Raw genomic sequence first — 70,136 nt, forward strand, 5'->3', positions numbered from 1 at the left:
TCACACAACCAGCCCTTGGTCATTTTACAGAGAACCTATCCAGAGTCTAACACAGCCCTGGTAAGGCCCTGATGGCGGAGCAGTAGACCTCAGGGACGCCACGGTGCCCCGCCCCCAGCCCAGCGAGGTCGCCTGGAAGGCCTGGAAGGTTCTGGCTGATTCCAGGCAGGGCTCTCAGGCTTAGCCTCAGCCTCAGGTTCCTGTTACCATGGAGACTGCAGCTGGAGCGGGGGAGGGGCAGGAGGCCGGGGGAGGGGCAGGGAGGGGACATGTCCAGCTCTGGAGGCAGAGCTCGGAATCGGGGACCCGGGGAGCACTCGGGGGTGACCTCAGGACAGTGTGAGATAAGAGCCACCACCGGCAGCCCGGGCGGACTCCATGAAGACGCAGTCCAGTCGGCGAACTGGTCAATCCCGGCTCGCGGGTCCTTATTCCTGCCCCAGGGGCCCTTCCCAGGTGTCAGACAGGGACCCTCGGTAGGACTCAATGGCCACGCTCCCGCTAAAGCCAACCGGGAAGGCCAGGGTGGCCCTCCGACGGCCCAGCAACGGGGCTACCCCGCACCCTTGCTGCTCCATCGCGCTGCACCCTTCTTGCACTGGGCCCTCGGGGAGGGAAAAGGCTCTTCCTGGGCCCCGGGTGCAGGCCGCCCCCGCCAGGCTAGGAAGGGTCTGCCCCAAACACCACAGAGCGATTCCAGGGCCGCACTCGTCCGGAAAGGCCTCGGCGCCGCCCAGCAGCCGCGCGCCCCACCGCGCGGCCTGGCCGCCACGTGCTCCGGGCCCGGCGCAGGCGCAGACGGGCTCCGACCCCGTGCGCAGGCGCGTGCTGCGGGCGCCACCCGGAAGGCCTGGGGTTCCCGGTCAGACCACGGTGGACCCCGAGCGTCGGTGGCCGAGGCTGCGGTCCGCGGGGCGGCCTGGGCTGGCCGAGGCCCGGCGTGAGCCCAGGGCGCGGGCTGGAGGGAGGGCCCGGCGAGGGCGGTGCTTGAGTCCTCGAGGGCCGCGGGCTGCCCAGAGCCGGAGTGGGCCGCGCCCGGCCGCCCACGCGCCCCCCAGCCCTCCGCCGGCGCGGCCCTGAGTCTCGGCGGATCCGCCCGTTCGGACGTTTCCTGAAAGCTGAGTCTTAACTCCGAGCTTCCCTTCCAGGCCGGCCGCCCTCAGCACGTGGCTAAGGGGCGTCCTGGGGCGGTGCAGGGCCCTGGGGAAGGCTGTGGACTGCTTGGACACCAGGTGTGCCGCGTCCCCACCCTGGAGCTGGCCGTGGTGCCAGTTGGTTTTCTCCGGATCGAGTTGGTTTAATCAGTTTTCAGATTTATTAGGGGAGTCTGTTGGGATACTGAGTTGGGTGAGTGCCAGGCCGGGCTGTGGAGCCTCTCCTTTGCTAGCTGTGTGGCTTTGCACAGGCGCTCGGCCTCTCTGGTGCTCCTTGTGCGTGCGAGGAGCTCCTGCTTCTGTGTTAAATGAGTTGCTGCCTGGAAAGTGTTATGAGGAGGGTCTGATGCTAGTCCAGCTCAGAATGAGGGTTGTCCGACCCTCTAGGTTATTATTTGGGGAGAAGGGTTAAAATAGATGAGAGGGAGTCCAGCCCACTGGGCTGCAGCATTATAATTTGTGAGAAGCCCGTTTTTATGATCCAGATCAATTTGTGGTACATAATTATTTTGCTCAGTGGGATATGGTGGAAAATACATATTCCCCACCAAGATTATTTTGATAGTTTTGGTACTTTTTTCAAGAAATTATGCATTTCCTTAATATTTGCGGATTTATTAGAATTACACGATGTGGTGTTAAGAATGTAGTCTCTGGAAGCAGAAACTAGGCTAGACTCTTGCAGACTGTAGGTCTTTGGGCAGTTTGCTTAATGTCCTGCGGTCCCAGCTTCACAGCAGAGTTGGGTCATAGTGGCACCCTACCTTCCCGGTTGTCTGGAGGCTTAGCTGGAAATCCGTTCCTCAGCACAGCACCTGGCAGCACAGGGAAGGCTCGGAACTGTCAGCTGTTGTGGTCTCCATTGTGCAGAGCTCTTTCCAATTAAAACAGCTCCAGGACTGTAAACCTCTGTGAACCAGTTAATTAAGACGAACTGGGAAGCCCTCCACTGTTTTCTAGGCCTTGGCATACTTGATGGAACAGAGAAAGTGTTTGTTCCTTGAAGGTTGGAAGGAAGTTTCCACTCCTTCCGTCGTCACTCTTAAAGCCAGACTTTTTCTTCCCTTTGGAGGTACTTTTGCACACATGGAGGTTAGAGCAGGGATTTCTGGCCTGAGGGAGATGGGTTGTCTGTGGAAACCACTCCTGCAGCCCCGGTGGTAGGAAAGCCATTAAGAGGTCCACCAGCGAGGGTGGCTGTGTCCAGCAGAGCTTTATGAACACTGGATTTTGAATTTGATTTTCTTATGTCATGAGATTAAAATCTTTCGCCAACCTTTTGATCATTCTTTATTCAATCATCTTGTGTGTGGACTGTGTAGAAATGGACCGTGGGCTGGATGTGGCCTGCAAGCCAAGGTTTGCTGACCTCTACTGTAAACCTCATAGACATGGTGACTAGTGTTGCAATCTGGAATCAGAGACATTTTACATCTTGGTTTTGATAAATGTTAATGAGGTGTATTTGGGCAAGTTCCACGTCACTCTGGGCCCCGTGGTCTTTATCTTGTGAACACAAGGTCAGTGTCTACCTCCTTGGTTGTTAGGTTGAGAACCTGCATGTGGGGGCTTGCCAGTGCCAGGAGACCAGAGAACCAGGTCTCAGCTGTGCCACATTCTTCTCTGAGAGACAGTTTCTTGAGCAGATGCTGGAGGTTGGAGCTGGATGATTGGGTTCTAATGCCAACACTTATTTAAGCCATGTGACTGTACCAATCACCCAGCCTCCTTGTGCCTCTCCTCATCTGTAAAATGGGAATTATTAATGGTACCTACCTGAATCATGAAGGTTTACTAAGCCAACACAAAGTGCTTAGAAGCATTCCTGACACATACAAGTTCTCAATAAATTAATAAATTAATAGCTGATATATCAAAATAAGTTATATTTGGGGTTGAAAACAGTGCTGTGTTGTTAAAATGTCTTTTCCTGAATTGTAGAGTTTGTTCCTTGCACATGTGGAGGAAGCTGTGCATGAATGGCAAGGACTCAGAGCTCATTTTGAGCACTCCCTTGACATCTGCCAGGTTCTTATCATCTGCCTTCCTATCAAGAGTGATCCATTTCATCATGGCTTTCCAGTTTAATAGCCTAGGATTGTACTTGGTAGTAGTGAAGAGCTCAGGCATCTGACAGACTGAACTTGGTCCCTGGACCTGCCCCTGCCTAGCTTGTAACCTGGGCAGAGGCCAGCCTCTGGAGGCTCACCCTCTTCTATAAAACCTGGGTAGCGATAGCATCTGCCTCGGACCATGGTGATGGCCAAACATGGCTCACGGGGAGCGCCTGGAGCCAGACCTTGCACATTGTAAAAGTTTAATAAGCGATAGCTATTATTTTATTACCCTCCAGGGCACTCTCTAAGTAAGTAGGAGATGTTCGGGACTGTAGACCGTCTGCCACCTCTGCACACAGTATCTCCCTCTTACTGTAAGTTTGAGTGCGTTACAGTATGAGAATCATTTGTTCTTAGGAGGCTGCCCTCTTGAACCTGTTAGTCATTTGTTTTATTTTCTAAAAAAAAAAGGGAAAAAAAGTGGTGTATGGGGATATTCCTGAAGATTGTCAGTGTATTTGCATGGGGCTGTGCTGGGCATTAGTCAACAGTGTAGACAGACCCAGATTTGGATCATCTCTCTGCTGACTGATCATGAGCATGAGAATGCAGTGTCCTTGCCGAGCTAGAGACTTCTCATCTCTAAAGCAAGTGTAGCAGTTCCAGTTTCATTGCAGTTAGGTGAGTGTGTGTGTGTGTGTGTGTGTGTGTGTATTTATATATTATTTTTAAATATTTTCCTAGTTGTGCTTGGACCCTTATTTTATTTATTTGTGGTACAGAGAATTGAACCCAGTGCCTCACACATGCCAGGCAAGTACACTACCGCTGAGCCCCAGCCCTAATATGTATTTTAATAGCAGGGCTCTCAAGGTGAAATTCCTGGGCCTCATGACCCCCATGGGGTGTGCAGGTCAGCAGCACAGTGTGTTCCAGCTGCACCGCTGTCACTACTTAGCAAGATGCGCTCTCACCTGCTCCTCGCTGACCCCAGGCAGCCCAGTGTCTGCTTCCTACCTGTAGCATGCACTTGTTCTGGATGGTTCATGTGAACGGAACGGCATTGTGTGGGGGCTTTTATGGCTGGTTTTTCACTTAGTGCGGCATTTTCCAAGTTCATCCATGCTGTAGCATGTATCAAGACTTAATCATTCTGTCAGATGACATTCTGGTGAGTGAATGTACCATACGTCACTTATCCATTCATCGGCTGATGGCCATTGGGTCTCTCCTATTTTTTGGCTATGACAAAAAATGCCACTGGGAATAGTGATGCAAGATTTTATGTAGTGGGTTCTCATTTCATCTAGGAGTGCACTGCTGGGTCATATGCTAGCACTGTTTTCAACCCTTTGCAGACCTGCAAGACCATTTTCCAAGTGGCACCCAGAACTTTTTAAAGCTCTTACCCAGAGTGCCCCATCCAAGGAACCTGTTCTTGTCGTGTATTACTGTTGTAGGAAATATGTTCTTGAAGGCCATTCTTCTAATTTAGTTCAAGCCTTCCATCTTGCAATGTACAGAACAGTTTGTGTGAACTAAGAATAATTTGTTCCTTGGGCATCTGAAGGATCCTTTGGATCAAAATGGGATTTCAAGTAATTTCTGCTTCCCTGGGAAACAATGCATTTCTTTAAGGTTTTCTAGTTTGTTAGCACAGCATTGTCTAATCCTAGTGGCTGGAAGCCTGCCCTGGAATTACTTACTAGGTACGCCACCTTGAGCTTTGGTTCCCTTATGTTTCCATAGAAGCCACAGGACACCTCTTTCCAAGGGTACTCTGAGGTGCAAGTGCATGCAGTGCTTGGTATGGTATCAAGCATCCAAGAGGTGCTCAAAAAAGTGTTAGGTTTTAGCTCATGGATTCTGTAGAGTGCTAGGTTACTGAAATATACAGGATGGTTTTAACACATATTCTTTGTAAGAAAACATTTCCAATCTTTTTTTCCCCTGGTAATTTTTTTCCTTGAAAATGCTCCTTTTCATTAAAGTTTTCATAGTAGTCTAAAATCAAATTGAATATTAACATATCTGCTTTAATCCTCAATAGGTCATATATTTATACAATTCAAAACTCAAAAAAGAGAAGGGCATGTAAGGAAAATTTCCTTCCTACTTCCTGGCTCCCAGCCACCTGTTCATCTCCATGTGGACAACCAGTGACTCTACCTTTGTGAATATTTTTCCAAAGTTACTTTATGCATATAGAAGCAAATTTGTGTGTGTGTATACATATATATTCTTTTATTTAATACATAAAGTTTGCTGCTGAAAATCATAGTTTTTCATCTAACAGTGTATCTTGGAGATGATTCCCTAAGAGTTTTGCATTGTTATGGTTGTATAACTTTATCTGATGTGTAGGGGCTATAATTTATTCAACGAATCCTGTCAGTGAATATTTGGTCGTCATTAGGACTTCTTAAGCCTTTGTGTCTTCATCTGTTTTTCTGCCTCAGAGTCATCTCCTGCTCTGGTCTCCGGTTGTCTTTCTCTTGGTCCTTAGGTTCATCCGGGGGGCAGCCGGACGGAAATGCACTTTCTCTTCTGGCCTGAGAATCTGCATGTGGAACCAGAGTCCCCTCCATGTTCTAGTGTGTTCTGAGGCACTGCCTTTTTCAGGGGACTGTGTGAGACCTCGTGCTGGTCTCCTGGTGGTGTGCTAGAAGGGGTGATTGCTGGGGCTCTGCAGGGCCAGAAGGGCCGACTTCGCTCCCTCCTCGTGCCGTTGTCTCGGGCTCTCCTTTGTTTTAGCTAACAGGTCTCCTGGCCCCTTTGTGTCCTAGGACCCTCGTGCGCAGGAGACCTGGGTGTCTTTGCTCTCCACCTGGCCTGCCTGTCGGGCTTTCTGATCTGGCTTACAGCACAGTATGTCCTTCATTGTGTTGACTGCTGGTGACTCCTTGCTGCATGTGTGGTGGTCTGACGGTTTGGCTTCACTAAAGGACTATGAACTCCAGTGGAGGCTGACACCCTTGCCATCTCCTTTATCACTGTGTCCCTATCATGTGCATATAATTGACAATACCTGTTTATTAAAGGCTGAATAAGTGAACATCTACCCTTGTGCCAGCTCCGGATTAGAACTTTCTGGCTAGTAAATTAACTTGGGAAACAGGGGATGAATAACCCAGCATTTTCTAAATAAGCAAAGTACTTTAGTTAGCATGTTATAACTTGACTTCTAAATGTTTTAGCTTCTTATAAGGAAAAGTTCCCATTGCCCTCTCAGGTGGAGGACGTGCGAGCTGAGCTGTAGGGAGGCGAGCCTTCTTTGCAGGGCACAGGCACTCTCGTGGTTCTGAAACCTAACACTGTACCAGATTGACATGTTTTCCCTTCATAACATCCGCTGTGTGACAGGGTAGTCATTTGTCTGTCTTCAATCTTGTATGTGATCAGTTGCCATCAGGAACTGTTCTCTTCAAATTTGTATTTGTATTTAGGATCATCTTTTGTGAAAGACTTGGTTGTCTTTATGTGAATTTTATGTTTTGTATTGTCCTAAAACTCCTGGAGAGGGACAAAAGAGTAAGTTTTCCTTTAAGGAAAATTGGTGAAATTTGTGTTACTAAGGAAGCTACATGCAAATTTTATATGGATATATCTATTAATCCAGCACTGAATGCATACACAGGAGTCCTAAATGCTGGAAGGAGTAGCTTTTTTATTTTGTAAATTAGTGTTTGTTGCCTCTTCAGGCAACCAGCTATGTGCAGAGGATTTCCAGAGCTCTAGCCAGCTGAACGTCTCCATTTAGTATAAGCATCTCAAATGTGACCTAGAGCTGTCTGTCGATGGTGTGCTCTTTCCCTGCCCTGTGTCTCACGTGCTCACTGACCGCTCTTGATACCTTTTCTCTGCCACGAATACAGAGACCATCAGTGAGGTCTGTCTGTTCTTCTCCAGAGTTTGTCCTGTGTTTTCACCCCTCCCCCACACCAGTGCTCCCAGGCTGGTCCAGAGCCCCACCAGCCTATGCTGGGCAGCTGCTTCCTGGCTCATCTGTCTCTGCACCTGGCTTGTTGTCACCAGGCCCCGGCTCTCTGCAGAGCAGCTGAATTGCCTTGGGTGGACGTGTCAGACTGAGTACAGCGTCTCACATGGCTCCTCCTCGTCGTTTGGCATTATCTCTTTCATGTTTTCTGTTTCTCTTTAGTTTCCTCTGCACTAGGGATTGGTTCCTCAGCAGCTGCTCTTGCAGGCTTGTGAAGCTCATCTTATGCTCCCCGCTACCCTCGCCATTCTGGTGTCTCTTCTGCCTTTTCCTTATAGTCTGCACATCGCTGTGTTGTCTGTCTGGAGTGCTCTCTTTGCTCTTCCCAGGGCTGGCATCTCTCAAAATTCCACCTTAGCTTCTCTTCCTCAGAGAGGCTTTCCTTGATTACTGTACAAATACTCCTTCTCATTTCGGCACTCTGGGTTTTTCTTTAAAGCTTTGTTTTATTTGTTAACTTACTGCTGAATGTCTTTCCCCTGCTAGACTGAAATTGTGAAGACACAGGTATTAAGTGAATGAATTAGGGCAGGAACCACTTTAGTTTCATTTGAGACAAGTTAATAACATAGCCTACTGTATAGCCTCATGTAGCAGGCACCCAAATGTATGTTGAGGGACTGGCCAAATAAGCATTTAATGAAAGTTTTCTATGTGTCAAGCTTTGTGCTCAGCTTTGAGGTCATATAGTGAAGAAGAGACTTCCATCCATACTGTGCAAATAGTTTGGTCTGTTAGAGATTTTTTGTAGATCAGTGGTTCTCAAACTTTTTGGTCTCAAGACCTATTACATTCTTGGAAATGATTGAGGACCCCAGAGAACTTTTGTTTATGTGGCTTATACCTTTTCCCAATCTAGCAACATGTAGTATGATATTCTTTCAATTCTGGGCAGTAAACCTTAGGTCCCAGTCAGCCATAAGGGCAAACAACTGATATTTAACAGTTTATATAGTCCTAATGCATTTGGAATAGTACCATAGAACAAATGGACCAAACACACATAGCTAGAACAATCCATAGTAGCAGAAGACACATTCTTCTTAGGGACACATGGAACATTCCCCAGCATAGATCATATGATAGGCCTCGGTAGAAATCGTAACCAATCTAAGAGGACTGAAGTCACATCATGTGTTTGTTCTGACCACAGTAGGATGAAACTAGGAATCAATAAAAGAGGACAATTAAAAAATTCACAAATATGTTGAAATCAGATAACATACTCATGAATAACCAACCAATCCAAGAAAAACTAAAAGGGAAATATAAAAAAGTGCCATGAGACAGGCCTGGGATGTAGCTCAGTGGTCCAGTGCTTGCCTGGCATCCGCAAGGCTCCGGATTCCCTCCTCAGTATCCTCCCCACACAAACAAATCTTAAGACAAATTAAAATGGAAAACAGTTCTAAGAGGGAAATTTATAGTGATAAATGCCTACATTATGGAAAAAATGCCTTAAATAGCCTGATTGTACACCTCAGGAAACTAGAAAAAGATGAGCAAACCAAACCCAAGTCATAGGAAGGAAGGAAGGAAATAATAAAGAGAAGAAATAAATGAAATAGAGACTATAAAAACAATAGAAAGGAACAGTAGAAACTAAAAGTTTGCTTTTAAAACACAAAATCAACAAACCTTTAGATAGACTATAGAGAACACTCAATCAGAAGTGAAAGGTGAGATACCACAGAAATACAAAGGCTTGTGAGAGGTGACTGTGAACAGAAAATATAGATGAATTCCTGGGAACATGCAGCCTACCAAGCCTACCCCTGGAGAAATGGGAAATCTAACTAGGTCAGTAATACATAAGGAGACCAGATATTCCGTTAAAACCCTCGCAACAGATAAAAGCTGGGGACCTGATGGCTTCACTGATTAATTCTACCAAATATTTAAGGAAGAATTAATGCCAACCTATCTCAGACTTTAAAAAAACATGAAGAGGTGGGAATGTTTTTAGATGTATTTTATAAGACCAGTGTTATGCTGACACCAAAGCCAAACTACAAGAAAACAAGAGGTAAGTACACCTGACAGATGCAGAGGTCCTCAACACGATAGCAGAACACCAGATTTAGCAACATCGTGTTCAAGAGGGATTGGTCACTGGGATGCAAGGATGGCTTGATGTGCACAAATCAATAAATCTGATATGCTGCATTGACAGAATGAAGGATGGAGATCACCTCATCTTAATGAATGGAGACAGGCATTTGACAAAATTCAACATCTTGTCATGATAAAAACTCAACAGATAAGGCATAGAAGGAACACACCTGGACATAGTAAAGGCTACATAGGACAAGCCTACAGCTACTGTAACACTCAGAGGTAGAAAACAGAAAGCTCTTCCTGTAAGATGAAAAATAAGGCAAGGAAGCCCACCCACCATTGGTTGGGCAGCACTGGAACTCTCAGCCAAGCCACTCGGCAAGGGGAGAAGTGGATGGCCTGCTTGCATGACGAGGTCCTTCTACAGAAAACCTAAAGACACCATTAGAAAACTGCTGGGGGGCTGGGGGGTGTGCTCAGGGGTAGAGCACTTGCCCAACATGTATGAGGCACTGGGTTTGATCCTTGGTGCCACATAAAAATGAATAAATAAAATGAAGATATAAAAAAGTGTTGTATCTGTTTTTTTTTTTTTTAAAAGAAATGTTGGAACTAATAAACTAACTCAGCGAAGTTGCAGATTACAAAATCAATATACAAAACCCAGTAGTGTTTCTATACGTACCAATGAATTATCTGAAAAAGAAACCCAGGAAACAAGCCCATTTACAATACACCTTAAGAAAATATCTAGGAGTGAATTTAACAAAGGATGTGAAAGATATGCATCCTGAAAACTATAAAACATCAATGAAAGGAATTGAAAAATAAACAAATAAAGAAAAATGTATTTTGTTCATTATTGGAAAATTTAATACTGTTTAAATGTCTATGTTGCATAAAATGATTTACAGATCCAATGCAATCCCTCTTGAAGTCTCAGTGATCTGTTTTTATAGAAGTCACATGTAAAAAAATGAATTCAAAATGGATAAAAGACTTATGACCTGAAACTATGAAATTACTGGAAGAAACCACGAAGAAAGAACTTCTTGAGATTGGTCTGGGCGATAATTTTTTGATACGACCTGTTCCCAAAATAGATAAATGTGATTTCAGTAAACTAAAAATATTATGCAAAATGGAGGAAACAAAACAGTGAAGAAACTGAGGTGGGAGGGAATATTTCCAGACTATACCTTTGACAAGGAGTCAGTATCCAAGATAACATCAGGAAGCAAGCGCCGTAGCAAGAAATCCACCCAGTTTTAAAATGGCAAAGGATCTGAACAGACATTTCTCAAATGACTTAAAATTACCAGTAAATATATCAGAAGATGTTCAGCGTCAATAATTATCAGGGAAATGCAGACTACAACTGTAATGAACTATCACCTCATACCTCTTAGAATGGCTGTTACCAAAAAAAAACCAAAAAGATGGCAAGTATGGGTGAAAGGGACCTGTGCACACCCATGGGAGTGTCCGCAACACCATTGTGGAAAACTGCGTGGGATGCACATGCCAGAATGCCACATGTGCACCAATATAATCCCTGCTTCTCAATTTTACCTTAATAAAGGAAAAGTTAACTCACAATTTTAAATATATTTACTAAGTTAAAATAGTAGTTGTAAATTTATTACAAGTTAAGCAGAAATTTTAAGTGAAAAATGACCGTTCAAAACAAAAGATTACTGAGAAGAATAGCATTGTTTTGCGTCTTTACAAATCTCTTCAGCATGTGACTTAATGTAAAACAGCTGTATTCTCATCTACTTCAGCATTTAATCTGTCATGATATCACAGGTCACACAGCTTTGAGAAAACTGTTCCTACACTTGGAGAAGTGAGAACTGCTGTAGACCTTTTAGAAAATAATACTTTCATTGATGTGGTGCTGGGAGTTGGTGAGTTCACACTCCCACTAACCTCTTAATATAAACCTGCAATGATATGGATATTTAAGACATCTGTGGATCAAAAATTGAAGAGGAAAATGCAAGGAATGTGGAGTTGAAGACATACAACTGGAATTTCTGATCTTGAAATGCACAGAGGCAGTAAGAATCTGACTGCTGTGGGAGATGAGGTCTAGAAGCACCTCATTCATACTGCAGTCTCAGGCTCACTGGGTCTAACAGGGACTCAGGCCATACTCGCCCGAGGTGAAAGGGGAGATTACTAACCTGAGTGGCCTCAGGGCCATGCCGGAGGACCCAACCTAAGGCCTAATCTCTTCAGTGGCTAGTACGCATTCATCACGTGTCACAGGGCCTTTAGCTGACAATATAAGACTTGTCTCTGGACTACATTTCTTGCAGTGAGGTGGAGATAATTAAAAGTGGCTAGATGCAGAGGGAAGAAGAGTGCGGGGGGAGGGAGAAACCCCTTAGGAAAACTTAGAAGCTACTTGCACAGCACTGTTTTAAACTTAGGAAAAGTTTTATTAAACATGACAACAAAATCAGCAATTTGGATATGAAGTTACTCCTCACAAAATATGATTCAAAGTTTTATTGTGACTTTTAAGATTTGAGAATAATATCTATAAAATGCTCATCCATTTAGAAAGTTGTTTTTTTAGAAAGCACCACTTAGAAACCTTAGAACTGAAAAAGTATAGCCATTGTAATTACAACTTTGGAAAACTATATCAGATGCAGTTAATAAAAGAAATTATTTAGAAAACAGGAAAGTATGAAAAACAGAAAGAAATCAAGAAAAATCGAGGATGGGATTAAGGACTATGATACTCTAATAGGTTGTGAGGAATGGAAGCAGAATAGCAGAAAAGGTATTTTTAAAGACATACTGGCCAAGACTTTTCCACAATAGGACTTTCTCCATTGGCCACAGAAGTCCCAAGCAGCAAGAACAGGCATGCCTAACCTCTGTCCACAGAGCCACCGAGGGAAACCTGGTGGTGGTAGGAAGTACCATGACCCTGACAGCAGGCCTCATCAGCAACTCTGGACGACAATGGACTACCATCTTCAGAATAAATAAGGATTATCCCTGAATTCCATTCCTGGGTCAACTCTTGTTCAAAATGTCTTACCAAGGCATCTTAATACAAGCAGACCCCTTTTCACCCTCACTGAAAGCCTTAAGAGTGTACTGCAATGAGGAGAGAGAAATGAACCTGGAAGAAAGAAGTGAGATTTAAGAAACAAGAATGAACAAAACAAATTCTCAAAGTATCAGTAAATATAATTAGTTGATTATATAAATGAACCTTTTGTCTTTAAGAGGTGCAACTAAAATTCTAGACATGATTAAGGAAGGTGGGAATGAGAGATTGAATTCATTTCTAAGGTGTGCCAGTATCTTTGCTTCAGTAATTCATTCTCCATTTTAAAAGATGCTTGTGTGTTAAATTAAGAATTTAAAGATAGGCAATTGAAATATGACCTAGAGCCTGCAAAAGAGCAGAAGGCCGATATGGGGGAGAACTTGACCCACACAGTAGTGAGTGGGAAAAGAGAGGAGGAGGAGGAATGGTAAAGAAATGCATAACTAATTCAAATGTAGACAGATCAGTTCCCTAATGGCATGTAACAGAGGGAATCTGGATCTGTGTGCACCTAAAAGCATGGCTCTGAAATATGTAAAGCAAAAACTAACAGAATTACAGGGAACAATGAATAAAGCCACGGGCAATACTAGACATTTTATATTAACTACTTAGAATGGATAAATAAAGCAGACAAAAATTAGAATACTGAAAATATAAATAACAAGCTAGATCCTCTGAACATAAATGTAAATCAGTTCCTAACAAAGAATAACTCATATTTTAACACATTGAACAATTAAAATTAATCATATCCTAAGATATAGGATGCTTTAACAATGTTATTTAACTATATGTAATTAATATAGAAATCTATATTCAAAGGATAGTTTTTAAATGATTTCTGAAGTCCTAAAAAATTTATTGATGAATCTTTATTTTATTCATTTATTTATAGGTGGTGTCAAAAATCAAACTCAGTGCCTCACACATACTAGGCAAGCACTCTACCGCTGAGCCCCAGTCCCAGCCCCCTAAACAAATTTCTTAATGTCACTAATGGAGAGAAGGTACACGACTGAACCACAATGAAATATGTGGAATTTTTCTCCAAGTGGCACCTGGAAGAATATGTACAGCCTTAAATGCATGTGTTAAAAATTAAGAAAGGGGCTGGGGATGTGGCTCAAGAGGTAGCGCGCTCGCCTGGCATACGAGCGGCCCGGGTTCAATCCTCAGCACCACATACCAACAAAGATGTTGTGTCCACCAATAACTAATAAATAAATAAATATTAAAAAAAAATTAAGAAAGAAGAAGTAAATGTGCAATTCAGGAAACTAGGAAAAGAAGCCTAAGTAAGTATGAAGGAAATAAATGGAAAATAAAAAAGAATATGGCCATCAAAATGAGAAGTCACTTTAAAGGGACAAGATTGTCAAATCTTTAGCAAAACTCAGGAAGAAACCAGCACTAGATTAATAATACTAATTTAAAAAGGAGCATAAGTTGTTGAAAAGATTACAAACTGGTGTAGAGAATATAAACAATGGGATTTTATAAGGATACTTTAACCTTGACACCGAACCCAGACAAGGGTAATATGATAAAAAATACTAACTCAGAAGGAAAAACCACCAGTAAACAGAACCTGATGCTCAGCAGCTGCACTCGTCTAGATCAGACCTTCCTAGTCACGACCAAGAAGGGCTTAGGAATCCAAAGATGTGTCGGCATCAGAAATCTTCCTGAATTCACCACTTGTCAGGAGATGTAAAGTAAAATATAATTCCAGGTACATGAAAGTCAAAATTAAGCTTAACGATATAAGCTTTTAAAACCAGAACTAAAGGGAGTTTTCTTAACCCTAATAAAGAGGCTTTTACAAAAAGGCCTTCAGTGGACATTTGTACTTGATGGTAAAGGCAAGAGTGTTCCCTCCTGGGCCTTATCTCCCAGAGGTCCCAGCCAACACGCATGGGAGTGAATTAAGAATGAGTGCAGATAAAAATTTTAAAAAGTCTCTAAAGAAGATGTCACTGTTTTTTTTTTTTTTTAAGTCCAGGAAAATCTACAGACAGAACTAAGGGGAGCTGAGCAAGTCTGCTGGATCATAGATGGACATAGAGCCACAGCAGATAATTTTCTCAAATACTCATAACCCAGGTCAAGTCTGAGAAAATACCAGACAAACTGAGGGACGTTCTTCAAAATTCTGAACAACTATCACATCATGGAAAACGAGAGTGCTGAGACGCTGTAGCCTGCCTGAGGAGAGTGACCACTGTGTAATGTGGGGTCCTGGGGGTTCCAGAATAGAAGGAAGGGATTCACCGAGACCTGGGTGAAGTCCACATGAAGCCCATAGTTCATTAGCATGTGCTAGGACTGTTTTTTTTTTTTAAATATTTTTATAGTAGATGGATGCAATGCATTTGTTTCATTTTTATGTGGTGCTGAGGATTGAACCCAGTGCCTCGCATGTGCAAGGCAGCACTCTACCAACTGAGCTATAACCCAGCCCCTAAGACTGTTTTGACAATATCCTGTACCAAGGTAATGTAGGACATTATCAAGGGAAACTGTGTGAAGAATCTTTGTATTGCTTTGCAACATTTACGGAAGTCTGAAATTATTTTAAAGATAACAAATGAGAAATCACCAGCAGCATAATTCATAGGAAAAATGCCCCCTAAGGTCAAATAAGGATCTTACAGGAAAAAACAGTACATTGTATTATTTATGTCTGTAGAATACACATGCATATTGACTTAGAGCACGGTCAGAGATGAAAGGTCTTCATAGCATAACATTTGCAGTTTTCTCTGAATCACTCTGGATTTAATAAAATACTAATCAGTATCTCAGGATATTTTATCAAACTGATTCTGAATATCATTTGAAAGCTCTGGGGCTAAGAACAGACACTTTCGAGAAACAAAGTAGGGCAATTCCCTTGAAGTTGTCACAGCATTTTGAAGTTTTAGTAATCAATGAGGGGGGGTCAGGTGGACCAATGGGACAGAGTTCAGGAACAGGCTCACTTGTACATGAAAACATATGTCAGGGGAATTTACATCCCTGCTATAGGACATATACAAAAGTAAATTCAAAAACCTACAACTGACAGTTATTAGACTATCTTCATGACCTCAGTATGGAGAAAATTTTCTTAAATAAGACATAAAACTAGAAACCTGAAAGAAAAGATTGTTAATGTTTATACACTCTTCCAAGACACCAGGTAACCATGGCCCTCCTAATGAGCGTGGGGATGGGAGTGGGGGACAGGAAGTAATTGAAGCTGGAACACTACATTTTATTTGCCTGTAAATATGACCTAGATGCAGTGTGGAGAATGGCAGAGGCAGGAGTTTGGAGTAGATGAAGGTTATCTCCGGAAAATAGTGGCAGTTGGATTACTGTGGAAAGGGAAAGTGGGACAAATTCGGGATGTGCCCTGGGTAGAGAGTCAGTATGATTTGCTGACAAATTGAACGTTGGTGGTGGTAAGCAATAAAGGAAAAAAACCTAAATGAGATTTCTTGGCTACAGCAGCTGGTGATGTTGGTACAAATGGGGAAAGGGAAAATTAATAATTGTTTCCAGTGCTCTTGGTTGTGGATAGTTGGTTACATGAGACTCTACTTTTGTGGAGAGTTCTATGCAGAGAATTGAAATTTGGGAACCTTTGGCATGCAGGTGGCATTTAAACCTATTTAGTTGAAAATGTAAGGCTGCTTCCTAGCGAGAAGCTATTAATGGAGAGTAGTGACTCAGTCCTGGGCAAGACATGTAGCATTTGGAGGTTGAGTGAAGGAGAAGCCCAGTTGTGATGTATAAGAGGTGGTTGGTGTAGAACAACAACCAGGACTGTGTAGTGTCACCAGAAATAAGAAAAAATAATGTGGGATTTTGTTCACTATTGTTTGTTTGAATTCAGATGTTGAATGCTGCTGTAAGATCAAGAACGTTTCCTAGCTCATAGGGAATAGGTGAAATTGTCAGGCAGCTTCAGGCATGTGGAAGGAATGGATGCCTACCTGGCATACATGTTAGGGAATACGGAGAGAATGTGCAGTAAGGTCCTTCCGTTGTGACAATGGACTACTCTGTGGAGGGGGGCTGGGTACAGGGGAATGGAGTGGTGGCTGTGGAATCTCTTGAAAGCATATGGTATCATGGAAACAAATGATCCGGGATCCAGAAAAGTGGATTGTGGAGACGGAGAATGAGTTCCTTAGAAATATGTTAAAACCACCTCTAAATCTCCCCAGATATTGGGATTCCCCCAGGAGCTCCAAAGCCGTTTTCGCAGTGGGATCCCGGGCGTCCGCATTGTTTAACAGCTTCCCCGTTGAGCCTAAGGAGTGGCCAAATTTGAAAATATTTGACCTCAGAGTAGGAGCACACGTTCACCTCTAGTCCTGCTGCTAGGAGCTTGTTTTGAAGGTAGGTCTACACAGTGAGCACAGTGTTTTCATTCATATTTCATGTTTATGTTGCACTGCTGAAGGGCTGGGGAGTCTCAGAATGCATGCCCCCTCCAAGACCGCAGCCTCTCAGCACAGCAAGCGACTACTGTTAACTCCTCCTTACCTACAAATACGTGCTTTAAGTTGGCTATATTCTGTGTGCTTTTAGGTAAACTGCTTTTAATAATAAACTGGGTCTTAGTGGGTTTTTTCTTTAAAATTAAAATCATTCCACATTTTTATTGGCCATATAAAATTGCAGTGCGGATTTACAAGAACACAGTTCAATTCTCTGCAGTGCACATTTTTAGTGACCATCCCTGTATGTACATCTCTGGGTATTTCCTTCGCCTTAGTTCCTTGAGAGCGGGATAGCTGGATCAAAGGGTACATTAATGGACTTTCGGCAGCTCATGGGCTGTACGGGTTTCTGCCCAGGAAATGCAGAACGCTTCCCGCTCACCCGCCACGCGCCCTTTGGTGGAGGGGCGGTGAATTTCCACCAGCCTCGCCACCTGCGCGTGTTCTCCACGCTCGAGGACACACTCACCGGTCCGCGTGGGCTCCGGCCACGGCCCGTGTCGATATCCTGGTCCTCGGGCTCCACGGCAGTGCGCGCGGACAGTCCTCGCGCGTTTCCCTGCGAGTGGCTAGTCGCGTCCCTCTTGCCCGTTTTCTGCCTGGTTTGGTCCTTGTTGGTTTGCAAGAGCTCCTCATTAACTAGTAGGATTAGCCCAGTATTTTTCGTGCGTTCCCGGCAGAGTAGCCTCAACGTCCACGCTGTGGTTCGTCTTTAGACCTCTATGTGTGTTTTCCCGGATTTTCATTTTTCTTGTCGTTTAGTCAAATGTGTAAGTTCATCTTTTATTCCCCCCATAGGTTTTGCTTTGGGGCATAATTTTTGGGCATTTCTCCGGTTCACCCATTTCTTTGGGGGTGCACCTTCCCCACCCCGCCCCCATTTCCAGACCCTGCTTCGGCCCCTAGCTCCCGCGCCCGCTCGGTTGACGTCAACGCCAGCCTTCGCGCCAAGCTGTTGCCACGGCAACTGCTGCCTGATCCGCAAGGCGCGGAGGCGTGGCGAGGGCGGCATTGCCGCGGATTGGCTGGCGGAAGCCCCGCCTCTGCAGAGAAGCCTGACAAGGAGGCATCGGGCAGTGCTGGCTGCAGACGCTGGGCAGCTGCTGGAGGACGAGGATCGGAAGAGCCAGAGATGTCCACCCTCGGCTGGTGGCGCCGCCGGGCGCCAGGTGCTGTGTGGACGCGCTAGACGGGCTGAGCCGGGTGCCGTGCTTCGCTGCGCGGTGGGCAGGTGAGTCGCTGCCCGCCTGCAGGAGCGCACCCTCCCGGACTTTGACCGCGGAGGAAGGACGGTGTCCAGGTCGCGCCCTGCGGGCTCGTGGCAGCTGTCTTGTGGACCCTCAGGAGGGGCGGGCAGAAAGGTGCTGGCGCGATCATGCTGCGGGCTGCACAGGGCTTGTAGCAAGACTGTGCTCCGCACCTGTGGGAGTCGCGGGAAGGGGTGGCCAGATTGCCGCGGGGCTGCCGTCCCGCATGGCTGGGGTCTCGGGGCTCCGGGGGTCTCCGGGCTCTGCCACTCAAAGCGTAGTTGCCACTTCGGCCAGTCGGGCCGCATGTGGGAAGGTGTCGGAGAGCCTAACACCCTGAGGAGCCGAGTCCAGACGGGGGGACTTCAGGGTACCATCCTGAGGCACCTAAACCCTGGGGACAGACGCCGCGGGACCACCCCATCGCGGCAGTGACGGGTCTGCAGCCCGCGCTCAGTACTGCGCTGTCTGCTGGGGGAGGAGCTTATTTTGCCGCAGTGGCCATGGGAGGGGCCACAAGCCACTGGGGGTGGGGCCAGTCTTACGTGGGAGGTGGGAGGTGTTTTGGGCTCTGCCCGCTCTTCGGGCGCCCTCTGGTGGCGGCGGGTTCTCTTGGACGGGATCTACACGCTTGCCGCGCAAGCGTCATTCTGATTGGTTGTCTGGGATTGGGGCGGAGCCAGGGCTTCTGCCACGGCTGCCTCTTGGGGTTGTGGCTGTCTTGTCTGGCCCCGCCTGTCCGGCGCCATCTTTAAGGGGCAGGGATTTGCTGCGCAGGTGCAGTCTTGGCTGATTGCTGTGTCGGGCTGGGCTTGCGGGTCGTGTCCTCGGCAGTGCCTGGAGGCTGTGGGGTGCTGGCAGTGGAGGTGCCACCCTGACTGCTGTCTTTTCTGGTTGGTTCTTTGGCCCAACCTGCGACTTCAGGTGGAGCCAGGTGCTGTGCGCCTAATTTGCCGTAGCTGCCGCGGTACTTCTGGTCTAAGGGACAGAGCGGCAAGTTGCAGTATTCCCGCGGCTTCTCCTGGGGTGGTGCGCACTAGAGTTTCATTCTGTTATTGTCTGGGGACTTTTTTTTTTTTTTAACCCCGGAATGTCTCAGGCTCCAACTCTGGAAGGTGTTGAAAGCGGGAAGCAGCAAAAAATGTGTTGTACGTTGGTGTCTTGTGGACGGGCGGGAGGGGTGCCTTGTCCTGAGTGACTCTCCCGCCCATGGTGTGGACTCTGTTGGCCACAGAAGGGCGCTCGACGCTTGCTGCGGCAGGCGCCACCCTGAGTGACAGCTGGGCTGGCTGCGGAGTGTAGATCGGAGGGAGGGGCTGTCTCCTGAGTGACTGACAACGCTCAGGTCCCGCCCACTCAGGCACCATCTTTTCTGGCCACCTGGGGGCGTGTGACGTTCGCTATGCGGGTACCGTCTTCATTGACAGCTGAGTTGCTACAGGGGATGGGCACAAGAGGGGGACCGTCTTCTGGGTACTGACGGGCAGCAAGGCCCCGCCCACCTGGCGTAGTCTTGGCTGGCCACAGGGGAGCGCCCGAGGTTTCCTGTACGGGCTCCATCGTCACTGACTGCAGACCGGCTGCAGAGGGTGGGCCCAAGGGAGGGGCTGTCTTCTGAGTGCCTCAGCGGGCATCCGTCCACCCTGGCGCCATCTTTGCTGGTCATTGGGGGCGGCCTTTTGTTTTCTACCTGGATGCCTACAGGGGGTTTGCCTGAGGGAGGATCTGTTTTTTGAGTTACTAATGAGCCCGAAGAACCCACCCACCCTGGCGCCATCTTTGCTAGCCACAGGGGAGATGCCTGACTTTTGTATGAGGGCGCCATTTTCATGGACAGCGGCTGGCTGCAGGAGGCGGGTCCAAGGGGGGGCTGTTTTCTGAGTGACAGGGACAGAAGAGCCCCACGCGTCCCGAAGACCTCTCTGCTAGCCACAAGGGGGCGGTTGACGCTTACTGCGCAGGTGCCAGCTTCACTGGCGGGGCTGGCTGCAGGAGGGCGGGCCCAAGGGAGGGGCTGTTTTCTGATAGGGACAGAAGAGCCCCGCCCACCTGGGAGCCATCTTTGCTACCACTGGGGGGCGCCTGATGCTTTCTGCGCAGGCGCCATCTTCTTGGGCGGACTGACTGCAGGGGAAAGTTCTAAGGGAGGAGCCATCTTTCAAGTGACAAGGACGGTAGAGCCACGCCTACCCTGGAGACATCTTTGCTAGCCACTGGGGGGCACCTGATGCTTTCTGCGCAGGTGCCATCTTCATGGGTAGGGGCTGGCTGCAGAGGGCAGGCCCAAGGGAGGGGCTGTCTTCTGAGTGACAGGGACAGCAGAGCCCACCCACCCTGGAGCCATCTTTGCTAGCCATAGGGGGGCGTCTCAAATTTACTGCGCAAGCTCCATCCTCATTGGCAAGGATTTGCTGCAGGGGCGGGCCCAAGGGAGGGGCTGACTTCTGAGTGGTGGGCCCGCGGATCCCCACTGGCCTTGGTACTTTGCGTGTTGGCCGAAAGGTGGCAGCCCAGGACTTCTGCGCAGGTGTCATGTAGAATGACAGCAGGACTGTGGGCGGGCCACAGTCATGTTCTTTCAGTCTGTGCAGGTGTCATCAGGTGACAATGGCCCACCAAGCCCCGGCCGCCAAACTGGCTGGGTGCCACACTTGCTGCCGTGTTGCCACAGGGTGGGGCTCAACACTTAACCTCGCTCTCTGCAGACATGGGTCCAGAATTCAGGGGCTTGATATACTGGGGGGGGTATGGAGGCGGGGGCTGAGCATATGATTTGGGGGTCTGGGTAATTTGGGGGCTGTGGGAGCAGAAGGGATTTTACTCAAATTCTACAGCTGGAACAGCTGTAGGTGGTCCTGAGAGGCAAGGCAAGGCAAGGGGAATTGGGGGTGGGGGGGGGTGTGGTGATCTGGGCAAGGGCCTGGCAAGAGAGGCTGGCCACGCCCATGGCTAGGAGAGTGTGGAGCTTGCACAGAGCTTCTGGCAGTCTGCAGTAGCTGAGCATGTCTGAGGCTCCAGGCTTGTCTCCACTCTAGCTTTTTAAGTCCCTGTCTCCTTTCCCCTTCTGCCCTCCAGGAGGTAGGAAAAGTGATACACAGGATTCTTCCTTTCCAGTTGTGGTTAATGTATCAATTTATTAATGGCTAATATTAATAATGGCTGACACTTATGGAGCATCAGTAAATGGCAAGTAGTTTCTAATAAGTAAACTATTTGATCTTACCAAAATGTACTCGCCTGACCCTGGAACAGAAACCAGAAATGTGATGTGAAGCTCCCTCCCCCGGGGCCTCCAGTTGGTTGAATAGATGCTGTTAAGTGCCCTGGGGTTTTAACTATGTATTATGAGTCCACTGGGAGCGTGTTGATGAGCCATAAAGCATTACACATAATTAAGTAATGATACAAGTGTCTAATAGTATTGGTGATGATAGCATTAAAGTTCTAAAATAGGTAGTTCCTTCATATTTAAATTTACAGCAAAATTAAAATTCAGGTCCTACTGCACTGACTATTAAGTGACAGAACTGGAGTTTGAATTCATGTTTCTAATGGGTACCTATTGGTATACCATGTGATTTCTGTAAAACACAAGTCAATTTTCTATTTGTAAATGGCATTAAGTTAGTTTCTAATAGTTTGCCTAGAAAATTAATAGAATTGTGAAAACTAGTGTAAATGTGAGAGCTAAACACTATACCTGGTATTGTGTAAGAGTTCTTTCTCAGTCGGTTTTCTCCAGTTTTTATGTGCAGCATGTATCTTTGCCTTTAGAGGAATGCTTAGGGCCACGTGCATAAGTGGTTATATGGATGACTGAATTGCTCTCTTAATCCAGAACCCAGAGGTTTGGAGACATCCCAGAGCGGACTTCAAGGCCCTTGACATAACCTGGTCAGGAGGCCCTGAGCATAGCAAGGATGCAGCATGGACCTCAGGAGTAATGCCCATGACCATCATCCTGGGCAGTGAGGCTGCCCTCCTGGTCTCACTGGACCTGTGCTGTTGTGGGAGATACGGGTGGACCTGTGTGCTTGTTGACCGCTGAGGAGCCTGTAACTGCAAAGTAAATTGGGTGCTTCATGTTTTGTTTTTCTTCCCACAGCTCTGCCTTCTTGATCTTTCACCTTCTTGGAGACAGCTGGCAAGAAAGAGGGACTAGGTCCAAGCGCTAGGTGGCTGAGTCCAGGTGAGTCGTCCTTACTACTCACACTGCCACACTTGCCTCTGGAGGGAGCCCTGTGCTCCCACACCTTGACATTTCCCTGCTGTGCATAATGTTCACATAGCCTCAAGAGCACCGTCAGACCCTCACACTCTTCTGGCTGTGTATGCACTGGCCAGAAGTTCTCCACTGTGATCTCATGCCGTCCCTCTTGGTGTCCTACCTCTTTTTCTAGCAGTCAGCCACTCCTTTAGGCCTCCTCTTTCTCTCGTGGGGTGATTTAAGAAGTGTGAGAGATTTGATTCATCTGCCAGTATTGATCCAAGTACACTTTGTGCCGGGCACTGGGAACATGGCTTTAAGTGGGAAGGGAGGTGTCTTCATGGAGCTTGTAGTCTCATGGAAAACACGACTGTGTGATTCAAGTCTTTGGGGCACATTTGTCAGGGGGAGCTAGTTTAATCTGGGAAAGACCTTGTAAGTCCTCCCTGAGGTGGTTGGGCACTTTAAAAACTGCCTCCCAAAGGACCATGAGTTGTGTGTGTCATGGGGAGAGTAGTCTAAACAGAGGGTGAGATGTTCCTGAGAGATGCAGAGACAGGAGCCAAACTCCAGGACACCTAGAGCAAGAGAAGAGCCCAGTGGCGCCTGGCTGAGGTGAGGCAAGGTAAGTTGGGCTACGTTGTTAAAGGCCTGAAAGCCAGCAGCAGTCATTCAGGCATGACCTGGTGTACAGGGGAGCCAGGAGGTTTTCCAGCTGTGGGATAATGGGACACGACAGCACATGTGCATTCGCAAAGATTGTCTGGTTGCAGAGGGCAGAGGGTGGGGTGGACACACACGGTGGGTGGGGGAGATCACCTTGGAGCAGGTGTCAGATGGTGGCTTGGAGTTACCACACTGGAAGAGGAGAAAGGCACTGAGGAGGGCGACTTCTGAGAGGTCACTCTCTTTGTTCATGGTTTTCAGGATTCAGACCAGACAAATGACTGTTTTAACATGGGGAGGTGAGCAAAATAGCCAGTCGTCATTGATTTGTTCAGCCCATTTGCAAGATTTGATACTCCAGAAGTGAGTGAGGCAATCCCTGGCCTAAGTGTCCATTATTTCCTGTTGTAGAAATGTGCTTACCCAGTAGCCAGCTCTGCTGGTGGTGGGGACACTCTTGGGGGAAGGCCAGCAGTCCAGAGTGGCCCTGCATGGCTTGCTGTGCTCCTGACCTGAGGGGTTCTCTAGGTGTCCAGCCTGTGCTGAAACCTCTAGACAGTAAGACGCCTTCCCCCACCTGTGGACTCACATTTGTAGACCACATTCAAGAAACTCAGAAACTAGCCTGTCAGGGGAACTGAAATCAGATGCTCCTGCTCCCAGATGATAAATCTGGTTAGTAATTCATGGCAGGAGGTGACACTAGCAGGGACCTAAATACTCAAAAGTGTGTGTAACCAGCAAATTGTCTCCCTGTGGCAGAGCCATACCTGTACAGGAAAGGGAAGCATAATGGGGAGGTTGCTGGATGAGTGCGAAGTCCACCTGAGGGTGTGAATGCGTGCAGCAGCACCGGCCCTAGGCCCCATGCAGCCATCTGGCCTGGTGATGCCCTTGGTGGCACTACGAGAGGACCAGACGCTCCTTGCCTGTTCCCTTCCTTCCCTAGTCTGCACTCAGATTAGGGATGAAAGAGTCACTCTCCACTGCAGAGTGTCAGATGAGCCATGCTTTGTGGCATTTTCATGCCTCCCATCTTTTAAAAAATGACATCAGCCAATTACTGATTAAAAATAGCGGTCAGATAAGTCATAATGGTCTGGGAGACAGTTTGTTTATTTAAAGTAGCTTTATTTAAAGTAGCCTTGAGCTGTTTTTGTGCTGATCACAAAACTGAACTCTACTATTTCCTCTCTTTCTGAACTTTTGGGGAAATCCCTCAAGAGTGGACAACAGTGAGGAGTTTTTGCTGGAGTGTGGTAAGTGCTGAGCTTATTCAGGTGGAGGTGAGCCCAGGATGCTAAGAGATCACCTGACAGGTGCCACCCACCAGGCCAGAGGGTGGAGGTCTGGCCCATGTAGTAGGGTGGTGCTCATCCTCTCCTTGCTCACATTCCCCCATAAAATCCTTACTCCTAAGCCCTCTTGTCCGGTGTGTGCCTTGTTCAGAGTTAATTGAACCATACCAGACAATTGAGCCTGGAGCAGTGGTTCTCAGGTACAGTTCTTGGAGCACCTGCTGAGCACCTCTTTCCTGAGGAAACGGCCTCTGGAGTTGTCCTGCATGGAAAGGAGCATTTTTCACATAAGCACTTGGGGACTCTTCAGTGCACCTGAGTTTGAAAAACACTGCCTGAGAAGAAATCAGATGGCAGCATGCACTTTCAGATTCGGAATTTGGATGGAGGGATGCTGATGAGTCTGTCAGGGCTGGGTGTGTTGGCTGGAGGTGAGGCAGGCGGGGGGCTGGGACAGTGTCTTACTCCCTGTGCATGTTGAAGTGGAGAATATCGGTCTGCTGAAAGGGGCAGGAGAAGGGATCAGACAAGAAGAAAGGAGAGACTGCACACCATGCTGCCCCTGGGAGAGAAGAGTAGCCTCCTCGGTTCCTGATGTCAGAGTCCTCAATCCCAGGCCCCTGTACGTGAGGTAGGTAGAACCAGTCAGGGGCTGGGTCTAGGGGCACCATGGTGAGGGGCCAGAAGTAAGTAAGTGGAGATGGGGCAGGAGCGTGGTGGGTTCTCCCACCCCAGTGGGCTATGGGTCAAAGGGGGCTGCAAGCTTTCTCTCTTTCCTCACACCTTGTCCCAGACACATCCCAGTGTCCTGCATGTGTCCCTGTTCAGTTGTACACTGACCCATGGTTTTTCTGAGTGAAGGCAAAGATCTACCCCACTTGTGATGCACTTCATCTTTACTATGTGTTATGTTAGTTGTTAGATCCGTGCTTTTTTACTGAATCTTAGGAAATAGAATTGTTATAAAATTTCCATCACGCAGACGCCAGTGGCGCCACTGTTACCTAGCAGATGTGGCCACTGTTCTGTGGTTCCAGGTGCCCCCGCTCATGAATGAAATTCCCTCTGCATACAGAAGGCTGTATTTAGGAAAGGCTCCTCAGAGGTTGAAGAGCAGCCAGATGCCCATCAGTGCCTTTATCTGCCCAGCTGTGGGAAAGGCAGCTTTATTACTGGCTCACAGCATTTGGCCCCTCTCCTCCCCATCCCTTGGTCCTCTGGCCCAGAGTCAGGCCAGTTCCTGTGGGCCGTCCCCTGACCTTGGCCAGTACTTGACCAACATTAGGATTCCTGCTCTGGAGAAAGCAAAAGGGAGATGCGAACGTGAGAGGTGTATAAGAGCCCACCTTCAAGCCAGGAAGTGAAGGAGGTGAGTTTTCCCTGTGGCTGGAGCTCAGGGCCAAGGAGTCAGAGAGCATGCCACAGGAAGGTGCATGCAGATAGCACTGCAGGATGCCTGGGCATGCCTGGGGGCCTCAGCTCTGAGAGAGGCCTTGACATGGGGACCCCATAGAGGAGAGCGAGGAGCTAAGGAGCATCAGGAGACCCAGCACTAAGGGAAAGGAAGTGGGAATTGAATTCACTTCCACATTGTAGTTGAATGTTTTCTTCCTGGTTGTGAACTTAAAATAGTATTCTAAAAAGATAGGGGGAAAGGTTTCTTTTACTAATCACCTATTTGTCTAATAGATTTCCCCATTTTGTGACTAGCCTTATGGAAGCTTATATGGCCATTGTCTTCTGTGTCAGTGGCTCTGTGACTGTAGCTCTATGTGAGAGTGTGTCATCTGTCACACCTTTCACATCTAGGCGTTCTCTCTGTTTTGCCCTCCGAAGAGCACTAGATCCCTTTATGTGGACATTGCCATCACTTTCTGTATGCAAATAATGAGCTATATATGCAGTAAGAACAACACGTCTAGGTTTATAAGGTTAGTAATACAACATAGCAGACCAGTGGGTGTGGCTTGCAATTTCTACATTGAATATTTTGCAGGTGCTTGAGTTTTGTGTTAGAATCGGGAAATAAAGCTGTAAGTTTTCTTGAAACATGACTTAACAATTAGGTAACATCAGGGTAGAAACTTCTGCTTGTTCCTTGTTAATGAAATTAACATTCCTCCCAGGAGGAATGCTGAGTTTGGGTGCAGTGGCTTGATGTAGTTAGAATAGGGTGTGCTTGTCTCTACCTGAGTGACTTGAGCTTCCAGAGTGTGCAGTTGCAATGCAGCGTTCTCTGGGGAGGACTGACACAGCTCTTGTTTTATTGGTCTCTGCCACTGTCAGAGGCTGATCTCCCTTGGAAGTGTACACTTGGGAGGGGGGTCAAGCAGGCATGGTCTACTGTGGTCTCTGCTGTGGTAGGCTACCCTTTACCATTTAGGCCTAAGAGAGATCCCAGCTTCTGTTTAAGTAGGTAGTCCTTCTCCTGATTTAAGACGCTCCTCTGCTCTACACTGGATCTGCACGAGTAGCTCTAGACCCTGTCAGGTCCTGGTGAGTAGTCAGTCCTTCTCCTGATTTAAGACCCTGTTGGTCTTAAATGGTCCACTGGTCCTCACACCACACCTTGGTGTTGGAGAGAACTTGGCTTCCATGTGTTTGGGTCACCTTTCCAACAGACTCCCACCCCACAGACCTTCTTATATAGAGTCATGTTGATATTTCTGTGTATACTCTTCCAGGAGAGCTGGGTCACATGTCTGTCAAGACTCCTTACCAGAAGGAAAGTCACCTTTTTTGCCGCTGTTTGTTTTTACAGTTTATATACATCTTGTCCACTTAGGATCCACTTGGTGTCCTTCTGTAAGTTCTTAAGGGTGTTTGTTTTAGTTCTTAAGGTTTTGTCTGGAGTTCCAAATGCTTTGTTATATGTTTATGAGAATTTTTTTTTCTACTCTTAATGTAGATTTTCCTACCTTGCTGTCCTTCTGGTATGGGTTTTCAGTTCAGAATAATGCTTTTTCCACATCCGCCCTTTTCCTAGGACTTCTGAGAAGATGTTGATAGTGGTTGTGGTGGGGGCATTGCTCCCCATCATAACCATCTCGGAGAGTAACTTAGTGTTTGATGCTGCACTTGCTTGCACTTCCTTAAGTTGACCACTGGCTGAGAGTGTATGAGGAAGGACTGACGAAGTTATCAACAAGTAACTTTGTAACTTGTACTGGCTGCTCGTGGGCCCCCCAACCCATTATGAATAGCAGTGTACCCTTGTAGGACATCATCCTCCTATTGTGGAATAGCCTTTCATGAGTTATTTCTCAGACTTTGCTTGATGGAATTTATTAAGTGTTTTTGCATCTAAATGCAAAAAAAATATGTTTATTGAACAGTTTCTATAAGAATACTAGGATGAAAAAGGCAACAGATGCCTTCGGGGACCTGTGGGCAGGGTATGGGTAGAGTGCCCTGTTGGGGTCAAACATAGTCCAGCACATCTCTAATTACTTGGGTGCCTTTCTAGACCATTGTTGGGCAGACTCCTTCCTTAGCCTTAACGTTTCCTTCACTGATATTAGACAAACCTGGAGACTTTCTTCCCCTCAGCCACCTGCAAACACATATCTTCTGTTTTCTTCAGTGGTAGGCGTGGCTGTTGCCATGGAGGAGCTGTCCTGGGGAAGTGGGGGCCGAGTGGGTAGAGCAGTTATGCTTTTGATTGGCCAGACTCGCTGTCCCAGGAAGAGGTCACCTGGCATCTGGTCTGCCCCAGCGAGGGTGAGGTGAGTACGGGGCCCTGGCCGGCACTGACGCCATGTCAGACTCCACTGCTGGTTGCCTCTGGGCTGTCAGTGGAGGACAGGGTGAGTCAGGGGTAGGGTTGGGCCCCTCGGCCAGGAGGGTCGCTGCCCCTTTTGCATGCGGCCCACCTGGGCTCAGGTAGCCCTGCAGGAGGATGCCTGCCAGTGCTGTCCGCCCTGACTCTGGCCCCAGGTGTTAGGACTGCAGCCAGGCAGCTTCTGCGCTCTAGCAAAGCACGCCTCTCTGCTCCTGGCCTGTCCCTCCCACTGCCCCACATGCCGTTCTGCACCCAGAGCCTTGCCTCTTATAACTAGTTGTACATCAAAGGGTTTAACTGTAATTTGCAGCTGACTGTTTTAGATTCTTTTCTTATTACTATTTTATTTACTTGTCTTATCTTTGTCTTTAGATAAGAGACTTGCTCGTTCAAAGGGAAGAGACAGTTTTAATGTCTTTAAACAGAGGCCAAATTGGCATCCAGAATGCAGTTTGCTCCTGCACTGGCCAGCTGCTCCCTACTCTCTCCAGCATCAGTTTTTATCTTTTAAAATTTGCCCATTTGGCAGGTCAAAAAGATGTTCATTGTAATATTTATGTTTCTCTGATTTTTGATGTTAAATACTGGCTTTTAGCATCACTGATTTTATGAACTATGTATTAGTTTATTTTCACATTGGGCTGGTTACCTTTTTTTTTTTAAAAAAAAATTATTTTTTTAATTGTAGTTGGACACAATACCTTTATTTTATTTGTTTGTTTTTATGTGGTGTGGGGGATCGAACCTAGTGCCTCATGCATGCTAGGCAAGCGCCCTACCACTGAGCCACAGCCCCAGCCCCTTACTTATTTATTTTTATGTGGTGCTGAGGATCGAACCCAGGGCCTTGCCTGTGCTAGGCAAGCGCTCTACCGATGAGTCACAACTCCAGCCCCTGGTTACCTTTTTCTTAATGCTAAAAACCTTTTACCTTCTAAATATTAACTAGTATCTGTGTTGCAGATTGTTCTTCCCCTCCATTTCTGGTTGATTTTTACAGTACAGAAAAACTTATACCCATCTTTATTTTCATTTTTCCATATGGTGGTCTCTGCTGTTCTAATTGAGCTCGAGCACACTCTCACCTGTCCCCTTTCCTATTGTGCAAGCAGTGCTTCTGTGAACACACTTTTGAACAGTTTACCCTGGGGCACCTGGGCAGATCTGAGTTAGATTTCAGAAGTGGAATCACTATTGTAGAGGATGGCATTATATTTATGTACAGGTAATTGGGGGGTGTGATTGAGAGGTGCGTTCAAATTGCAACTACAATTTCCATAAGAGTTTATTGGGTCCAGGAGGTTTCAGAGTTGATTCTTATGGGTTTTCCAGATTACCTGTCATATCCTCTGCAGATAGCCAGATCAGGGAGGGACCTTGAACTCAGGCGTGGGTGGTATGGCAGAGGAGGGAAGGAAAGGCTGGGTTCAGCCTCCAGGCAAAGGTGTTAAGGCTGCCCATACCCCTCAGCAGGCAGCCCAGTCTCTGAGGGCCTCAGGAGTCGGCAGTCTGCTTTTGTTTATTTTGTTTTAACTCTGAATTTATTTTTTTGAATAGGTAATACATGCTCATGGTAAAAAATAAAAATAAAAACTAAAAACAAAAGGAGACTATACAATGAAAAAGTAAGTTCCTCTCCCTTTGCTGGCCCCCAGTCCCTTTCCCCAGAGGCAATCACATCAGTCATCATTAATAGCTTCTTAAAATCCCTCTAGGAACTGTCTGTGTAAACACTTCTGTTTTCATAGTTTATTAGAATGTTATAAACATCGTTATCATCTCATACCCATTTATTCAGAGGTGCCTTGTTATTTTAAGAGGTTTCATAATAATTCATTGTATAAATAGACCATATCTGTTAGCAACACTTCAATGAACATATTCTTGCACATGTGTCATTATGTATCTCTGGGATAAATTCATTGAAGTACAATTTATGGGACAGGATATGTGCACTTTCAATTGTGGCAAAGTCAGTCACCACAGCAGTGTATGAGTATGAGTGTCTCTTTACCTGCACATGGATGTACAGGGTCCATTTGTGATCATCCTGTTCCTAAGCCGCCATACAATGCCCCCCCACACACACTTTTTTTTTTTTTTTTTTTTACTCTCAAATGAGTTTTCTCTGCATTGTAGGTGTAGGAAAATGTGGCTAAGGTCTTTTAAAGGTTTTCATTTAAAATCATCTTTCATTGTCCAGGCTCTTATTCAGAGCCTGGTCAGAACACCTCGAGATGTTGACCGGTCCTCTCTGTACCTTGCTCTTGGCCTTCTCAAGGAAACTGTGACAGCGTGGTGGTGCATAGTCCGCCGCCCTCCTGCCACAAGGCACTCGCGGGCAGCCAGGCAGCTGCACTGCTGCTGAGCAAGAAGCCTCCTCTCTCGTCTGTGCTCTGGAGGCATCTCATAATGTGGCAGATGCTTTGTTCATGGAAAGTTTTTTGGGATGCCAGGCATGGTGGTGCAGGCCTGTCATCCCAGCAGCTTGGGAGGCTGGGACAGGAGGATCAAAAGTTTGGGGCCAGCCTCAGCAATTTAGCAAAGCCCTAAGCAATTTAGTGAGACCCTGTCTCAAAAAACAAAAAGAACTGAGGATGTGGCTCAGTGGTTAAGTGCCCCTGGGTTCAATCCCTGGTACCAAAAAAGAAAATTTATTTGGGACGTTGCTCTTAAATCATTTCAACTTTTTAGATTTCTTCTCTTGTGGTCATATTTTCCTCTTCCTGGGTAAGGTTTGATTATTTATATTTTATTTTAAAATGATGATTTCCTATTGAACTTTAAAGCCTATAGTTCTTACAAGTGTTTTTCACCAGGGCTTCATGCTGCAGACACCTGCCCTGGGGGGAGCTTCCTAATGCAGAAGTGCATGTGTAGATCACAGGGAGGGAAGGCCGCCTCCCTCTCTCAGGGGCCCCTCTGCCGATGCGAGGGAGTCAGGTGTGCCTTCCTTAGTGTTGTCTTTGTCTTGGGCTTAGAAACTCTAGTTTCATAAAGACAATTGGCAGTTTTCTGCTCCTCATCTCCGGCTTGATTTACGTGGCATGGAAATGGCCTTTTCCTGAAGACCTGTAGGGCCTCACCCCAGCACTGTACCAGTCCCCAGCCATTGGGGATCGACTTCTCTGATACTCCTTTCAGACTCTTCCTGTTCTCTTAGTCCATGTATCTCTTTCTTTAAAATGTCTGCAGGTACCTTCGTTTTGACTCAGTTCCTGTGGATAGCTGCTTGGTCTGACGTTCCAGAAAGGATCCTGTTTCCTGACAGGTGACTGCATACTAAGGGCGTCTTGTCACCCAGGAGTGGAGGCCCATGTCATCTAGTGCACCAGAGTGTCCTCTGAGTCTTGGGTGCCGCAGAGCAGGCTTGGGTCCTCTGCCCTCGCCTTTCTTCCTCCCAGGCAGAGGACTCTGCTCACAGCTGGTCCTGGGTGATATTGGCCAACCCCTCACGTTAGAGATGCCACACCAGCTCTCAGGAGCCCAGACGCAGGCCTGTTCCCTTCGCTTACCTAGCAGGTGTTACCTGTGATTCTCTCTGTATCTTGATGCTCCTGAAAGAGGGCAGGGAAGGAGTAGCCATGTTGCCAGGCTCTCCAGCACTGGGGCCCATATGCGGTGGGTGGTGCCCTGTGTGCCCCCATAAGATGCTAATACCAAAGGATAAGAATGGGGGTTTGTGGAGGAGGAAGGGAGCCCATCACTGTGAGGGAGAGGCACAAGTTCACTGAGGTCAGCACATGGATTTCCAAGTGACAGAGTCTGGTTAGAGACTGAATAATTGAAACATTCTCAGATTTCCTTTAGACCTTTTTTTAAATCTTATTGAGATATGATATTTGTACATCTTTATTGGGTGCTAGTTCTCTTTTTTTTTAATTGAAAAACATTTTTAAGCTTTATTTACTTTCTTTTCAAAACAAAGGTAGAGTAGAGCCTTTTTGCTGCAGATGGTCTTGTGCTTCTCTGGAAGTAAAGCTGGAAGCCCAAAACTCTCAGGTGTTGTGCAGGCCCCCAACCTCTTGATGCTGCTGTGCTTCCTTGCCCCAGTGGTGCTGGCCAGAAAATAAAGGGCTACATCATGAAACTTAGGTGGCAGCAGAAGATGACTTGAGTAAAATAAAGTGCAAAGTCTTACTCAATTATGTTACGAAAGAAAGATTGAAAAATCAACATTTACATCCAGCCTAAAAAGTTTAAAAATGCAAGAGGGGCAGAAAATAAAGACAAGTAAATAATTGAATTAAGTAAGAGACAAGAGGGTCATCCAAATAGGAAGCGGATCCTTGGGGACAGACTAGGCCTTGGACCAGTTAGATGGAGACAAGTCTGCCGCCTGGGCCTTGTCTGGGGTCTCCCACATCGAACCCCACTTCCCCAGGGTGCCAGGCTCTGTGGCAGGAAAGCCCCCTGCACACCACCAGGGTGACACGCGTGTGTGAGTGGTACGGCCCCGAGGTGAGAGGGACGGGGCCAGTGAGGCCTGGTGGCTTCCCAGCATGCTCTTCTGGAAACAGTGGCACAGAAGTCCACCCAGGATGTCCCCGGCCCCCCTCGACACTCACACCCTGCTGCTGCTGGCGTGGGTGAAGATTGTGTGTCTGCATCCAACACTTGATTCTAAAGTGGAACTTCATATGTCACGTCCCGCACGCCACTGCAGTGTCAGCTCTGACCGGGCAGTGGCGCGCACAGGGTGGGCTTGGCCTCCACCCCTCTTACTTGAGTTCTCACTTGACTGCTAGAAGACAGGCACACACACCAGAGAATACCTGAGATGATCCCGACCTGTGTGTGAGACACTTGATGGACAGAGGGCATGTCAGGGAAGACGTCTGAGGGAGTGGACTTGGCATGGGCTCAAGGGCTGCGTCTGGGGCCCGGTGGCCCTCAGAAGGGTGTTCACTGTGAGGGAAGGCGCCCTGGGGGGACTTCCCTGGTGATGTGCCAGCCAGCCTCCTGCACTCCCTGCCCTATGTGCAGCCAGGAGCCCTGGGCTGCCTCCCGCGGCAGCACCGTGCAGAGGCGTTCGTGGCTCAGGGAAGGGAACCCAGTCATTCGCCACTACTTCACCTGCCGCGAGGACTTCGGCATTTGTGTGCTCCTCCATCTTTCACACGTGGTATCCTGAGTCGGTTGTGGTGTTAGGGCAAGAAATGCACAGACAAGGCAAGCTTGGCCCCCTTCTCCTGTCCCTCCTGGTCTGGATGGGACGCTGACCTCTTGTTCGGCCTGGACTGTGAGCAGTGCCCACAGGCTTTGCACTAGGCAGCTCAGCCTTCCAGGTGTCTCAGCTCACTTCAGCTTCACCTTCTGACAGGGTTGGGACCTGTTCCTCCATCCCACAGACCACACAGACTGCCTCCATCACATAACCCCCGGTGACAGGGAGCCTCTCAGAAATAGGTCCTGTCTCACCTGCTGAGCCGAGGCCGTTTTCTGTCTACAGGGACACTGCCCATCCCGACGCAGTGCTGATGCGAGTGGGAACGCAGCCTGGCACTGCCACCCATCCTGGGCTGCTGAGCTGTGGGCGTCCTCAGTGTCCACAGGCCCCTGGGACCAACTGTCTCAGGCTGCCAGGTCTTTCCTGTTGACTTTCACTTGGTTCCTCCAGTGAGAACCTATTCAGAGAAACGCTGTGTTCAAAGCACTTGGTCAACACCAAATCTGAGAGTCCCGGGCCCTATCTGTGAGCTAGACAGTGACATGACTGGAGGCCTATGCTGTTCCAGGAGGAGGCCCAGCAGACTCTGAATGCCTTCATTGAGTTCTGGAACTTTCTCTGTGTGGAAGGCACAGGGCCTCACAGGCTCAATCACAGTCTGACACCTCTGCTTCAATTGGTTGCAGCCAGAGACCCGCACCAGGGAGACCATCGAGTTCTGGGTCCTGAGCACCACCTGGCCATCAGCCCTAAGGAGTGCCAGCCTTGGGTCCGAGAGAGACCAGAGAACTGCCAGGCACCGCCCTGTGCTAGAGAACTGCAAGGAGATGCACCAGCCCGACGGTGAGGGCCTTTAGGGGAGGCTGGTGGGCACGACCAAGGGCTGCCGTGGCTCCGCCTGGCCCAGCTGTAGCCGTCTGAGCTGTTCACTCTCTGTCTGGGGGCAGGGTGAGGGGCCATCCTGTGCACGCTGGGATGAGCCTCATCCGTGACCACCTCCCACTGAGTGTGACCCCCCAGATGTGTCTTCATGCTTAGCCCAGTGTCCCCTGTGGGACAGACAGCCACTAGCTCAGCGCTGCCACTTGAGTCAGCAGAAGGAGGAGGAGTGCCATTAGGCAGAGAGCCTGCAGGACCCACGCCTTGTGGCCTGGTACTCCAGGAAGAGCCTGTTGCTGGCTCTTCTCTGGAGTGAAGGAGGTGGGTGCAGCCCTACTCGCCACGAGATCTTCAAGTGGCAGAAGTGGCTGGAAGCCACCGAGGGCTCTGAGCTACTCATGGGAGAGGGGCAGAGGGCTGGGGGCTGCTGCGAGAGTGTGGCCAGAGGTGACGGCTCGCTGAGCTGGCATCCGTGTCCTCTCAGACGACAGCAGCAGCGACATGACCAGTGACGATGAGATGAGCCCCAACAGAGGAGCCCCACCACCTAGACCAGGCCGCTCGTCCAGCAGTGAGTCGCCACCCACCAGTCCCAACACCCTGGGTTTGTCTGCCAGGAATGCCCACCTGCAGGCAGAGACCTTACGGCCCCCAAGGAGACGGCCAGTGTGCCAGCCTGTGGGGTTGGCATCACTTGGGTCTGAGGAGAGGGAGGCGGTTGGGACATGTGATGTGACAGCAACAGCAGATGGTGTGAAATGTGGGGTTCTAACAACAGTGAAGCACTGAAAGCTGTGTGGAGGCGGTGCGAGCAGTCCCAGCCTCCCGGGGAGGTGTGCAGAAGGGAGCACTGCTCTCAGGGAGGGCGTGGTCTTGGGTCTTGTTCCTTGCAGCACAGCAGTGTGCACTTTTGAGTTCAGCTGGCCTGAGCAGGCTGAGCACGTCTGTGGCCCGTTTCCTGGGTTTGGACCTGACCACTGAGGAACGGAATTAGGAACACATCCCAGGGTCTGGGGGGAGCTGGCTCTGGTGAGCTTTGGGACCTGCTTTAAATGAGCCATACTTGGGCCAGACTTCAGAGCCCATGTTGCAGGTATTGGGTGGGGATCATGCTAGGGTCCCAAGCCCTCCATACAGGGCCGTCTCCTCAAGGGAGAGGCAAGGCGTGTGTGTGTGTGTGTGTGTGTGTGTGTGTGTGTGAAGGGAGCACAGGTGTGTCCCAGCACTTCATGAGCTACCACAACATCTGGCTGCCTAGGTGACCGGGAGCGGGAATGGGACCGGAGGGGCCGGAGCCGAGACACGGAACCTCGAGACCGCTGGTTGTACACCAGGAGCCCTAGAAGCAGTAAGTCCCCGGGGTCTGCACGCCAGTATCTGTGCCAGGGCCTCAGGAAGGCCATGCTGCTTGGTGTGGACTGTGTCCTGGTTCCTCCAGAGTTGAGTCCAGGCCCCGTGTCTGAAGCTCCTCTGCAGTCTTTGCCTTGTGCACCTATCTCCATCTCTGTTACTCTTTGCTCAGTATTTTTCTTAAGCTGGCATATGTTTTTAAGAAGCTAACAGTGTCTCCGTAAAGACTGTTGGAAAGATTGGAAGTAGGAGACACCTTAGAAAGAAGGTGTGATCGTGAAAGACAGACATGCTGTAGCAGCGCAGCTGCCTGGCAAGCCCTCTGTGGCCTGGTGTAGGTGTGGGATGCTCCTCCATGTGCCAGGCCTGAGACCTCCCTGTGAGTTAGGAGAGCGTTAGGAACTAACAGACATGCTGATGAACTGTTGGTGTCCATATCACCAGAAATCATCTCTTGTTCCTCACTGGCAGTAGGGCACCCTGAAACTGCCACCAGGGAATAATGTGATTGACATCTGCCAGGAGTTCATGATGTCTGGATGAGCCTGAAACATGGCAGCCCCAGCTGAGGAGACTGACAGGGCTGGGGGGTGTCCTGCCCAGACCAGGCAGCTTGAGGCCTGACCTCCACTGCCTGAGACAAGGGACAGAAGGATGAGGCTGCTGTGTTGTGGCAGTCAAGGGGCATTGCCATAGGAGGCGGAGAAGAGACAGACACTGGCACACACACTCCGGGTGGGCCGGGAGCTCGGGGGCAGACCTGAGTTCCGCCAGGTGGGCTGGGCCTTGTTCCTTCCTGACGCCTTTTTCTTTCTAGGGCTGCCTCAGCGGGATCTTTCCCTTCCTGTGATGGCGAAAAGAAGATTTGGAATTGAAAGAGATGACAGGGACTCAATGGATTATGAGTCCCGCTCCCAGGTACGCTCAGTGTTCCTCTTTCCAGAAAAGTGTCTTCATTTCATGGCAGAAATGCCTTTCCTACCCCAGATAACGTGCTAATCTGCCCCCTAGAGCCCACTGACAGCCAGGAGCCCCCAGTTACTCCCAAAGGCACCTGGGTCTGTCCCAGTGCAGGACAAGTGACTGAGGTCACTGCTACCTGTTTTCTCATTCCTCATTCACCCATGTGGTCCCAGGAGCCCTTGCCCTCAGAGAGTGTGTGCTACTTGATAGGTTGGTCACTGAGGCCCCTCCCTGTGGCCAGAGAGCAGAGTGATTCTGTAGGAAGGCCGGGCCAGAAAGCTGTGCCTCTACAGAGCACGGGCAGCGCAAGCCGTGGCTCTGGAGCTGATGAGAACAGAGTTCAAAGATGGCCCTGCCACCTGCCAGCCATGTGGTCCTGGGCTGTTGACTCAGCTAAGCTGAACCTCAGTTTCCTCACCTGTAAAGTGGATGTGGTGTCTGTCTCCTAGCACCCTGGTGTGGAGTCAGGTGATGCCCTGCGTGTGCCGTGCACCTTGTGCCCCTGGCTCCTGGCTGTGCACTGTGCTGACTGCTGTGGTGGTCACTGGCTCGAGGCGCTGTTTGCAAGGGTAGGAGAAGGGACCTGGGTGTGAGCTGGCCCTGAGGAAGGAGTCTGACAGAGAGGAGAGACAGCAGCTGAGCCTTCATCCCTTCATAGCTAGGCCTCCCAGCAGACTAGAGGCCCCGGCCCTGGGCAGCACAGCGGCCACTGAGACATAGGTCCTGCCCTGACAGTCCCACAGAGACACGTGCTCACACACGTTGTGTAACCGCAGAGTGCAGCAGCCTAGCGCTGACTGGCGCCTACTGAACGCAGTGAAACTGCAGCAGCAGGTGACACAGATGGACTTTTAGGGTATATAACACAGAAGATTCTCTCAGGACCTTTTAATCCCAGGTGTATTCCTTCAGTTGTCCCCTGTACAGGTCCTGTTGTGAAGACAGCATTGTGCTGTGCCAGCGTTACGCCAGCACCTCTCCTCCAGGGGACGTGACCACAGCTTGTGTGCATTTAGACACCATTGTTGGTCACAGCACAAAGTGAACAGCTGCTTGAGGGCCTGCCACTGTGCTGATGACTTAATCCCAAGTCAGAGCATCTTTTTTTTTTTTTTTCATCAAAGCAGTACAGTTGAGAATTTAATGCACATTTATTTTATTCAAATTAGGCAGATAGAGAAATATAAAAAAAGTCTATCCTCCTGGCTCTGGGCTCTGCCTTCTCCAGGGGGGGACCCTTGGCCTCTCATTTTTCTCTCTGCTAGACTCCACGTTGTGTAGTCTGTTTCCTCTCTGTCACTAAAACACGTCTGTGGGCCCCTTGCTCTTCCTTTTGCAGGAAGAGTGAGTGCAGCAGCACCTTTGCCAGGCTGAAGGTGCAGACCTGTGCCCGTGAGCTTTCTGCAGGAGACCCCAGAAGGGCAGTGTCAAAGGCAGACTCTGCTTCTGCAGAGGCGGCTGTCTCAGTGTTGCAAGGTCTCCTGGGTTTTTGTGGCTTGTTTATTGTCCTGGAAACCCTAAGCCCCAACTTGAGGTTTGGTCCTGAAGCCTGCTTCGCAGCCTTGCCCTGCCTAGTTTTCCTTACTGTCATGCTTGCTTTCTAACAGACACTGGTTGTCACTTATGTGAGGCTCCCCCTCAGAGCCAGATCCTGTGCCCTGCTCTCAGTAGGAGATGCACCTTGCTCTGCAAACCTCATCTTTTTGGGCCACTTTTCCCATGTTTCTATAACATCCAATGTCTCTTCCCAGCAATAGAACTACAGTAAATTTATTCTCAAAACTTCTTTATTTTCTTTACATACTTTTTCTTTATTCAGACAACACATTACATTTCAGAAGATCCTCACCCCCAGTGTTGTAAGACAAATAGATGCTCTTCTCCCAGTTTTACACTGAAGAACCTGAGGGTCAGGAATTGAGTGTCCAAGGTTGCCAACTCATGCAGGGTACAGGCCTCCTTTGACCCAACAGTTTTCTCCAGCTCCAAAGCCTTGGACTTCCCACAGCACCGTCTTCCTCTTAAATCTCTGCAGGTCTCAGTGCCATCCTCCCTCTGGCAACTAGCAGAGGTCCCTAGGATCCTGCAGAGAAGGTTCTCCTGAGTACTGTAGGGATTTAAAATTTTTAGGGTAATAGCTACTAAAACAAAGAGGATAGGACCTCAGTGCCTGTGGGTGTTGCTGGGTCATGTGGAAACCCTGCACACTAGAACCCTGTGTTGTAGCCATAACCTGCAGTGGAGGAACTGGGAGGGGAGTTTAAATCGCACTTTCGTCATGACCAGATGTCTGCTTGAAAGCGTCTTCCTTCTGCTCCCAGAGTACACATGCGGGTTTGCTGTTTAGCCTGTTGGGCTTTCCCACCAGTCCCCCTCTGCACATGCTGTACTCTCACACACCACTGAAGGCCCCCTGTGAGGACCTCTGCTCACTGTTCAGGCCTGCCCTGAACTTTCCCTCCACAAAGTCTACTTAGCATTTATTATCTGTACCCCAATTTACTGTTTATTGTTCTCTAATTGTTTCATGAGTCTTTTCTTTCCAACCAAATTATAAGCTGCATGAGGGCAAGGAATATGTGTCATGCGTCTTTGGGATCTGCCTCAGAGTGTAGCACCAAGGTAGGTACGATGTAGGCCCCTAGTAACGCTTGACTTGGATCACTCAGACCCCCAATACTGTGAGCACTTCCTGTATAACTTCATATATGTAGCTCCCATGTCGCCAGCATTATTCTCTTTTGGGACATCCATGCGGATAGACCCTATTGAGAGGTCTGTGCTTGTTCTTTTAGGATGCGGAATCATACCAGAATGTCGTGAACCTCAATCAGGACAGGAAACCTCAGAACCCAGTCCAGGACAACATGGAGAACTACAGGAAGTTGCTCTCCCTGGGTAGGGAGCTGCTTCTCTTACTCTCAGTCTGGTCATTGGGCCACTTTGTCACTACGATTGTTTCAAGTTGCAGGATGAGTCCACACTAACATAGTTGGACTTCAAGGGTAATAAGAAGCCTTTGAATCTCTTGACTTTGGTCGAAGAATAGCTTGTACAGGTGGTTGTAATCAAGGAGATGGCTCTTGACACAGAGTTAATATTTTTTTCTATGACAGCAGAGATTTTTAAAAACACATTTAGAATGGGTCTTGAGTTTCTGTGTGAACTCCACCCGAAGAACATCTAGCCCCAGTTGGTAGCAGACAGTGGGTGGTATAGGCCTGATGTTAGAGAGCAGGTAGGGAAGGACTATCAAAAAGGAGGAGGAAGGGGGCTGGGCTGGGGCTCAGTGGCAGAGCGCCTGCCTAGCATGCCTGAGGCACTGGACTCGATCCTCAGCACCACATAAAAATAAAAGGCATTCTGTACACCTACAACCACAAAAAAACAAAAAAAGGAGGGAGGGCTGGGGATGTGGCTCAGTTGGTAGGGTGCTTGCCTCGCATGCACAAGGCCCTGGGTTCAATCCCCAGCTCCACAAAAAATGAGGAGGAGGACTGGCCGTGAAGGGCAGTGAAAGAGAGAGTGACAAGAACTGAAGACTATAAGAGGTGCACCAAGTTCCCAGGCACATGAAGTCTTTTACACATTTTTGGGTGTCATTAAGAGAATTAAAATGCAGAATGGAATATGTTAGGGAATGGATGGTAGGAAAATGCGTCAGTAAATGAAAGATAGTCAAATAATTAGAAGTGAGCTACTTTATATTTAGTAGCTCAGAGGAAAATGAAAATCAATTTATGGTGATGAGTCTTATTCCCCAACTCCAATTTGAGCTGTTGCACTCTTGTGACCAGGGGTACAACTTGCTGAAGATGACCGCCATTCCCACATGACCCAAGGCCACTCATCAAGGTCCAGGAGAAGTGTCTACCCAAGCACCAGCCGAGGTAAGCCCCAGGCTGATCCTACAGAGGAGCCACCTAGCCATGAGACACATTCCCAGGCGTCGCAGCAGAGTGCTCTCCTCCAGCTCCTGTGGTCACCTTGTGCAAGTACATGGGCTAGGGAGTATTTATGTTTGGGGTTTATTTCCAGGTCTGAAAACCATGCCTGAAGCCAAGAAGCCCTCTCACCGGCGCGGAATTTGTGAGGACGAATCTTGCCATGGAGTGATAATGGAGAAGTTCATCAAGGATGTGTCACGTGGCCCCAGATCAGGAAGAGCAAGGGAGCCTGAGGAGCGGCCACAGAGGCTCCCCAGAATGCCAGATGATAACTGGAAGGATGCTGCCTTCAGCAGGAGGGAGTCAGTGATCCAGGAGAGGGGTTCTGAAGGGAGTGCCTTCAGGGGGGGCTTCAGGTTCAACTCAAGCCTTGTTTCCAGAAAGAGAGTTCTGGAAAGAAAAAGGCGCTATCATTTTGACACAGTCCATGATCATAATGGCTGTGTCAGAAAGAAGCCCTTTGACTGTGGCAGTGAGATGAGAAAGGCCATGAGCATGAGTAGCCTAAGTGGCCTCGGCTCCTCCTCCTATTCCGAGTCACAGTCAGTGGACTTTGCGTCCATGGCGTATGTGTGTGATGAGTGTGGGCGGTCATTCAATGTCATCTCAGAGTTTGTTGAGCACCAGATCATGCACACCAGAGAGAACCTCTATGAATATGGGGAGTCCTTCATTCACAGTGTGGCAGTCAGTGAGGTTCAGAAAGGTCAGGTTGGAGGGAAACGCTTCGAGTGTAAGGAGTGTGGGGAAACCTTCAATAAGAGTGCCGCGCTGGCTGAGCATCGGAAGATCCACGCTAGAGAGTGCCGTGCAGAGCGCAGGGAGCAGGAGCACGAGGAGACCGTCATGCCTAGCCCAACCTTCAGTGAGCTTCAGAAGATATATGGCAAAGACAAATTCTATGAGTGCAGGGTTTGTAAGGAAACCTTCCTTCATAGTTCTGCCCTGATTGAGCACCAGAAAATCCACAACAGAGGGAATTTTGGAGAAGACAAAGATAATGAGCGTGAGCCTGAGCGCGAGCGTGAACATCGGGAAATTTTCATGCCCAACGCAGCCCTGAATGAATTTCAGAAAATGTATAATAAGGAGAAAATCTATGAGTGTAAGGTTTGTGGGGAGACCTTCCTTCATAGCTCATCCCTGAAGGAACATCAGAAAGTTCACACCAGAGGAAACCCATTTGAAAACAGAAGCAAAGTGTGTGAGGAAACCTTTATTCCTGGTCAGTCCCTTAAAAGACGTCAGAAGACTTACACCAAGGAGAAGCTCTTTGCCTTCGCAGATGGCAGGGATGCCTTTATGCAAAGCTCCGATCTCAGCGAGCGTCAGAAAATCCATGCTCGGAAGAACTTCTTTGAAAGCAGGGCATATGAGAAATCTGTCATTCACAGCACCCCCTTCACCGAGTCTCAGAAGAGTCACACTATAACAAGACCCCCTGAAGATGAGGAGGATGAGAAGGCCTTCACCATCAGCAGCAACCCTGATGAAGACCAGCGGGTGTCCTCCACAGGGCGATTCTACAAGAGGTCTGTGATCCACAGCTTTACCCCTGCTGAGACTCTGAGAAGTCACAGCGTCGCAGGGCCCAGTCAACTAAAAGCAGTCGCAGAGTCCACCATTCAGAGCTCAGCTGCCGCTAGGAGCGCCTATGAAGGGAAGGAGCAGAAGAGGTCTGTCATCCATAGCCTGGCTGCTCCCAGACCCCTGAAACGTCACAGTGGAAATGGGCAAAATGAATGTGATGAGAAGGGAGAATCCTCCATTTATATCTCAGACCTTAATAATAAGCGACGGAAGATTGCTGCCAGAGAGAACCCTTCTGAAGCGGGTAAGAATAACAACTATAAGGATTCTGTTATGCCAAGTGTATCTCATGCTGAACCTCCAAGAAGTCTCGCTGGAGAGGGATCCAGTGAATTCAAGCAAGATGCCAAATTTTCTCTTCCCAGCCCCAGCTCAAATGTCCGTGAACACCAGAAGGCACGTGCTAAAAAGAAGTACATCGAACACAGGGGCAACGAGACCTCTGTAATCCATTCCCTACATTTTGGTGAACTGCAAACAGTTCGCCCTAGAGAGAAGCTGTATGAATGTCAGGAATGTGGGGAGTGCTTTGCTCGTAGCTCTGACCTCACTGAGCACCAGAAGATTCACAATAGAGAGAAGCCCTCTGGAAGTAGAATTTATGAGCGATCTGTCATTCGCAGCTTGGCCCCTACTGACCCTCAGACGAGTTATGCCCAAGAGCGCTATGCTGAAGAGCAAGCACGCTACAAACGCAGAGAGTTGGGGCAGAGCTCTGCTTTCAGCAGCTTCTTCCGTGCGCGTCTGAACATCTACACCCAAGAAAAGTCCTCTGGCAAGGCCACCCGAGGTCAGGAGCCCCACAGCAGAGAGACCCGTGCCCGGGAGCCCCAGAGAGAGGAAACTCATGCTTGGGAGCCCCGTGGCAAGAAGACCCGTGCTCAGGAGCCCCGTGGAGAGGAAACTTGTGCTTGGAAGCCCCATGGCGGGGAGACCCATGCTCAGGAGCCCCACAGAGAGGAAACTCCTGCCCAGGAGCCCTATGGCAAGGAGATCTGTGCTCAGAAGCCCCGTGGAGAAGAAACTCCTGCTCAGAAGCCCCACAGAGAGGAAACTCCTGCCCAGGAGCCCCAGGGTGAAGAGACCCGTGGTCAAGAGCCCCCTGGAGAGGAAACTCATCATCAGGAGACCCAGAGTCAGGAGCCCCACAGTGAGGAGACCCATGGTCAGAAGCCCCATGGCAAGGAGCCCCGTGGCCAGGAGCCCCGTGGCCAGGAGCCCTGTGGTCAAGAGCCCCGTGGTGAAGAGCCCCGTGGTCAGGAGCCCCATGGTGAGGAGCCCCATGGTGTAGAAGCCCATGGTGAGGAGACCCACGATCAGGAGATGGTTGAAGACACTGTCATTCAGGGGTCAGATCTGGAGGAGCGCCAGAAGGATGACCCAGATGACACAATCTACGAATGTCAGGACTGTGGGCTGGGATTTGCAGATCTCACAGATCTCACAGGTCATCAGGATGTCCACATCAGAAAGAGTGTTGACAGTAGCAAAGACACAGAGTCTCAAGTTCACGTCCATTCCATCAATGAGTTTTCGAAGGAGTTCACTGGTGAGCAGCTCTTTGAATGCCCAAAATGTGGGGAATCTTTTATTCATAGCTCCTTCCTTTTTGAGCATCAGAGAATCCATGAGCAAGACCAGCTGTACTCCATGAAGGGATGTGATGATGGTTTTATTTCCCTCTTGCCTGTGAAGCCACGGAGGAATCGTGCTGCGGAGAGGAATCCTGCTCTTGCTGGGTCGGCCATCCGATGCCTTCAGTGTGGACAGGGCTTCATTCATAGCTCTGCTCTCAATGAGCACATGAGACACCACAGGGAGGATGAATTACTGGAGCAGAGCGAGATGGCTGAGGAAGTCCTCATTCATGGCTTCGCCCTCACCGAGTTCCAGGGAAGTGAGACCGAGGAGAAGCTCTTTGAATGCACAATATGTGGAGAGTGCTTCTTCACTGCAAAAGAACTTGGCGATCACCACACCAAGGTCCACAAGGATGAGCCCTATGAATACGGGCCCTCCTACACTCACACTTCATTTCTTGCAGAGCCCTTCAGGAAACCAATGCCATTCTATGAGTGCAAAGATTGTGGGCAGGCCTTTATCCACGACACGGTCCTAACCAAGCACACCGTGTTTCACCCTGAGGAAGAGGAGGAGGAGGAGGAAGAGGAGGAGGAGGAAGAGGAGGAAGAAGAAGCTGCTGCTGCCCAGGAAGTTGAAGCCAATGTCCTCGTTCCACAAGAAATCCTGCGAATTCAAGGGTCAAACATAGAAGCTGCTGAGCCAGAGGTGGAGGTTGCCGAGCCCGAGGTAGAGGCTGCCGAGCCAGAAGTAGAAGCTGCCGAGCCAAATGGAGAGGCCGAAGGGCCAGGAGGAGAGGCCGCAGAGCCCCATGGAGAAGCCGAGCAGCCAATTGTGGATGCAGATGAGCCAGATGGTGTAGGGATTGAAGACCCGGAGGAGGGAGCCCAAGGGCCAGAAGGAGATGCCGACGGGCCTGAGGGCCTAGGAGTGGGAGATCCGGAAGAGGAGGGTGAAGACGAGGAGATTGAGGTGGAAGAGCCCTATGATGGCTACAAGGAGTGCACAGAGACCTTCCCGTGCAGCGCAGCCTTGGGTGGGCCCCTGAAGGCCCAGGCCAGCATGGTCATGCTGGAGCCCGTGGGCGCCCCCGGGGAGTGCTCAGGCTACATCCAGCGTGCCAGCACCAGCACCGGAGGCACCCAGCCAGCCGACGAGAAGCACTTCAGATGTGATGTCTGTGGGCAGCTCTTCAGTGACCGACTGTCCCTTGCCAGGCACCAGAACAGCCACACTGGCTAAGTGTGAAGGTTGGAAAACCTCCACCTAGAACTGGACCCTTACCCAACACAAGACTATGATAATGTCAGTAGGAAACTTACCTTAGCATGTGTACACCTGACTTAACATCAGACAGCTCAGATTAGCCAGACAGCGTGGGTACTCCTTCAGCCTTAGCTCTCCCCGTGAGCATCAGCGTCTGCACGGGGAAAGCTATAGCACATATCTTATGTCTATCCCAGCTACCAGATTGAGTCAACCCGACAGATTGGCCCAATCACCTGTAAATGATGCTCCTATAACCTAAACAGAAGGTTCCCTGCAGTGTATATAAATGAGCAGAACGTAGCAAAATGGGGATCACATGTTTGGATTTAATATGATACACAGTTGCAGTTTACTGTGCAGAGGTATCTCACCTGACACTCTAATTTTTTGTTCTTGGAGGAGGGAGAGAGCAACAAAGTAGAATATATCTGTAAGTGTCTTTGGTCTGAGAAATATTCCTTGTGCATCATTTGAACCCCGTCAGTATCTTTGACTGCTACGTTTCTCACTCCTAATCTCCTGAAGGTGTAGACAGGAAAAGTAACATGTCTTTATTCTTTGCTGTTTGAAAAAAGGAGTGATTTTCGCTTCCTTGTACAGCCATTTCGTCTGCACCAACACCTTGCGACCTGACGCTGTGTGAGCCTTTACAATTTATAGGTTGGCCTTTGTGACCCAGGTCAACCTGTCCCCTTTGTGTGTACCTTGCAGTGGTTCTCGTGCAAAAATATTACAATTTGGGTGTTTTTTTAAAGTGTTTTTTTTTAAACCAACATAATGTGTGTTCAGTAGTGAATTTAAAATGTGATGCTTTTCCCCATAAATCCTAAGTCTTTGCCTTTAAAGAATGGGTTGCAACCATCACTAGATCACAGTAGTGCCTAATGAAGGTTGAGAACCACAGGACAGACTTGCTGCTGTACATAAGGAAGCAGGCTGACAACCTTTCATCACTTCTTCTGAATGCTTCCTGCCTTAAGTGACAAGTAGCAACATGGCTTGAGTCACCTATGTGGCATGTGTGCTGCCACAAGTCAGTTTGCTCCCTGGGTGCCCAGGAGCTAGTATCCTTAGATCTTTCTATTGCTTAAACCTAACTCTCTTCTTTACCTGACTCTCTAATCCCATGTCTAACTTGCATTTTAAAAAAATTAAAAAGTGTTTAAAAAAAAAAAAAAAAAAAAAAAAAAAAGCTTCCTTTACAGTTAGCCCAAGCTCAACACGGACTCAGGTTCCCGGCAGCCTTAATTTGTTTTGTTCCCATCTGTTCTTCTCTTCAGGCCTCTAGGCGCTTCTGACCTCTCCATAGTTGTCGTGTCCTCCCATCTCGGTTTTCCTCTTGATCACAAACTGACCTCAGCTTGGGGTCTCCCCTGTCCTGTGCTGTGGACATCCAGTGCTCCTTTGCTTCTCCCCTCGCATAATGGCTATATTAAGAAAATTTTTGGCCTTGAGTTGGCTGAAAAAAAAAACTTTAAAATTTTTAAAAAATTAAAAAAAAAAAGCGGATCTCTAGTTGAAGTAAGCAAAAGACAAGCGCAGATCATTTGAACAAGCAAAATTAAAATATCCACCGAGGGAAACGTATTTGAATCTTACTCTTCTAGATCCGCAGGTCTGGGGCTCCCGGGGAGTGTGTCCAAGCTGCAGGGAATGCCAAAGTCTAGGAGGCTGGAGAGCTGAGAGCAAGAAACAGAATTGAGTAAGCCAAAGAAGGGCATCCTAGCACACCCGCAGACCCAGGAGACAGAGGGAGCGCCAGAGCAGGGGTGAGGATGGGTGGGTGGTGTCCTGGAGGTAGAGTGTGGGAAGCTGCACAGAAAGACCCATAGTCGGAGCAGACATCCAGGGAAACGCCCGTGAGGCATCCCCCAATGAGAGGGCCCTGGACTGGGATCAGTGTGGATGTCATCAGAGTGAATTTGGGGGTTCAGTGCCATAGACAGTGTGAATCACTAGACCCTTTTCAGAAAGCAACTTGCCAAGAAGGGTGTCTGTTCCAACCTTAACGTGTATGGGAAATTGGAAACTTAAATGCCAAACAGTAGAGTAAGAATTAAGTGAACGTATCTTTGGACTCTTATGCAGCTGTTTAAAAATGATAATCATAAAGAGTTATGTAGCAACATGGAAATATATTTACGGAAGATTAAGTGGAGAAAGCAGGACACAAAATTATATTTATACTACAATTATAACTTTAAAATGTATGCTTATAGTCAAAAGCTGTTGTGTTGTTGTACGCTTATAGTTGAGCATCATTTTCTTAACTTTCTTGAATGTTCTTTATGGTAGTGCTGTTAAAGTTGATGATCACATTTCCATTGTGAACATAATTGGAATTCATCAAACACTTGGAAAAAACAAAGTGGAGGAAAAATTCCATATCCCCACCGTCCAAAGACAGATTCACTCTAAAGCATCCTGTTTATTCTTGTTTCTTTACACAGGTTTATAATTATAACCATGTCAAAACGTGTGTTCAAGATAGCTGTATGGTACCCTTCTGGAATTATGGTTAAATCCTTTTATCTTAATTTTTTCCAGTGTTCCTTTTAATAGTGTCCTGATAACATTTATTGTGTATGTCTACATTATAAGCGTAACATGTACCCAGAGGAGAAATTAGAAAACAGAGCAAAATTGGAAAATAAAAACAATTCACACACACCCCCAGCCCCTGGACTCCACCAGCATCTCGGTCCTTTCCTCCACTTTGTTCCAGTGCACAGCCTGTGGGTGTGATGGTGTTCAATGTGTGTGCATCAAATCAAAAAGTGAAAAAAAATGTGAAAAATAATTAAATTAGTGTTGTCATTGTGGGATTCTGGCTACATATTTTGTCTAAAATTTCTTGAATAATCTTTGGTGTTTTGGTGACAAATTTAATGTATGTATTTTCCCTTTACAAACATAATACATACTCATAGAAAACTGGGAAGTTAGTAAAAGAGAAGGAAATTCACCTGTATTCCTAAGAGTTGCTGCTGCTAACACGTGGGGCTGTGGTCTGGGGGCTCACGATGCGTCCCGTACGTGTCGGAGACTGGAAGGCAGAGCGGCTGAGAGCTACAGGTGGTTGTGGGGTTACAGGGAAGCGTGCTGCCTCAGTTTCTCTGAGTGGCCTTTGTCAGTGGTCAGTAGTCCCCTTCACCCCCTACGTTCCCATCACCCATGCAGTATGTGTCCACTATAGTGAACTTTGACATTGTGGAAATGTAGAAGAGAAACTCATCCATGTTTCCACCGTCCAACAACTGTGGTCAGCATCTTGATGTGTCCTCATCATCTTCTTTCTTGTGCACAGGTTTTCGGTTTGTTGATATGGTTGTGATCGTTCTATCTGTAATAGTGTCAACAATAAAAATAAAGTTAAAAATAATCATTTCTCAGTCTCTTTTGTCCCTGTCAAGAGTTTGCTAAGGTGTGCTTTTTGCTAAAGTTATAAATTCAGACACTTTGTACCTCATTTGGCTTGCAGATCTTAAGTTTTTGGGTATTGGATGATTCAATAATTACTTCCATGGGATTTTTTTTTCTGTACCAGGGATTAAACTTGGGGGCACTTAACCACGAGGATGCATCAGCCACATCCTCAACCTATTCTGTTTGTTTGTTTGAAACAGGGTCTTTCTAAATTGCTCCATAGGATCTTTTCATACTCCTTGATTCCATGTTTTCTTTAACTGCACTTATGTTCCAGTAGTGATTTTAAATTTGAGAATAACCACAAATATTTCAGTTACTTGACTGGGCATTTGTAAATGGAAATTTGAGATTCACTTGTTCACGAACCCTCAATGTAAAAATGCCAGTATCGGGATTCAGAATCTGTGACACATCTATTACTAATTCTTGTTAAAAGATGTTTATCCCTGGGGCAATCTTTCTTCAGTCCACAAACCACACTTTAACCCAGCTTCAACACCCATACAACGCAGCAGGTTACCCCGCAGGTAATTCAGGAGGAAATCTTTACACATGCACGTTATCCCATAATGACCAGAGATTTCCATTTGTGGCTGATTGGATCAGTGTTGGTGACCCACCTGATGGCTGCTGTGTCCCTGCTCCCATGACCCCACCCTCTCTGACACCTCTGCACACACTGTGGTTGGGTTTTGCAGTAAAGATGTAAAAGGGTTTTTCTGGTGTAATTCTAACCACTCTGGCATTAGATAGGTCCTGATTTTTTTCAGATTCTTAGAACTCAACTTTTAATCACACTAAAATGAGAGCCCATTGAATTGTGGTCATCTCTTGTGGCATCTATTTGGTTCACAGCTTAGATGGTCATTCTGTGATCAGCCTAGGTGAGAGGGTCACCCTTTCCTAAAGCTGTTCCTGAAGAGTCTCTACAGCAGGTAGTAGGGAAGGCAGTGAAGTGGGCGCTGGCTGGAGTGGCCTGAGCAGCCCTCCTGCCCTCACAACCACACCCTGAAGGGGAGGATAACTGCCCTGCCATCTCTGAGCGTAGGCCCTGAGACTTGACTTCCCCTGGCCTTAGAGGATTGGGTCCATGGGTTCCCAGTGTCCAGTCAGACTCAAAAGGACTTGAGAGCTAACTGTGCAGTCCTATAGGTTAGGGCTGGGCATGCTGATGAGAAAACTGACCTGGAAAGAGAAAGCTACGTGGCCAGAGGGAGTCTTGGTTCCAGATGCCTCATGGAGCCTGGCTGATGCCCTTCCCCTTCCATTACTGTAACACAACGTCTGGGGCAATTAACTTACAAAGTGAAAAGACTTGGTTCAGCTCCAGTCCAAGATCTAGTGGCCCCATCACTTTGGGCCTCTGGCCAGGGGGGCACTTTACAGCAAGAGTATGTGGCAGAGTAAGCGACTCACTCCATGAGCCAAGAAGCAGAAGTGAGACCAAGAGGCCAGGGTCCCCATTAGGCCCCACTTGAAGGAGCCACCCACCGTAGCCTGGCAACACCACCCTGTAACTTGTGGGCCTTTGGGGACACTCAACCCAACCATGACACATAGATAATCCATTTGTTGGCCAAAGCAACACACTGAGAACTACTGGATATTGGATCCAAGTAAAATCTAATCCTTGGACACAGGCAGAGTGCCAGGTGAAGAGCGGGCAAGCTGGCGATTCTCCTGGCCCGCCAGACACTTGGGGCAGGTGCTCACACACACCTTCACCGTGGGCAGTGCTGACCCATCTGCTGACCAGCCTGTTAGCCCACCCGGGCCACTTACAAGCCCAGGCAGCGGCTGACCACAGTCCTGGCGATGCTGCCTGAGCCACCTCTGAACCGCAGCGGCACGCGGTGTGCACTTCTCACACACTGGGGACCCCCGCCCTGGTCCTGGGGTTGCCTAGGTGGCCCTGCTCGTCCCGGCCGACTGGCAGCGGGCGGCGGGGGTCCAGATCGCCCACGCGCTCTCCGAGGCCAGAGGACCACCCCTTCACGGTGATGGCAGAGGTGCACAGGCCGCGACCCAGGGGGCACGCTGTGCCAAGGCGGGTCGCCTAGGCGACGTCCCCACTGCACCTCGGGCGGGGCGGCGGGGGCGGCGGGGGCGGCGGGGGCGGCGGGGGCGGCGGACCCTCGCACGCCTCGCGGCTGCCGAGCGACCGTCCCCGCGGGCCCCGCGCTCCCCCCGCGCTGTCTAATACGGGCAGCCCCGTAGGCTCGGCCACGCCCCTCAGTGACGTAGGAGACGGGCAGCGGCTGGGACCTACACCCCGCCCTGTGACGACGGGCACACAGGTGCCCCGGCGTGCCGTCAGAGCCCGCTCGGAAAAGAGCTACCCTAAGCCTCTGCCGCCCGCCGACAGGGAGCCCTGACGCGAACGCGCCGCGCCTGGACTCCCTCTCCCGGCGGCCCCCGCGCGCGGCCTTCTGGGACCTGTGGTCCTCCACAGGCGGGCGCGCGGCCTTCTGGGACTTGTAGTCCTCCACGGGCGAACGCACTGCCTTCTGGCACGGCCGTCGGGCTCCACGGTCGGGTCCGGGTGGCGGGGCCCCTCGCGGGGCGGGGCCCGCGCGCCTGCCCGCGTCCCTGGTGCGGCGCGTGCGGCCAGACGGCCTGTGCGCTGCGAGCGAGTCCCGCCACTGAGCTAGCACGTCTCGCCCGGCGACGGCCCGACGGGCCCGGGCGCAGACGCGCGCCACCGCCTCGCAGGACGTGCGCGGGAGAGCGGGCCGCGCGCGAGCGAGTGCGCGCGCGCCCGACGACGCGGCTGCGGGCCGCCTGGTGGTGTGCGTCTGGAGTGGTGGTGTGCCTTCCGAGTGCGCGAGTGCATGGGCGTCGTGGGACCATGAGGGTGTGCGGGTCTGCGTGGTCACGCGTGTGTGCCGCGTCGCAGGCCTGCGTGGCACAAGTCCGCTGGCACGCCGGCACGACGGTGTTGCTTCTGTGAGTGCGCGTGCGTGCCGGCTAGGCTGAGGTCGCTCACGTCCAGACCGCACAGCCTTGCTGGCGGTCAGCCCCCAAGAAAGCGGAGCGACCCGAGCCCCACCACAGCCCCAAGACAGCTGACTCCTCCAAACACAACCTCGGACCCAGCTCCCGACCCAAGAGACAGACTCTCCCACGCTCAGAACAGCCCTGACCCACCCATGACAGCCCCCAGGACAGCCTTGAACCTGAGGGTGGCCCCCTAGGTAGCCCCCCGCCCTGGGAAGACCCCTGTGGAAGCCCCCCAATCTTGAGGACAGTCTCCCCTACGCCCCCCGCCCTAAGGAAAGCCCACTGTCCCTCAGGAAGGCACCAGGCCGAGGACGGCCTGGCCTGAGGATGGCCCCCAGGACAGCTTCGGGCCCCAAGGACAGCCCCCAGCCCGAGGACGGCCCCTGTGGACAGCTCCCGGACCCAAGGACAGCCCCCAGACCGAGAGGACGGCCCCCCATGGACAGCTCCCGGCCACAAGGACAGCCCCCAGCCCCAAGGACAGCCCCCAGCCCAAGGACAGCCCCCGTGGACAGTTCCCGGCCCCAAGGACAGCCCCCAGCCCGAGGACGGCCCCGTGGCTGGGCGCGGCGGGAACGGGTGGCGGCGTGTCGGACCGCCGCCCTGCTTGTGTCTGCTGAACGCCGCGGCGGGCGCGAGGGCTGCAGCCAGCCACCGCCGCACCGTGTTAGGGACCCCAGCCTCCCCCGACGCGACTAGCCGCTCACAGGCGTTTCTGAGCCGCGGGAAGACTCGGTCCCCTGATGTCCCTGGACACCAGGAGAGAGAAGAGACTGAGGAGACGGGGACCGGCCCAAGGAGGACGTGGTGCTTCCTCCAGGACAGGCAGCCTGGCCGGGTCAGGAGGGATCTAGGAGCAGGAAGGTCGGGTCTGGGAACCGCCAGTCTCGTGGGGGATGGAGGAAGTCTTCCAGGACGCTGGACAGATCAGTTGGGGACCAAAGAGGCCGGTTATCCCCTTTCCCTGATGGGGGCACAAGAAGATGATTTGGGGGGAGACGGAGGATACTTTGGGGAGCATGGAGCTGGGAGCCCTCAGGAAATGTTCTGGCTAGGCAGGACTCCTATGAAGTGCTGTGGGTGAGGGGCTTGGATGGGCTTGGGGCTCTGCAGTGGCTGTGCTCCAGTGCAGGGAGCCGCCCCTGAGGGGGCAGGCAGGGGATGCTGTCCAAGGGTCTGCGTTCGGGGGATGACTTGAAGTTCCAGGATGTCCGTCTGCAGATGGGCTGTGTGCATGTCTGTGCCTGCATGTGTGTGGAGGGATCTGGGCGCTCACGGGCAGGTCCAGCTTGAGCAAGTGGGTTCTCAGTTTCCCTGGAGTGTATGTTAGGATGTATGTGTCTGTGTGCCCAGGTGTGCCTGGTTATTATCTGAAAATGTGTGTCCAACAGTCTGGGACTCCCCTAAGTTTGAAGCTGTGTTTGCACATGTGTGAGGGTCTGCCAGTGGGTCTCTGTGACTTTTTAAAAGGACCTGTGGGGCAATGGGAAGTGCCTGTGAGTTTGTCAAAGTCAGCCGTGAGTCGGAGAGTGCACAGTCTGGGGAGGCTCATGTGTGGGAGTGCATGGCCTTCCTGCCAAGCCTAGCCCTTGACCTGTAACCACCTGGCCAGGGGTCTCTGGCCAGGGGTCCCTCCTCTCAGTATGAAGCTGTGTGACCTACACATCTTTTTCTTCAACAGCAATTTGCTTTTCTCTGGTGACTAGATGGGGTGGGTTGGAGGACAATCATGTGAGACCCAGGTGAAGACCTCAGTGACGGGGACATGGTGCAGGGAAGCTGGGGACAGGGTGGAGGAAGAGACCCCTTGACGCTCAGCCCCGCTAACAATGAAAGTGAAGCCAGCCGTTCCTCTGCCTTTCTCTGCTGTAGGCACTGTGAATTCCTTGACAGGCATGCAGACGTGCAGTCTTCATATTTAGTCATTTTGGTTCTCATTTCTATGGAGTGGAAAGCTAAAATAGGTATAGAGGGTTCAATGACCAACCCAGTATTCAGATCACCGAGCAAAGTACAGAACACCTACTTTAATTTGAATTTCAGACAAACAAAAATTGCTTTTTAGTAATTATCAAATATTGCATATATAGGACATACCTCTACTTAAAAGTAACTTATTAAATACATTTTAAAAATAGTTCTTTTGCATAGGTGTGTCCCAGGCAGTAACAGGGATATACCTACCCTTGAAAACGATGCATCTTTAATCTGAAAGTTGTTTTCAGTGTGGACCTTCTATTTTTATTTACTTAATCTGGCAACTCAGTCCCAGAGGTCTCTCCTCTAGTGAGTGGTAGGCTGGGAACCATCCCCCTTCCCTTCCAGACAGACCTTGCCACCGTGAGGATGGTGGCAGAGCACTCCCATCTGAGCTTTCCAACACCCAGCTTTGTTGCAGGACGGCTCCTCCCCCAAGCAGTGCATCAGGGGCCACATGGACTGGCCCTTCCATCCTCATGGTGGTCCTGCGGAGTCATATAACACCCCGCTTCAGAGTGGGAGGCACCCAGGCAAATGTAGCAGGGTCATTTGCCCCAGGTCCACGTGAAGAACCTGATCAGCCCCTTTTCCTTTATCATAGTAAAATACCTAGAGTCGATGATACAGCAGAGAGGCTCGTTTTGGCCCAGAGTTGGGGAGGGGGACATCCCAAAAGCATGGTGCACCTCTTGGGAGGCCCCCTTGGCTGCATGGATCATGTTTGGAATGCCTGTGTGTCTCTGTGTGGTCTCTCTCCCTCCCCTTGAAAAGGGCTCAATCTTAGGGGCTCCAACCTAATGACCTAATCTTTTAATCACTTCCCAAAGGACTTATCATTAAACACTATGGTCAGCTTAAGTTTCTACTCTCTTGATATAATTACCCTAAGACTTTGAGGCTCAAAATCCTGCATGAGGGCTGGGGCTGGGGCTCAGTGGGAGAGCACTTGCCTAGCACATGTGAAGCACTGGATTTGATCCTCAGCACCACATAAAAATAAATAAATAAAATAAAGGTATTGTGAAAAAAAAAAAAAAAATCCTGCATGAGTTTGGGGAGGACAAACCACATTCGAAACATAGCAGGAACAGAACTGGGTCTGAAGTTGAGCCTCTTAAGTCTGCAGTGTCTTGTTCTGAGCTACTATGTTGTCTGTCACTTTAGTTTCTTAAGTCTGTTTTGTTTGTTTGCTTGTGGCTCCAGGAATCTAACCCAGGGTCCTGTGAATGCTTGACAAGAGCTCTACCACTGAGCATACCCCAACCAACATCATCACTGTAGAACAGGGTCAGAAAGACGGGAATTTGAATGCTCACTAAGAGCTGCCTTCACTGAGCACTGGCTATATTCTAGGCACTAGAGGATGATTTGATGTGCAGTAAAATGAGTTTCCCCTTCAGAGCCAGATTACATGCATAATTGTCAGCTTAATAACAATCTGAGAGTCTCCAAAGATAATGGCATTTGTTTGGGAATTGCAGCACATTGCAGAAGGAAGGCATATGCCAACAGTAACTTGTGGACATATTAAAGGTTGAAGCAAGGGGAATTTTTATAAGCAGAAAAGGGAGAACTTTACATGAGCTACTTGGACACAGAGTGCCTTGGTCAGAGACCTGAGGTGAGAGTTGGCTGTATCTCGTTGGTGGAGGTGCCATTGTGAGCAAGTGTTCTGTCCAGAGCATCTTAGGATGTTAAAGATGAACTTGGTTATGGAATTCTGTGCATTTGGGCAAGGCTTGCAATGCATGGGGTATGTGTACAGCAAGAGGAAATTTCTTGTGGGCTTTAGAAAGTCCTCTAGAAAGTACTTACCTCAGTACTTCCCTGGCCAGGACCTTGAAGAGTTCTCGGTAACTTCCTGGCTCTCACTCTGTCTGAGTCTGACAAGAATTACTTCATCTGGGTGTCAGCAGCATTCACACATTTTTTCCACCTTTTGCTTAGAGAGAAGAGACCCTCTCCAAGTCCCAGGCCTTGCAGTCCATGATCCTGTCTCTGCCAAGTGCTCTCCACAAATCAGCTGGTTGATTTTCTAGGGGGAGGCCCTGCTGACACTTAGAAGACTTGGGGAGGTGACATCTTCTGCCTGAGGGCCCCAGCTGCTGCGTGAGTGCAGAGTTCCAGCTCAGGCCACCTGCTCCTCAGCCCTCTTCCCAGGAGCTCTGCCTGCGGTGCACAAAATGCCACGTCAGCGGCAGCGCCGTGGCTGCGTCAAAGACAAGGAGACCTCAGATGACAGAGGTGAGAGACTGGGGAAGTGGGCAGGCCTGGGAAGGGCTTCCAGGGCATGCTGAGCCAGCCTGGACTCCAAGCCAGTCTTCCCTCTGGCTTCCCCTGGGGTGGAAAGGGTCAGAGGCTCTCCCAGGTGGAACCCCAAGGCATTCCGGTCATAGGGATGAGTCCTGGTACTTCCTTTGGGGTGTGTCTGGGGAGCTGAGGTCATCAGGACCCTCACTGTGGCCTAGTGGCCCTGCCTGAGCTAGACTCACATCCTGCTGTCTGGCCAGGGGTGGCAGGGCAGCAGGTTGGAGATGCTGGAAGCCAACTAGAGGAGATGGGGTGCAGAGTCAGGCAGGAGGTGACCTGGGCTCAGTCCCGTGAGTCTTGCTGGTGGGTTGGCCCACAAAGGAGGGCCGCTGAGCTTGCTGTGATGCAGATTCATACAAAGTTCAAAAACAGCACAGAGAGGTCAATCACCTGTGTGCCTTTGATTCACTTTTCCCTCATGGTTGTGTCTCACTTGATGGCAACACATCAAACACAAGAAGTCAGTATGAGAAGGGTGTGTGCAAGATCGCTGTTGTTTTATCACATTTACAGCATGATGTAACCGTTATTGCTACCAGAGAGAACTGTTTCTTCAGCACAAAGCTCTCCCTATCCCATCAAAGCCTCCCGTGCCCACCTGACTCCTGTCCTGTCAGAGCCACGCCCACTCCAGTCCACCTCAGCTGTCCTATCAGAGCCACGCCCACTCCTGTTCACCTGACTCCCTGTCCTGTCATAGCCACGCCCACCCCTACCCACCTCAGCTCTCTGTCCTGTCATAGCCACGCCCACCCTGCCCACCTGAACTCCCTGTCCTGTCATAGCCACGCCCACTCCTGTTCACCTGACTCCCTGTCCTGTCATAGCCACGCCCACCCCTACCCACCTCAGCTCTCTGTCCTGTCATAGCCACGCCCACCCTGCCCACCTGAACTCCCTGTCCTGTCATAGCCACGCCCACCCTGCCCACCTGAGCTCCCTGTCCTGTCATAGCCACGCCCACCCTGCCCACTGACTCCCTGTCCTGTCAGAGCCACGCCCACCCTGCCCACCTGAGCTCCCTGTCCTGTCAGAGCCACGCCCACCTGAGCTCCCTGTCCTGTCATAGCCACGCCCACCCTGCCCACTGACTCCCTGTCCTGTGATAGCCACACCCACCTCTGCCCACCTGAGCTCCCTGTCCTGTCAGAGCCACGCCCACCTGAGCTCCCTGTCCTGTCATAGCCACGCCCACCCTGCCCACTGACTCCCTGTCCTGTCAGAGCCACGCCCACCCTGCCTACCTGAGCTCCCTGTCCTGTCATAGCCACGCCCACCCTGCCCGCCTGAGCTCCCTATCCTGTCAGAGCCACGCCCACCCTGCCCACTGACTCCCTGTCCTGTCACAGCCTCTCCCACCCTGCCTACCTGAGCTCCCTGTCCTGTCATAGCCAGGCCCACTCCTGTCCACCTGACTCCCTGTCCTGTCATAGCCACGCCCACCCCTACCCACCTCAGCTCTCTGTCCTGTCATAGCCACGCCCACCCTGCCCACTGACTCCCTGTCCTGTCACAGCCTCTCCCACCCTGCCCACCTGAACTCCCTGTCCTGTCATAGCCACGCCCACTCCTGTTCACCTGACTCCCTGTCCTGTCATAGCCACGCCCACCCCTACCCACCTCAGCTCTCTGTCCTGTCATAGCCACGCCCACCCTGCCCACCTGAACTCCCTGTCCTGTCATAGCCACGCCCACCCTGCCCACCTGAGCTCCCTGTCCTGTCATAGCCACGCCCACCCTGCCCACTGACTCCCTGTCCTGTCAGAGCCACGCCCACCCTGCCCACCTGAGCTCCCTGTCCTGTCAGAGCCACGCCCACCTGAGCTCCCTGTCCTGTCATAGCCACGCCCACCCTGCCCACTGACTCCCTGTCCTGTGATAGCCACACCCACCTCTGCCCACCTGAGCTCCCTGTCCTGTCAGAGCCACGCCCACCTGAGCTCCCTGTCCTGTCATAGCCACGCCCACCCTGCCCACTGACTCCCTGTCCTGTCAGAGCCACGCCCACCCTGCCTACCTGAGCTCCCTGTCCTGTCATAGCCACGCCCACCTCTGCCCCCTGACTCCCTGTCCTGTCAGAGCCACGCCCACCCTGCCCACTGACTCCCTGTCCTGTCACAGCCTCTCCCACCCTGCCTACCTGAGCTCCCTGTCCTGTCATAGCCAGGCCCACTCCTGTCCACCTGACTCCCTGTCCTTTCATAGCCATGCCCAACCCTGCCCACCTGAGCTCCTTGTCCTGTGATAGCCACACCCACCTCTGCCCCCAGACTCCCTGTCCTGTCAGAGCCACGCCCACTCCAGTCCACCTCAGCTCTATCCTGTCATAGCCACGCCCACCCCTACCCACCTGAGCTCCCTGTCCTGTCATAGCCACGCCCACCCTGCCCACCTGAACTCCCTGTCCTGTCAGAGCCACGCCCACCCTGCCCGCCTGAGCTCCCTATCCTGTCAGAGCCACGCCCACCCCTGCCCACCTGGGCTCCCTGTTCTGTCACAGTCACTCCCACCCTGCCCCCTGAGCTCCCTGTCCTGTCAGTGCCACGCCACCCCTGCCCCCCACTCCCTGTCCTACCATAGCCACGCCCACCCTGCCCCCTGAGCTCCCTGTCCTGCCATAGCCACGCCCACCCTGCCCCCACTCCCTGTCCTGCCATAGCCACGCCCACCCTGCCCCCCACTCCCTGTCCTGCCATAGCCACGCCCACCCTGCCCCCCACTCCCTGTCCTGTCAGTGCCACGCCACCCCTGCCCCCCACTCCCTGTCCTACCATAGCCACGCCCACCCTGCCCCCTGAGCTCCCTGTCCTGCCATAGCCACGCCCACCCTGCCCCCACTCCCTGTCCTGCCATAGCCACGCCCACCCTGCCCCCCACTCCCTGTCCTGCCATAGCCACGCCCACCCTGCCCCCCACTCCCTGTCCTGCTATAGCCACGCCCACCCTGCCCCCTGAGCTCCCTGTCCTGTCATAGCCACGCCCACCCTGCCCCCCACTCCCTGTCCTGCCATAGCCACGCCCACCCTGCCCCCTGAGCTCCCTGTCCTGTCAGAGCCACGCCCACCCTGCCCACCTCAGCTCCCTAACTCTAACCCTAACCCACCCCTGCCCACCATCAATTACTCCTCTGTTCTCCCTCTGAATTTCGTCATTTAAAGAATGTTCAATGGGAGCTTTTCATTCTGCGACCTTTTGAGGTTTTCCCCTTTTTTTTTTTTGCTCTGCACAGTGTGCTTGAGACCTGTCTTAGCTCTGTTGCACATAGACACTTCATTCCTCTTTATTGCTGGCTAGTAGTGTTCAAAACAAAACTGCAAGTCTGACACGGTATCACACTCCTGTAATCTCAGCTATTCAGGAGGCAGAGGCAGGAGGATCAAGGTCGAGGCCAGCCTCAGCAGCTTAATGAGACCTGTCCCAAAATAAAAAATGAAAAGGACTAGGGAGGTGACTCAGTGGTAAAGCACCCCTGGGGTCAATCCCTAGTACCAGAAAAAAAAAAATTTTTTTTCAACAGATTTCAGTGGCTCTTGTTGGTCAATTAGAATTGGGCAGCATCTCATGTAAAGACTCAGGTCTCTGATGAAGGGAGCAGTGGGAAATCACTTTACAGGCTGAAAAGGTGAAGAAGCAGAAAGGGAAAGCAGAGAGATTTCCTTGTCAATCTGGTTGGGTAAGGGGCCCCTCTGGTGAGCTGCTGCTAATGTCCTGGTGTGGGGAAAGCGGCTGGTTTGGGCTTGACTTCAGCACATCCAGCGTGGACCTCGGCGGGAGCTGGGTCCACACACGTTGTTCCCAGGAAGCGTTCCCCAGTGGACCCCGGCGGGCGGGCTTCCTTTCGAGGCTGCCGGAGTGGGCTCAGGTTCTCCCTGCTGGGGGTGAGGGTGCGCATCTCTAGGCTGCCGTGTGGACATTTCATCTCTCTGGGATAATCCCCAGGATGGTGACCCATCATTGGTCGCTTGGCCAAAGGAGGGTCCCATGGCATGTTGCGGTGCTACAGAACCCGAGACTGCTTTTGTGAAGATGTTCAGGAAATTGTTACTTCCTCTGGGCCAGAAAGGATGCTCCTGGGTGGCTGCCACTCCACCTTTTCTCCCAGGCAGAGGTGCCATAAAACACAGGAGATCTTCAAAACGGACCCATTATGCCACCGGAGGCCCTGGTGCCTTTCCCAGTCACCCTCTGACTCCATCACCCACATCTCCCTCAGGCTCACAGGATCCAGGCCCCGAGCCTTTCTTTGCTTTAAATAACCCGACTCAAGCCTTTGCACCTGCTGTCCCCTCTCTAGAATGGGAGATGGAGAAATTCAGGGGAGTGAGGAGGTACAGGGAAGTGGGACTCCAGGAGGTGAGGAGATTCTGGGAGGTGAGGAGATTCCAGGAGGTGGGAAGAGCCTTGGAGGTGGGGAGGGCGGGTCTTTCCAGCTTTGTGGTCCTGAGGGCCAAGATCAAGGCCAAACCCAGTGGTCAGAACCATGTGTATGATTTAATCTGGAAACTAAGTCTTCTTATAACATTTTCAGTCTAATGTTTTGATTGGAGAGTGTAAACAGATGTGTAGAGGTCTGCATCTCAGCGGGCCTCTGGTTGCACAGGTCTCTGTGTGTCTCAGCTCCTTGGAATGATGCCCCCGAGAGGTGTCCGCTTCCCTGTATGTAAATCTTACCTAAACTCAGGCGAATGAATCATGAACTCTCCCTAAGGACATGCCTCTAAAAGTGCCTAGGAGTAAAGGAACTGCAGCCTGTGACCTGCTATGGACTGCACCAGACTCTAAGAGGGCAGAGGACAGAGGGCAGAGGACGCCTGACCACGTGGACGGCAGGATCTTAGTGGTGCAGTCAGGGGCATGCATGGGGTTTCCTGGGCATTTCCTCCTTCCCGTCTGCCTTGCAGAGTCAAATGTTGTGATGAGGAGGGAAAAGATTGCACATGTGTTGCCTTCACCGTCAAGAGTAACCTGGCCTCCGCTTCCTCAGTCCCCAGGTGCTCCCCAGAGGCAGTACCGTCCAGTTCCTGCAGGAAGCTCTGGGCACACACAAACAACTACACATGTGTGTCTGTTATCACATATTTATGAACAGCTTTTTCATACAGGTGGCAGTTTAGCAGGCATACCATTAGGGGCCTTGTTTTGGGTTTCTTTTGCTAGAGTTGCTATGAAAGGTCTGCACCCAAGCACAGAACCTGGTCCATCCGCCTGGGCTCCTGTCACTTCTCTCATTGCTAAGGTTTTATGGGTGGCCTCATGACTCTCCCCCTCCTCCTCCAGCCCTGCCTCCGGAGAGTCCGAGTCCTACCCCAACCAAGCTTTCCAAAAGGAAGAGAAGACTGCTGGCCACGTCCCTACCAGCCTGGAGCAAGGTGAGCTCACGGTTTCCTCAATGGCCAGAGGCCAGCTCTGTTTGGAGAGGGCAGTTATGTTTCTTGCCCTCTCTGCCCAGCTGAGACCCTGCTCTAGTTTGGTGGGCACTGCACCCAGAGGAGGGTGGATTTCCTCTCTTCCCTGCCTCGGGTGTCCTAATTCCTGTCTCTGGTCAAATGCTACCTATCAGGCGGGACACAGCTCCATGGTGGAGCCCTAGTCCAGTTTGGGTGACACCCTGGGTACATTCCCATCACTGCAGAACAAATCGGTCACTTAGTCCATCGCTCTCTACCCCTTATCCTGCTTCCGTTCTTCAGAGGAAGGTTGCCACCCGACAGTGTGCTGTTATGTGTCCATCCAGTGCTGCCCCACTATACCTGGGGAGGACAGGAGTCTCATCTGTTGTTCACTGACAGAGCCCTGGCCTAGGAACGGCCGGGCTGAAGAGTGGACCGAATGCACGGGGCAGCAGTGTGAATGCAGGGAGGGAAAGAGGATCAGTGGGTGGAGGCCAGCAGCTGCCTCCTCCTTTCTACACTCTTTTTTTTAAAAAAGAGAGAGAGAGAGGAGAGAGAGAGAGAGAGAGAGAGAGAGAGAGAGAGAGAGAGAGAGAGAGAGAGAGAGAGAGAGAATTTTTTAATATTTATTTTTTAGTTTTCAGCGGACACAACATCTCTGTTTGTATGTGGTGCTGAGGATCGAACCCGGGCCACACGCGTGATAGACGAGCGCACTACCGCTTGAGCCACATCCCCAGCCCATCTACACTCTTTTTTTTAAAAAAAACTTTTTTTGGATATTTATTTTTAGTTTTCGGTGGACACAACACAACTCCATTTTTTTTTATGTGGTGCTGAGGATGGAACCCAGTGCCCCCAGTGCCCCGCGCATGCCAGGCGAGTGCGCTACCGCTTGAGCTACATCCCCAGCCCCTCCACTTTTGATCTTCCCTTGCAGACTCCTCCTTCTCCTGGCATTCTCTAGCCAATCAGAGCATACTATGCCCAGGACCACAGAGACTGGCTGAGGGCCAGGCATGTGACTCAGTCTTGGCCAAGGAGAATTGGTTCTGGGACTTGTAAGGGACTCCAGGATTGCCAAACAGGTGGAAATGCTACACTGATGGCCCTTATGGTGAATGAGAGGCTGGAAAGGAGATCCAGACAGGCAGCCTCTCTTGTCACACCAGCACCACCTTCAGAAGCATCCCAAAGGACAGAAATGACTTTCCTGTTAGTGCCAGCAACACTCCTCCCACACAAACACAGAGAAAATATATGTGCATATTATGGAAATAATTTAAAACTCACAAGAAAAGCGCCACACTAGTAAGCGCACCGGGCTTCACCATCTGTTAACGTTTCTCCTATTGGCCTCGTCCTCTGCACTCTCTATCGTGATACGTACATTACCTTCAGAACCACTGAGCACAGAGTGCACACAGCACCTGCCCCAAACACTTCTGTCTCTCCTAAGAGTCTTCTCCTACATAACCCCAGTACTGTTATAACCTTCACACGTTTAACATCGGTACAATGCTTTTCATCAAAACTGCTCTCAACATCCCTGACTCGAAAATGTGCTCAATGCCATCCACCTTTGCATCCTCTCTTCTCCACGGCAGGATTCGGTCTGTGGCAGTGTTGCAATTAGTGGACATGAAGAAATCTCCTTGAGTCTAGAAAACCTTGCTGGCCATTTTTGGCCTCTTATGACACTGATATTTTTGAAGACTACAGTCACTGCTGCATTTGGGTCTGGGGGTGCATTTTTCTTTGAACTAGATTGATCTTATGCATTTGTGCCCAGACTACAGGCAGGCACAGGTAATGCTGTGCCTGCTTAGAGCCTCACATCCGGGTCTGCATGTGGCCTGTCTGTCATCGTTGGTGGCTGCTCATTTTGATCCTGGTCAAGACAGTTTTCTATTTTCTCCACTGAATACTTTCCAGTTTTCCTCATACCAACCAATAGGCCATCAGTGAAGAGGCACCATTAGGTCAAGCCATAACCTAGGGGTAGGGAATATTCTGATTGGCCCATGGTGAATCACATGCCCACCATTTAACCAAGCAATAACGGGGGATGCCGGACCCTCATTGGCCCACCCTGGGCCATGTGCATGTCCCTGAAGTGGAAGGGGGTGTGTGTCTTTGCCTGTCCCACAAACCAAGAAAGGGAGGCCTGGAGGAAGGCTGTGGCCCTCGCCTGGAAGCACCTTCCCTCCAGGGCCTTTTGGCAAGGTGTGGACCTGTTTCCATGGCCACACTCGAGGGGACATGCTGCTGGCATCTGACGGGTGGAGGCCAGGGGTGCACCCACCGTGCTCAGGCAGAATGAACTGGCCTGAGTGGCCATGGAGCCATGGCTGAGGAACCCAGGGCTGGCGAAGGATGGTTCTGCAGAGAAAGAGGCACAGAGTAGAGACCCAAGTCTCCCATCCACTGATGCCCCCCAGTTAGGGCCCAGCCCGGCGAAACCATGAGCCTAGACTCTCACCTTGGCCACTATCCACTGTGTGGTCTTGGGTTATTTCCTGAACTCCTCTGTGCCTCTCAGCTCCCTCATCTGTCAAGGGGCTGGTCACAGTAGCCCATCACAGGGTTATTACAGGATAGAGAGTGGATTGTGCAGTTCTTGGAATATGTCTATCATGTAAGTGTTTGCAGGTAAATGATGGGAAATTTTCCAGTTTGGGAAAATTGATCCTCTTTGAGCCCCATTTCTGATCACAATGAGTGTAGCGAGTTGTGGAAGTGTTCCTGCCTCTGTTCTTGCAAGTGGAGAAATAACAAAAGTAGCTGAGGACTCGTGAGCATGCATGTCAATTACGTAAAAGAGTACCACAATAACCCCTGAGGAGAGTACAGACAGAAATCAATAGACCTGCCCACCGTTTACCAAGTGGTGGCACTGAGGCAGATGCTTTATCTTGGAAAAGAAGTGGGGATATTTTTACAACAACAGATAGTTTCAACAACTCAGCTAAGGCGACAGCGTTAACTGGCAGCCAGCGAGTTTACGGAACTTACCAAGTGACGAATGTTGTTGGGGCTCTTCCCTTACTGTCTAATTCCCTAGAGGCAGTACTGTTAGCTCTTCTTCCCATCCTGCAGATGTGGAAACAAGGCACAGGAAGCCGCCTGTCCAGGGATCCCAGCAGGATGTGGCCCGCTGCCCTGCGGCTGACCTCCCTGCCTCTCCAGCCTCCTCCTGTCTTGAGCTCTCTGCCTGCTCCACCCTTCACCTCCTTCAGGGCCCACTGCTCTGCTCTGCCTCGCAGACTCCTCTGTCCCCGGAGACTCAGCTCGGCTGTCATCTTCTCTTTCAAGCCTTTTCAGAGTTCCCCAAAATGCGTGCACAGGTGTCCTCTGTGCTCCTGGGCATGCGCCGCTCCTCCAGCACCAGCCACGCTGCATCCAGGTGTCCCTGGGCTCTGTCCATCTCTCTGCTCCCTGCCCTGAACCGCGAGCCCAGGAAGGACACAGGTTTGGCTGCCGTCTTCTGAATTCAGGAGCTACATGGGTAGAATGAGTTGCTCTCCACTCAGGGATGGTCCCTGTGTGAACATCCAGGGTGGGGAGGGGCAGTGACCACTGCATGGGGCTCACCACCCGTGCTCCTTTGATCCTGTTTCTCTCCCTAGGAGGTCGAGGGGGGCTCACCCCATGTCAGTTCACATTCTGCCCCAAGTAAGTGGGGATATGGGAAAGGAAGGACAGCTTTGGTCCTTCTAAAGGCAAAGATGGATCTGTCACTTCTGCTTACACCCATTGGCTAGAATGTAGTCACAAGACCCTATCTAGCTGCATGGGATGTTGGGAAATGTAGTCTTTGGGCAGCCATGCATTCACCTATAACTTTTATTTTTAGAACAAAATCGTAGGCATGTTGTGTCCATCACAGCTCTAGTCTGTTAGGTTAACTTATCCCCAGCACCTGGCAATGGTGAATACATGAGTAAACTGGTCTCCAAGTCTGCATCCATCTCCCACTGCCTAGGATCACCCACATTTAAACAATACTTAGAATAATAGGGAGCACTGACCATGATACCCGTGCTTATCCACTCGATCCTCACAGTAACCCAGGAGGAGAGGTACTGTTGTTATCCCTGTGGAAGCACAGAGAGCTTGCATCACTTGCCGAAGGTCACACAGCTAATAAGTGGCCAAACCAGGAGTGAAACCCAGGAAGTCTGGCTCCCGAATATGCTCCTAACCATCCTTGGTATCTACATCACAGATAGGGAAACTGGGAGTTTTCCTGATGGCCAAATGATGACAGGCAGGAGTCTTCCAGGAATTGATGTTCCATAGCATGCACTCACCTCCCAACCCCACAGGAACACTGGTAACATACCGTAGCAGTTGTCTCTTGACATGGCAGTGCTGCACAACCAACAACAGAAATTCAGGAACACCTACCAGAAGGGGTTGTTTAGGAGGCTCCTTCCTAGGAGCAGTCTGTGCCCTCTGGGTGTCCGCTGGTCTAAGCTGGCTGTCCAAGGGCCTGGGGGACTTAGTGTGGCTCTACACATCTTGCCAGCTCCAACAGGCTGACCTGGGCATGTTCTTTCTCCTGGTAGCAGTAGACGGGCAGTAAGAGTATTGCCAATTATCAAAGTGTTTTTTCAAGTTTCTGCATATATCACCCTTTACCAGCGTCCCACTGGCCAAAGCAAGCGCCATGGCGGGGGTAGGGTGAGGAACAGGAGCCTGCTCACCGCCTATGGCCATGCGGGATTTGGCACACCTTTGCACATGCTCTCTGGGGCCAGGAGAGGGACCAGTCCCTGGGTGAAGAGCCGCAGGGCTTTGGTGTTACAGGAACCAGTGGTCTTCAAGGATATAGCCCTGTACTTCACCCAGAGTGAGTGGAAGCTGCTGAAGCCTGCGCAGAAGGCCCTGTACAAGGATGTGATGCTGGAGAACTACAGCAATTTGGCCTCCCTGGGTAAGGACGGCCTCCCCGCGCCATCTCGACTCTCAAGGGCTCTGAGCTTTACAGAAGGCCGGGGCATGGCCCTGGCTTCCTCCTTTCCCGGCCCAGCTCGTGGTGGCGCCGAGCTGTGGCCAGCCGGGTGCTCCAGTCTAAGGGGCTGGCGGCGGGGAGGGCGAGTGTTGGCTTCTCTGTGATTGGAGCTGGCTGGAGTCACGTGACCGCAGCGGAGCCAATCCGAGTGGGCGGACGTCGCCCGGCTCTGCTCCTGAGCCTGAGCTCGAGGGGTCCCCCCAAGGTCAGGGTGGGGCTGGGTGGGGCTCCCCGCTGGGGAGCACCCTCTGCCCGCGTGGGCCTTCTGTGCCAGCACCGGCCTGGGCGGGCGAGGACTCCTGGGAGGCCTGAACCTTCTTTCTTGTGTGCAGTGGGGTGTCATTTCTTCAAGCCGACATTGATCACCAGGCTGGAGCAGGGCATCGATCCGACCCTGGAGGACAGACCGGCCCCCGGAGGCCCCCCGCGAGAGGAGGACGAGGGAGGCGCTGCCAGCGCGGCCTCGGCAGGTGAGCTGGGGGACAGGAGGGACAGGGGGCACTGGGTGGCCCCGCGGCCGGCCCGACTGGCCTTGGGCGGGCTCTCTTCTCCGTTAGGGCGTCAACCAGAACCTTGAGGAGAGGTCGGTGGCATTTTCTTGGTGTTGGTTGGTTTGCACATGACCTTCATCTTTTCAGATGTCCCCGGTTCACAACCCTCCGGGGACTTAGAAAAGCCCAGCACATGTTTGAACAGCACTATTATCACCCACCATGGTCTGACCTCAGAGGGTGGAGATGTTTTTCACGAACTCGTTTGTTCCATTGTCCCAGATGTGAAGCAGATAGAACCAAAAGTAGTATATAACAGACAACGTAATTATTTGATATATTATGTAGCACAATTAGATTCTAAAATGTAACTATTTAAAATATAATAATGTTAACATAATCACTCTTTAAGGAGCATCACTTATTGTTATTTGTGAGTCTTAGTGATGCTCCTTAAATAGTGATCCTCTTTCACATTCCTGCTTCTGCTTCCCTAGTTCCAAGTTCTGGTTACTTATCAGCTACCCAGTAAGTCTTGAACTTTCTGAACCAGCTTCCAGGGATACATCCCCTCACGATGACTTAAAGGAGAAGTATGAGTGCTGACAAGAATGTGGTGTTGGGCTTTGTTGTCTGTTGGAACCAAGCAAGCCTGGGCAACTTGTAAGCAAGGTCAATCCATTTCTCCTGCTTCTGAAGCCTGCCTGTCCAGGTGGAGGCTGCCAGCATGAGAGGGCCTCCCTCAGGGGGCAGGCTGCCAGCCTCTTGAGGTCCTCACATGGTGGTTGGACCCAGAGAGGTCTCTGGCCTCTTGTCAGAGCAAAAACCCCATTCACAAGGGGTGCATCCTAATGACCTAAATTATCTCATAGGGGCTCAGGGCCTGGTACCTTCATTTTAGAGATGGGGATCTCACAATGTGCATTTTGGCCAGGCATAGGCATTCACTCACTAACAGCACAGAGCGCAGGATGCCCTAGGCTGCTGGTGGCAGTCCACGTGGGCGGAGCTGTGGAGGGGGAAGACCATTAAGCTGCACACACAAACCTTCTCAGCCCCCGGCCACTCTTCCTGGGTAGACCCCAGCAGACAGGCATCTGTGTTCACCAGGAGGTGTGCTGCGGTGTCCACAGCAGCTCTGTTCAGAATGACCCCAAAGTGGGGTCTACCCAAGCATGTTTCAGCATATGACACGATGAAATTCTATAAGCAGGGCGAGTGCATGGTTTACACTGACAGGAGACAGTACTGATGCATGTCACAAAGGAAACATGGAGTGCAGAAATACAGACGCTAAAGGTATGTGAGAACAGGCCATGCAGACACGTGTGGTTAGGGGAGAGGGGAGCGGTGGGAGGGCTGCTGGGCTGCTGTGAGCCTCACCTTGGCCCTGTGAACAGGAGTGTGCTCACTCTTGAGCACTAACCAAATGGAGCACTTTTTATCTGTGTACGAACTTTGTATCTGTGTTACATGCTCCAATAAAACACTTTAAAATCAAAACAGCAACGTAAAACGGATGTTTGCATCCTGAATCTCTTTCAGGCAAGAAGACACGGCGTAAGTCAAAGACAAGACCGAAGCCAGACAGTTCAAAGATTCTGCTACAGGAGAAGGCAGAGAGAGCCATCCAAAGGGCTCTCGCCCAGAGTGCGAGGGCAGAGAGGGCCTCAAAAAGGGCCTTGAAGAGGGCCTCTGAAGAGGCCTCTGAAAGGGCTCCCAAAAGGGCCCTGGAAAGGGCCTCAGAAAGCCAGGACAGGCCATCGCCAAGTCACCAGAAAGCTGGCCCCAGCCCAGACACAAGAGCAGGCAAGAACGTCTCTGCTGCTGAGAAAGAGCCTGAGCCCGTGGCCCCAAAGGAACCTTCCAGTCAAAAACCAGGAACCTCAGCACCAGAGAGCATCTCCCCTGCTGAGAAAGAGCATGAGCCCGTGGCCCCAAAGGAACCCGCTAATCAAAAGCCATCAACCACGGCACCAGAGAACGTGTCCCCTGCTGAGAAAGAGCCTGAACCCGTGGCCCCAAAGGAACCTTCAAATCAAAAGCCATCAACCTCAGCACCAGAGAGCGTCTCCGCTGCTGAGAAAGAGCCTGAACCCGTGGCCCCAAAGGAACCTTCAAATCAAAAGCCATCAACCTCAGCACCAGAGAGCGTCTCCGCTGCTGAGAAAGAGCCTGAACCCGTGGCCCCAAAGGAACCTTCAAATCAAAAGCCATCAACCACGGCACCAGAGAGCGTCTCCCCTGCTGAGAAAGAGCCTGAACCTGGGGCCCGGAAGGAACCTTCAAATCAAAAGCCATCAACCTCAGCACCAGAGAGCGTGTCCCCTGCTGAGAAAGAGCCTGAACCTGGGGCCCCGAAGGAACCTTCCAGTCAAAAGCCATCAACCACGGCACCAGAGAGCGTGTCCCCTGCTGAGAAAGAGCCTGAACCTGGGGCCCCGAAGGAACCTTCCAGTCAAAAGCCATCAACCACGGCACCAGAGAGCGTGTCCCCTGCTGAGAAAGAGCATGAACCCGTGGCCCCGAAGGAACCTTCAAATCAAAAGCCATCAACCTCAGCACCAGAGAGCGTGTCCCCTGCTGAGAAAGAGCCTGAACCCGTGGCCCCAAAGGAACCTTCCAGTCAAAAACCAGGAACCTCAGCACCAAAGAAAACCCGTCAAGGAAAGAAGACCCCAGAAAAAGGCACTGGTAAGAAAACACAAAGTGCCACGGGCTCCAAGAAAAAGCCTCAGAGCCCCCGAAAGGGTAAGAATCACTTTAAATGTAAGGAATGTGGAAAAACCTTCAACCAGACCCTCCACCTGGTGGAGCATGAGCGAATCCACACAGGAGAGAAACCACATAAGTGTGACGTGTGTGGGAAGTCCTTCAGACACAGCTGGTACTTTTTCACCCACCGCCGCATCCACACGGGGGAGAGGCCCTACAAGTGTAAGGAGTGCGGCAAGGCCTTCAACAGCAGCTCCACCCTCAGCAGCCACTTCAGGATCCACACCGGGGAGACGCCCTTCAAGTGCAATGAGTGTGGGAAGACCTTCAAGCAGAGCACGAAGCTCACTCGCCACCGCAGGATCCACACCGGGGAGAAGCCCTACAAGTGCGAGGAGTGTAAGAAGTGCTTTGGCCGCAGCTCGTCCCTGACCGAGCACAAGAGGATCCACACGGGAGAGAAGCCCTACTGCTGCCGCGAGTGTGGGAAAACCTTCAGAGTCAACTCACACCTCGTGGAGCACCGCCGGCTCCACCAAGCGGAGAAGCCGCACAAGTGTGAAGAGTGTGGAAAGCACTTCCGGAACCGTGCTCACCTGACAGAGCACAAGCAGATCCACGTGCCGGGAGCCCGCGAGGACTGTCCCGAGTGTGGGAAAGCCTTCCCCAGCAAGGCAGCCCTCCTCAAGCACCAGAAAAGCCACGGGGAGGACTCCTTGCACCGGTGCCAGGGCTGTGGAAAGGCCTTCCGGTGTAAGTCGAGCATCATACGGCACCAGCGGCTGCACGCGGGGCAGAAGCCTTTTGTGTGCACCGAGTGTGGGAAAGGCTTCACTGATAGGACCACCCTGAATAACCACCGCAGAATCCACGCCGCAGACAGGCCGGACCCCTGCGCACAGTGTGGGAGGACCTTCAGGCACCTGGCCACCTTGACGCTCCACCTGAAAATGCATGCTAAGAAGGGAAAGTAAGGCCTCCTGGCCCAGGAAGAGCCCTTGTCCAGAACTAGCCCAGA

The 70,136-nt window shown here is 50.5% G+C and overlaps 2 protein-coding genes across 10 annotated transcripts; both read left to right on the forward strand.

Annotated features, from left to right (window-relative positions):
* Positions 1-17,923: 17,923 nt before the first annotated feature.
* Peg3 (paternally expressed 3) lies at positions 17,924-48,137 on the forward strand. Of its 9 annotated transcripts, XM_026380527.2 has the most exons (13): positions 18,887-19,019; positions 22,191-22,274; positions 23,220-24,672; positions 24,764-24,887; positions 27,840-27,981; positions 31,233-31,308; positions 33,894-34,050; positions 34,571-34,657; positions 35,345-35,434; positions 36,254-36,354; positions 39,195-39,297; positions 40,197-40,289; positions 40,438-48,137. In XM_026380527.2, exons 7-13 carry the CDS (start codon positions 34,035-34,037, stop codon positions 44,757-44,759), a joined length of 4,812 nt encoding a protein of 1,603 aa, XP_026236312.1. In that variant the 5' UTR covers positions 18,887-19,019; positions 22,191-22,274; positions 23,220-24,672; positions 24,764-24,887; positions 27,840-27,981; positions 31,233-31,308; positions 33,894-34,034; the 3' UTR covers positions 44,760-48,137. The 9 variants fall into 9 exon arrangements, with proteins under 9 accessions (XP_026236319.1, XP_077648980.1, XP_026236312.1 ...); XM_026380534.2 differs by lacking the exon at positions 18,887-19,019 and adding an exon at positions 17,924-18,069 and having other exon boundaries at positions 23,220-24,887; XM_077792854.1 differs by lacking the exon at positions 18,887-19,019 and adding an exon at positions 18,825-18,862 and having other exon boundaries at positions 23,220-24,887.
* Positions 48,138-55,378: 7,241 nt separating this feature from the next.
* Positions 55,379-70,092, forward strand: LOC113176115 (uncharacterized). The gene is made up of 5 exons (XM_077793279.1): positions 55,379-55,439; positions 60,783-60,874; positions 65,708-65,834; positions 66,245-66,382; positions 67,949-70,092. Exons 1-5 carry the CDS (start codon positions 55,379-55,381, stop codon positions 70,090-70,092), a joined length of 2,562 nt encoding a protein of 853 aa, XP_077649405.1.
* Positions 70,093-70,136: the final 44 nt, after the last annotated feature.

The sequence above is a fragment of the Urocitellus parryii genome, chromosome 15 (assembly GCF_045843805.1).
Source record: "Urocitellus parryii isolate mUroPar1 chromosome 15, mUroPar1.hap1, whole genome shotgun sequence".
NCBI lineage: Eukaryota > Metazoa > Chordata > Mammalia > Rodentia > Sciuridae > Urocitellus > Urocitellus parryii.

What these genes read in the sequence shown, in the direction of transcription:
- Peg3 (XM_026380534.2), top strand. An exon ending in ACCAGGCCGCTCGTCCAGCA is followed by an intron (nt 34,658 to 35,344) that starts GTGAGTCGCCAC and finishes CTGGCTGCCTAG; the next exon opens with GTGACCGGGAGCGGGAATGG. An exon ending in ATTATGAGTCCCGCTCCCAG is followed by an intron (nt 36,355 to 39,194) that starts GTACGCTCAGTG and finishes TTGTTCTTTTAG; the next exon opens with GATGCGGAATCATACCAGAA.
- LOC113176115 (XM_077793279.1), top strand. Translation starts at nt 55,379, where the DNA reads ATGCCACGTCAGCGGCAGCGCCGTGGCTGCGTCAAAGACAAGGAGACC. An exon ending in GGAGACCTCAGATGACAGAG is followed by an intron (nt 55,440 to 60,782) that starts GTGAGAGACTGG and finishes CTCCTCCTCCAG; the next exon opens with CCCTGCCTCCGGAGAGTCCG. An exon ending in TGCCAGCGCGGCCTCGGCAG is followed by an intron (nt 66,383 to 67,948) that starts GTGAGCTGGGGG and finishes AATCTCTTTCAG; the next exon opens with GCAAGAAGACACGGCGTAAG.